The 68,946-nt window shown below is 46.8% G+C and overlaps 6 protein-coding genes, 3 non-coding genes and 2 pseudogenes across 11 annotated transcripts; 7 read left to right on the forward strand and 4 right to left on the reverse strand.

The window, feature by feature from the left end:
- Positions 1-2,326: 2,326 nt before the first annotated feature.
- LOC136478410 (calmodulin-binding receptor-like cytoplasmic kinase 2) lies at positions 2,327-4,927 on the reverse strand (annotated as a pseudogene).
- Positions 4,928-5,196: 269 nt separating this feature from the next.
- LOC136478411 (probable E3 ubiquitin-protein ligase RHB1A) lies at positions 5,197-8,902 on the reverse strand. Its single transcript, XM_066476858.1, has 6 exons — positions 8,745-8,902; positions 7,692-7,832; positions 7,063-7,237; positions 6,846-6,980; positions 6,078-6,187; positions 5,197-5,902 (listed from the first exon to the last, which is right to left on the reverse strand). The coding sequence occupies exons 2-6, from the start codon at positions 7,755-7,757 to the stop codon at positions 5,873-5,875; spliced, it is 516 nt and encodes a 171-aa protein (XP_066332955.1). The 5' UTR covers positions 7,758-7,832; positions 8,745-8,902; the 3' UTR covers positions 5,197-5,872.
- Positions 8,903-14,367: 5,465 nt separating this feature from the next.
- LOC136470752 (CASP-like protein 1U2) lies at positions 14,368-15,072 on the forward strand. Its single transcript, XM_066468490.1, has 2 exons — positions 14,368-14,582; positions 14,685-15,072. Exons 1-2 carry the CDS (start codon positions 14,368-14,370, stop codon positions 15,070-15,072), a joined length of 603 nt encoding a protein of 200 aa, XP_066324587.1.
- An 8,106-nt stretch (positions 15,073-23,178) lies between these two features.
- LOC136470753 (protein DETOXIFICATION 35-like) lies at positions 23,179-24,940 on the reverse strand. The gene is made up of 3 exons (XM_066468491.1): positions 24,024-24,940; positions 23,449-23,941; positions 23,179-23,352 (listed from the first exon to the last, which is right to left on the reverse strand). Exons 1-3 carry the CDS (start codon positions 24,938-24,940, stop codon positions 23,179-23,181), a joined length of 1,584 nt encoding a protein of 527 aa, XP_066324588.1.
- Positions 24,941-28,069: 3,129 nt separating this feature from the next.
- LOC136475239 (protein DETOXIFICATION 35-like) lies at positions 28,070-30,721 on the forward strand. Its single transcript, XM_066472794.1, has 5 exons — positions 28,070-29,348; positions 29,441-29,497; positions 29,588-29,945; positions 30,056-30,142; positions 30,245-30,721. Exons 1-5 carry the CDS (start codon positions 28,132-28,134, stop codon positions 30,341-30,343), a joined length of 1,818 nt encoding a protein of 605 aa, XP_066328891.1. The 5' UTR covers positions 28,070-28,131; the 3' UTR covers positions 30,344-30,721.
- Positions 30,722-33,107: 2,386 nt separating this feature from the next.
- Positions 33,108-33,191, reverse strand: TRNAL-CAA (transfer RNA leucine (anticodon CAA)). Its single transcript has one exon. It is a non-coding gene; the product is annotated as a tRNA-Leu (tRNA).
- Positions 33,192-33,363: 172 nt separating this feature from the next.
- On the forward strand, positions 33,364-36,537 carry LOC136475240 (rRNA 2'-O-methyltransferase fibrillarin 1-like). Of its 2 annotated transcripts, XM_066472796.1 has the most exons (8): positions 33,409-33,442; positions 33,526-33,550; positions 33,641-33,872; positions 34,451-34,546; positions 34,649-34,726; positions 34,809-34,985; positions 35,886-35,954; positions 36,074-36,536. In XM_066472796.1, exons 1-8 carry the CDS (start codon positions 33,424-33,426, stop codon positions 36,248-36,250), a joined length of 873 nt encoding a protein of 290 aa, XP_066328893.1. In that variant the 5' UTR covers positions 33,409-33,423; the 3' UTR covers positions 36,251-36,536. The 2 variants fall into 2 exon arrangements, with proteins under 2 accessions (XP_066328892.1, XP_066328893.1); XM_066472795.1 differs by having other exon boundaries at positions 33,364-33,442; positions 33,526-33,872; positions 36,074-36,537.
- On the forward strand, positions 34,215-34,289 carry LOC136478874 (small nucleolar RNA snoR60). The gene has a single exon (XR_010764541.1). It is a non-coding gene; the product is annotated as a small nucleolar RNA snoR60 (small nucleolar RNA).
- On the forward strand, positions 35,108-35,181 carry LOC136478879 (small nucleolar RNA snoR60). The gene has a single exon (XR_010764544.1). It is a non-coding gene; the product is annotated as a small nucleolar RNA snoR60 (small nucleolar RNA).
- Positions 36,538-43,104: 6,567 nt separating the features above from the next.
- Positions 43,105-46,171, forward strand: LOC136475241 (ATG8-interacting protein 1-like). 2 transcript variants are annotated; one of them, XM_066472797.1, is made up of 3 exons: positions 43,105-43,237; positions 44,267-45,087; positions 45,864-46,171. In XM_066472797.1, the coding sequence occupies exons 2-3, from the start codon at positions 44,272-44,274 to the stop codon at positions 45,963-45,965; spliced, it is 918 nt and encodes a 305-aa protein (XP_066328894.1). In that variant the 5' UTR covers positions 43,105-43,237; positions 44,267-44,271; the 3' UTR covers positions 45,966-46,171. The 2 variants fall into 2 exon arrangements, with proteins under 2 accessions (XP_066328894.1, XP_066328896.1); XM_066472799.1 differs by lacking the exon at positions 43,105-43,237 and having other exon boundaries at positions 44,248-45,087.
- A 3,489-nt stretch (positions 46,172-49,660) lies between these two features.
- Positions 49,661-59,363, forward strand: LOC136478412 (uncharacterized; annotated as a pseudogene).
- The last annotated feature ends 9,583 nt before the right edge of the window (positions 59,364-68,946 follow it).

The following is a 68,946-nucleotide window of genomic DNA, read 5'->3' on the forward strand; positions in this document are numbered from 1 at the left end:
CCTGCTCCTATAGTCAAGGGCGACAGATACGGGGATTTTCAATGACCTAGGAACCAGTATGAAATCGATCAAATAAAAATGGTTTTATATGCTTCAGCTATCGGAAGCTTGCAATATGCTCAAATATGTACGCGCCCTGACTTGGCATTTGTAACTGGGTAACTTGGCAGATTCCAGAGCAATCCTAGAACAGAACACTGGAAATTAGTAAAGAAAGTCTTGCGTTATTTGCAAGAAACGAAAAGCCTCATGATGACGTATAAAAGATCTGATTCACTCCATATAGTGGGATATTCATATTCTGATTATACGAGAGATGATAGAAAATCCATGTCTGGATATGTATTTACTCTCGCAGAGGGAGCTATTTTATGGAAAAGCTCAAAGCAAACCGTCACTACATCGTCCACAATGTATGCCGAGTTTGTAGTGTGTTATGAGACAACGGGGCAGGTGAACTGGCTAAAGAAGTTCATACCTGATTTGAAGGTGGTTGACGATATCTATAGACCACTTAAGTTATACTGCGATAATAATCCGGCAGTACAGTATGCTCACAACAATAAGTTAAGTGGTGCTGCCAAACACATTGACATAAAGTATTATGTTGTGAAAGATAAAGTCTGGGATCATGTCATAAGTCTTGAGCATATAAGTACCGAAAAGATGCTCGCGGATCCGCTTACAAAATGCTTACCACCCAATGTGTACAGAGAACATGTAGCTAGCATGGGTTTAAGGGAAAGGCTAAAATTCCTGGATAAAAGAAGGCCCAAAGTTAAGTATCTATTTCAGAACAGAGTGGTGTGTTGTAGCTGTTAAATCTATCAGCAATTGACCACGACGATGAAACATGCTCTATGCGCTAATCTATAATGGAATGAACAAAAGTAAATGATATGAAATTGAAAGATGATAGTGAGATCAAGGAGAAGAATGTTAGTTGATCTCCACCAATGGGCCCAACGGTCTATTGAGCCCTTAGATCTACGCCCTGATCGAGGGCGCCCAACCCTAATATGGTTGGTGGGCCCCTGTCGCACAGCACTATAAAAGATATGTGGGGATCATGGCTCTAACTACGAGGTTGACCGGAGCCGTCGTGACCCATGAACAGAAAACCTAACCCGATCTAAAGAGGGTGCTGCCAGCGACAGAAAGCCCCACCGACTCCGCCGTACCTCTGCATCGCCACTGGACCTCGTCTTCACCACGCTGGACTCCACCGCGCCGAGCTCCCTCGACACCGACATCCACGAGGCTGCGGCGCAACTGCGTCAGGGCGAACTAGAGAAACCCTAAATAAGATGTTTATCCTCGATCTACGGTTTAGAGACGCTGTTTATAACAAGGAATACATTGTTTTAGACTGGTCCAGCCGAGGAGAGCAACCGGCTCTCCAAGATACCACATTTATTTCTGCTGTTTCCACCTGCGTCCTGAAGAATTTTACTTTTTCCATTCACGAATGTTGCAATTATGGGACAAATAGAAATTCTAGTAGTTCTCTGAGGCGGCTTTGTTTGAAGAGATACAGATACCGAGGCAGAACAGTTTCAGTTTCCTGGTATGCTACTGGGGATGCTAAAGCCGAGCTATTCTTTTCTCAGAGGCGCAAGTTGGGAAAAAATTCATTGTAACTGCAAGGTGCTTGGATTTGGAGTTCATCATCTGCTCTACTATTAGAGCACAAAAGGGAATGGCTGGATAAATATCTAGGTGACTGCAGCTTGTAATTTTTCAAAAAAAAAAACAAGGCACGGGGAATGGCTGAATAAGTATCTAGGTAACAGCAGCTTGTAATTTTTCAAAAAAAAACAAGGCACGAGAAATGGCTGAATAAATATCTAGGTGCAGTGCAGGTGTTTGAATTCAGGTCTGGTGTTGAATGCAAACTGTGAGGTACAGCCGTACAGGTGTTGGATGCAAATTGCTGTCCAATGTTGCAAATTGATGTTCGTTTCGGCTGGATTGGCTTATAAGCCATGGTTGAAAGTACCGTTGACTGATTTGATGTGAGAGAAAAATATTATTCAAGCCATAGATTATAAGCTAGATACGAGCAATCTAGCCGAAACGAACAGTACGGTGAGAATTGGGGATGGAGATGCGATCAGTTGGTCCTAGGTTCACGTCGAGTTCATCAATCCAGATAAGAGACAGTGAATGATCCTGTTGTAATGTCTGTACAAACGAAATGCATCACCCTCAAACTAAATTAAAAAGTCATTTCCTACTCCCTGCATGATTTCATAACCAAGCTTGGAGATAGAACCCTACAAGAATAACTAGAAAACCTTGGTGAACCCTTTCATATCAGACAATGATAGAACTGTTCTAAAATAAGAACAATCATCGTCCTGTTCGTTTAGGCTTGTTTGGTTGATAAGCTATAGCTAAAAGTATTGTTGGCTGATCTGGTATAAGAAAAAAATATTGTCCGTTGACTGAAAAAATACGGCTTATAAGCCAACCAACCCCAATGGATGGCACGTATGGAGTCCAACGCTTAGCATCAGATGAACGCAATCGAGGAGAAATGTAGCAAAAGAAAAAAATGTTCCGGTGTATATTTACATCAAACTTAAGTGTCAGTCAAACCAAATGAGTTAGCAGCTAGCTAGTAGCAGGATTCATGACCTTGGAACGATCAGATCCTCCAGAGGTCGCCGCTGCTGGCGGCGCTGCTGGCGGTGGTGGCTCGGTCGGAGAACTGCGGCGTGGCATCGGCGGCGAGCATGTCCCGGTACGTCTTCCTGATGGCCCAGAGCGCCCTGCAGCAGTCGCTCATGGCGGGCCTGTCCTGTCGGACGGGTCCCATGCACCGGAACGCGAGCTCCAGCACCATCTCCAGTGCGCGTTCCGCGGCGGGCGTGCGCGCGAGGTGCGGGTCCAGCACGTCGGCTGAGGCGCCGCCGATGAACCTGCCCATGGCCCAGCGCGCGGTGAGGCGCTCCTTCATCTCGCGCTTGGTCTCGATGGGGCGGCGCGCCGAGGCGAGCTCCACGAGGAGCACGCCGAAGGAGTAGACGTCGCTGCGGTCCGTGAGCTGGCACGTCTTGAGGTACTCCGGGTCCAGGTACCCCGCCGTGCCCTTCACCTGGGTGGTGACGTGCGTGGCCTCCCCGGCGGCGCCGGCGCCCAGGCCGGCGCCGAGGCGGGCGAAGCCGAAGTCGGCCACCTTGGCGCGCAGCGAGTCGGTGAGGAGGATGTTGGAGGACTTGATGTCGCGGTGGATGATGGGGTGGTCGGAGTACATGTGCAGGTACGTGACGGCGTGCGCGACGTCGATGGCAATGTCCAGCCGCGTCCCAAAGTCCAGGAACCGCCCGTTCAACCCTGCTTGGTTTCATGGTTTCGTTGGTTGGTTGCGAGGTGAGCAGAGCAGAGCAGGAATGGCTGGTGGTAGCTTACTGTCGAGGTGCTCCCGGAGGGTGCCGTTGGGGACGTACTCGACGACGACGATGCGCTCCTCGCCGCACTCCATGTAACCCGTAGAAGCGAACAAGGCTCTGGTGCTCGATGCGCGCCATTATCTTGATCTCGCTCCGGAACTCCACGTCCACGTGAGGGTTCTGCATCCGCTGCAATCATTCATCCCGGAATTTAAATTTATTGTTTTCATCCGTCGATTGAGAGTTGAAGAAATCAGCAGGCAGCTTGGTGGATTGACTGACCAGCTTGGCGCGCTTGACGGCGACGACGGTGCCGTCAGGGGAGGACGCCCTTGTAGACGGCGCCGAAGCCGCCCTGCCCGATCTTGAGCGCCGGCGAGAAGTTGTTGGTGGCGGTGAGGATCTCCTCGATGGAGAAGACGGAGCTCTGGAACGACGGCCGGTGCTCCTTGCCGCTGCCGTGGCCGCCGCCGCTGTACAGCCCGCGCGCAGAGGTCTTCGTCCCGGCGTACCCCGGCACTGCCGCCATGGACCACGACCATCAACATCATCACGTAATTGATTGCAGAACGAGAATGGACGGCAACGATTAAGGGCACAAGTTGCTCGTCCATGGCGGAGGGCCCGGACTGGGGGGTGAGTTGAAGTTTTCTTACAAGGCGGCTTCTTGGCCCCGGCGTCACCCACCGGCGCGGCGTCCCTGCTCCTCCGCTTCATGGACGCGGACGCGGACGACGACGTGGAGAGCGAGCTGAACCACACCCCGATGGAGCGGAACAGGGACCCCAAGGACGAGGAGGAGGACGCGCTGCTTCTGCGGCCACGGCCTCCGCCGCTGTCGGACAGCGGGCGCGACCACGCCGGGCTCCGCGGCCACAGCTCGTGCTCCGGCTTCCGCCTCCCCGACCCTGACCCCGACCCCGACGACGACGACGGGGCCAGGGTCCCGCGGCGGTCGCGCCCGGCCATGCTCCGCGGGCCGCAGTGGTTGGTCGGCAGACGCGGTCGCGTGTCGCGCCGAGCTCTGCCACCCGCGCAGCTATGTAATTAAAATCCACGGCGAAGCTTTGGTCGTGGCTCGCGACCGTGTCCAAGGTCAAGGCCGGAGCTGTGGCGGGGCTAAACGGGGCCCGCGTGGCAGGGGAGGCGACGAGCGGCCTGACCTGGCAAACGACCTGTCCCGGTAGGCGAGACCGCGAGGGAGCTCTGCGCGACGACGAGGCGGTGGCGACCCGGCCCCTTCTTCCTCTCGGACTCTGCAGCAGCCAGCAGGGGCCGCGGCGCCTCAACACTACGGGGCGGCAGTGCCAATGCTCAGGACGGCATTTATTCCGAAAAGAACCGCAAGCGACCTGCCACTGCAATTTGCGTGGCGTCATGGCGTGCCCATGGCTGGGGCTGGCCGCTGGCCTTGGCTTTGGCCTGATCAACCCCACCCTACCAACCATGGCGAAGTCGTTTTCTTGGAACAATTCCGTCTCTCTTCTCGCTTTGGAAGCAAAGCATACAGACACACACATACTACGCCGGATTCACAACCGCGTGTGCCGTCTGCGTCATGTTAGCATCCATGTAATGCGAACAGTAGGCAGAGGGTAGCACGACCTGTTCCGTCTGCCACGGTGGTCAGCGAAAGCGACACCGGTTGAAAACTTACCGCTAGCGGATCAAACTATGCCTAGCCATATATATTATGTATATATACTTGCATGCTTCTCCTTATAGAAGTGCTCCTACAGATCCGTCCGGGAAAAAAATGCCTTTCAATTCAAGCAATAGCAGCCCGGACAGAACGGCCATGCGTCGCTTTAGAAGCAAGGACAAGCGAAGAAATTCCCCGGACTAATCAAAATGGATGGAGGAGGATGCATAATGCATGTGCCGTACCATACAAGAAGCTCGAGCAGTTTGGATTGCTCAAAGGAGTCATACATACATATGCTACAAGCCTAGAACCTGCTTTGTACCTGTCACCATTTCGGACTGACTGTACAGATGAACCTGATGCTAGAATCAGCATTTCCCTGTCACTTGCCCAGCGCATGATGGATAATCCACACAGACACTGACTCACTCTGAGAAACCGGATCGAAAAAGGAAGAACACACGCACACCACAAATTCAGAACAAACCAAGAGGAAGAACAGGGAGCAAATCTCAGGGTTTTCACCTTTAACAAGCACTTTCTGTAACCCTTCTGCTGTCATTCTCATTCATAAACAGCAAGGCTCCACCCAAGGTAAAGACAACTCTAGCACATTTCATGTCATTTTTTTCTTTTATAAATTATTTTTACCAAAACTCAACCTACTAGCATCTCCACCAGACGTCCAGACCAGACCAGAATTGAACAAAATCAAAGAGCAGAGTAGTTGCTGCTTTTACTTCCCCCACCAAAAGAATCCTAACGTCAAGCCAACTCAACGGGCACCGCCGCTGCAGGGCCACCAAGAATGGATCCACCATGGTCAACAATGCTATGCGTACATCTCATCTATCAGAGTTACCTGCAAGAGACAGTTACATATCAAGCTTTTAGAAGGAAAGAAAAATAAAAGCAAATAACCCCCTCTGCTGTGGCAGCGTGTTTCAACTGAAACCGTATCTACAGGAAATTACGATATAAAAGCATCCATGAACTGCCGTAGCAGTCTTTCGACTGAATTAAACTGCTGTGCTAACCTGGTCACAAACTGGGCATGTCTCGCTTCTCTCCATCCATTCAAGTATGCAACAGAGATGGAAATGATGCTCGCATTTGGTCACTGAACGGGGATTTTCTTCATCATATTCTGGTGGAAGGGCAGACAAAGCTTATAAGTGGTCTTCTGGTTTGGAAAATTCAGAATGGCATCATCAGCTGATGCATCAGTCCAAATCACCATTCATAACAGGCAACAAAGAATTTCAACAGGTACCAAGCCATTTGCATTGGTTCCATTATATATGCATCTACCAACTACTGAACTGCTAGAGCATATCATACATGCCAAGAATGCAAATACATTAAGAAATGATGGAAATACATATTACATCTATCAAAGACAATTCACAGCAGCAGCAGTTGTTTAACTACCTAGTTCAGAAATGCAATTCACTTCATGTCTCATCCTACTGAATGCATATTCACAGATGAGAGTTAAGAATAGTAATTTACTTATATTTCAACTAAAAGGACCACTAGCATTCCAAAATTCTTAAGCCTAGTAACAAGAAGAATACAGGACTATAGTAAAAGTAGTGACTACATGTGAATCAAGTTCCACAAGTTAAAAAGTTACCGGGTAAAGATACTATTCAACAATATGGCATTTCAGTAGTACATGTGAATCAAGTTCCACAAGTTAAAAAGTGACAGGGTAAAGATACTATTCAACAATACGGTATTTCAGCTCTAATCCTGCATGTCAATGTAAAAAGTTGATGTTCCGATTATCATAAGAAACAAACCTTCAAGACAGATTGGACAAACATCCTCCTCATCAGCCTTATCCTCAGGGGGAACTTTTTCGCATGACTCAAATTCATCCACTTTTGGGGACTGCTGCCCGTCAGTTTTGATTTTAATGTCTGACTTCTCCAAATCTGCACATGAATTTGAAATCAGTAATCATTAGAGGTTAATTATCATCAATCATGCTCACAGCTAGTCAAATATTTTCTTTACCAGGATTTTGTGCAACTGCAAAGCAAACATCATAAGGCAAAGGTGCAGGTGGTGCTCGGTAAGTGTCAAGAGAGGATGTATCAAGATTTGTGTCAACTGCAACTATAGCAGGAGTTGGAGATGGTCCACCAACAGCTGAAGACAAGGGTTCATGCTCCTCAGAATTTTGTTGATGCTGAATAATGCAAAAGGAAAGTTAATTTTGCAGCACAAAAGATTAGATGCAAACACAAGGCTAGTGCTGAGTCAGCTTCAGTCATGTTCTTTTCTTTCTCCCTTTTTTGCATATGGATATGTAAGTGACCATCACATAAGGTATATTAAAGCAACTGTGATATTATTGACATGGTTTGTATTTCTGATTACCAAGGACTGATAAGAACAACAGGGAGATTCTCATTACAAGTAAAATAATTCCTTCTGTTGCATCAAAACTTCTATACAGATACAGCTATAATTCCTTTGTTGCAACAAAACTTCTATACAGATACAGCTGCTCAACTTCTAGCATTGTGACTTGTGAGACATGGTAGAAACCAGGTTATCGTTGGTAAGGGTGCCAAAAATACTTGCTGAGAATTGAGGGAATCTTTTAACATGAAAAGTAAGAAAAAGCAGGTTATACATACATAGATATGCACTGGTGCTCCATCTAACTCAGACGCCCTTGATGAACAGCAGCAGCAGGCACCCATTGTATCCTGAATGAAATGCTTACTCCAAACTATCCTCTAGCTTCGTTAAAAACCAAAGTTCCGTTGTTCATATCCCTACAAAGAGAAACCCTATGCTGATGCAAGAAGGATTGGAAATCTTGTGATAAATAAAAATGGTGCAGAAAGAGCTTAACATGCAAGCAACAATATCCAAGTAGTACTGAAATGGAGATGATTCTAAAAATCACGGATTAAACTGCAGCCTAGCCGACTTTAGCAACGACTTCTATCCAGTCCAGTGATAGTACCTGTTTACAGGAGTAGGAACCACGATAATCGGTGGGGACGCTATTCGGCCCCGTGATGTGATACAATACAAGGCAGGAACTTTTGACCGAAACCCATGGAAATTGAATTACATCCGGTGAAAATTCATCAAATTTGTAACGAACAAACATCCTAGTGGCTGTAGACAACCCAGATTTGTTGGTTCACACAGAACAGTGCAATGGCTCCTAGCTATGCTGGCACGATTGGCATCATTACTTTCATGAGATTTTAACCCGTTCAGACTTGACAGTTCAATGATTGGGGACATCCGCCATGAATCACAATAACAACAACAATAAAAGAATCAAGCGTCCTAGCAGATTAACACGAGAAGCCTTCTTTTCATTCAAGGTCAGAAGACAAAGGCAGCCAACCCCTAATGACTTTACTCATCAGCACCAGAACCACCCCGTAATTGGAGTCGGAAGAGTCGGAAATATCTGCGCCAAGTAGCCAACGCAAAATATCTATCTATCTACGCAGAACCTAGAAGAGAAACCAGATGCAATCGGGTTGGAGACAATCGCGCCGGTGCAAGGCGAAGGCTTTACGCAGCGCGGCAGGGAGCGAAGCGAAGCAAGAGAGTGCTCGAACTACCAGCCTGAACAGCCCACCACGAGATTAAAGCGCTGGGCAAGCAGCACGGGATCGAACCGGAAGCGGAAGCGGGAGCGGGAGCGGGAGATTAGTCGGTACCGGGGACGAATTACGGCTGGGGGACTCCGACGATCGCCTCGGGAGTCGTGAGACCTCCTGGGCTCCCTCCCCCTGTCGCGTCGCCTCTGCTGCTTGGTGCTTGCTCTGCTCTTCCGCCTCTCTCCCCCCCCTCCCTCTGGAGAAAGAGAGGACTCCTGCTCCATGATTCCAGGGATCCGGAGGGGGTTTTCTGCAAGAGCGGACCCGCCTGAGTGGAGGGAGACGGACGATGGCTAAAGAAGATGCCTTTTTTCGCACCGAGCTGCGGCTAGCTCCTCCAAGCGAGCTGTGGGCCTCGCTGCTCGCGGACTCCACCTGTCAGTCGCTATCTTCCGCTGAAAGGAATGGGATTCCTCTGTGTACTTGAACTTTGCCCCCCCCCCCCCCCCCCCCCCCCCGCCACCCCGCCTTTTTTTTCTTTTTCGGGGGAAAAAAAGGAATGGGTACTAGTAGTATTTTATTTTTTCTCTCTCCCCCGTGAGAACGGAAAGGTGCCACGGGGGCCGGGCCGGACACGTGGAGGCAGTCGGTTCGCTGACAGTGGGGCCGGGGCCGCTTGGACGGAGGAGTCTGATGCGGCTGTCACTTCACAGGTTGGTTGGGATCGTTGGCCCGTATGATGTGATGCCGACGTGGCATTGACTTCACAGGTAACCAAATCATGGTAGGGGTAGATAGAGGAGAGGTAGACGAACCGTGCTGCCTGCCTACCTGGCTCCGGCTGCCAAAAAAAAAAAAGATTGTGGACATAGGGATTAAAGTGGAAATATGAATTAGTGGTATTCATCCATTTATCAGGGTCGTTTTCAAGATTTTATCAAGTTTTCAGAAACGGAAATGACAACGGAACCGTCAAATATGGAAACCGTACCAGATTTTAAAACCCTTCCCAACCGTTTATCCGAGACCATGTTTTGAACGGGAAGTACACATATTGGCGTAATATTGATTTCTTCCTCACTATACATCCACTCTAAAGTTAGTCCATCAAATCGTCCCACCACTCCCACATCTACTAGCTTGAGGCGCACTAGCGGCATTCTCGTGCTAGTGGTCCCGTACTCGTTTAAGACAAATATAGTCATTTTTATTTCGTTTATAAGAAAAAATACAACAAAAACAAATTAATTTAAGCATCTTCTTCCAATTATTTGTGAATCCTCCTCTAATAACCTCAGAAGTATTTCTCCATACACATAACAGGTTGAAGGTTAAGAACTTAAGAAGTGACCCTACTAGGGTCTACACCAGGTGCCACAATATAACTGGCATGCACACCCTTGTAACAAACTCCTGAAATCACAAGAAGGAATTTGATGTTGTGTGCATGTATTATTTCTTCTATCTCCATCTTCCCCTTCTTTCCCTCGGTGTAATCCCACACTGCCGTCATACCTATCTTGTCTATGGCAACCTTATTATTACCGGTGTCTATGGCTTTCACTCTCCACTTGTTGCTCATTGTCGATTAAAAACACTACTCCAAATTTCGGAGCGTTCACTTCTCCGTATGAAAACAGCATATAATCTCTCTTGGAAATTAGTATTTTCGTAATATTGTGTTACGATGAATATAATTTATAGACACGTGACAGTAATAAGAAATGAGCAAACTGTATAAAAAATTAACATACAAGACATTTGAGGATAGATGATGGAGCAGTGGACTGATCGAAACACAACTAGTTGTTGTTGGAGTCCGTCTGTTCTTTTTTCTTTGAGACTTTTCTCTGTGTGCCATTATAAAAGATCGTAATCCCCTGTGTGCCCCTGAAAAAATTCAGCGGTCTTCAGCGCCACTGCTTCAACTTTTTCGTGTCATCTATGCCACTTCCGTCAGTTTGGGCTCTAACGCCGTTAAACCGCAGGTGTGAAAAGACGAAAATGCCCTTAAGTTCAAATATGTTATTAATTTTTTTTGAGCATCTTAACGACTTCAAATGAAAAAACTCAACACTAGAAAGTTGTAGATCTCGTCGAGATCTATAATTTTCATATATTTTTTTTTTCATTTAATTTTGCAAAAAAATAATATGATTTTTCTAAGATATATTAATCATATCAAATCATATTTTTTTGCGAAATTAAATGAAAAAAAAATTTATATGAAAATTATAGATCTCGACGAGATCTACAACTTTCTAGTTTTGAGTTTTTTCATTTGAAGTCGTTAAGATGCTCAAAAAAAATTAATAACATATTTGAACTTAAGGGCATTTTCGTCTTTTCACACCTGCAGTTTAACGGCGTTAGAGCCCAAACTGACGGAAGTGGCATGGATGACACGAAAAAGTTGGAGTAGTGGCGCTGAAGACCGCTGAATTTTTTCAGGGGCACACAGGGGATTACGATCTTTTATAATGGCACACAGGGAAAAGTCTCTTTTTCTTTGGACGGTGGCAACTAGGTTAACCTGGTTTTAATTTGAAGGTGGGGGGATGCGTGCGTGGACCATGCATCTTATTGTCTTGGACTTGTGGATGTAGCTAGTAGAACTGGAGTGGACGCAACTAGCTAGAGGATGCGTAACGGTGACGGAGGTCCATTGATAATTGATAATATAATAGATTATTCTCTATATTATAAAAGGCACACCTTGATCGTATTTAATTACTCTTAACACGAGCGACTATTTTTTACATTCTTCATATTTTGACAAGACTCGGCACCAGTAATTTGTTGATCTTATATAGCAGTAGTCATTTGAGTGTGTTACATAGCGACTTGGCATACACTGGGAGATAGACACAAGAGATGAGTTGTTTTTTTTTTCCCCGACTCAAGGCCCCCAACGGAAAAAAAAACTCAGACTCAGAGAGTCAAACGATAGAGGGTAGGTAAATCCCCGAGCACGAGGGTTACATACAGGGATTAATTAACTAACTAGGACAGTAATTTAAGCACTAGAGTAGAGTACAGTTTTTTTTTTAACGATAGAAGGCAGATTAGCCATTTTGGCCCCTCAACTATTACTCGAGGCTCAGTTTTGTCCCTGAACTTTCAAAACGGTCGGTTTAGTCTTCAAACTCTACTTTTAGGCTCAATTTCATCCTAGAACTATGAAGATGATTGTTATAGTCCTCAAACTTTGTATTTTGGGCTCAATTTCATTTTTAAACTACCAAAGTGTTTTCTGTTCTTTAAACTTTTATTTTAACTCAACTTTGTCTATGTTCTATGTGGAACGCTGCACTGTTGCACCTGGTTAGCTCCAACGCCACCAACGATTAGAGATAGAAAAATAATATTCATCCAAAAACTCTTTCGTGGCCATTAATAATTCCAACCTATTATTTTTAATGTTACATTATAATGGTACCATTTACATATATCCGACTAAATGATATTTGTGGGAGCAATTATAGTTGCATCGAACACTATTTAGGGCCCGTTTGGCACGGCTTTGGCTCGTGAAAAAACAGCTTTAGCTCGTGAAAAAACAGCTTTAGCTCTAGCTCATATGGAAAAGCAGCTTTTTCTGGCTCTAGCTTATTTTGTACAAAAATGTTTGGCAAAACGGCTTCTCCTAGCTCTTTAGAAGGTAAAGAAGACGTGAAATATCCAAAATACCCTTATATTTTTCTCTCTTTTCTTTTTCTTTTCTTTTTTCTCTTTATTTTCCTTTTCTTTTTCTTTCTTTTTTTTATTTCTCTTTCCTTCTCCCATTCTTTTCTTTTCCCCTCCTCTCTCTCCTTATCCGATCGACCTCCCTCTCTCCTTATCCGATCCGATCGGTTCTCTCTCCTCTTCCTCTCTCTCTCCGTCCCTCCCAGCTGGCGCCGCCCCCTCCCCTCCTCCCGCTAGCGGCCGGCCCCTCCCCTCCCCTCCCCTAGCAGCGGGCGTGGCGGCGGTGGCGGTGGTGGCGATGCTGGTGGTGGCGTGGTGGCCGTGGTGGAGGAGACCTTCCCCCGTGCCTCCAAGGCCGCCGCCCTCACCTCTCCTGCACTCACTGGTGCCTCGTCACCCTCTGCCCCGAGCCAGCTCCGCCCCACGCCAGGACGCCATGTTCCGCCCTGCACCGGTGGCGCCGAGGCCCAAGCTGCCCCTCTGCACCCCCGCGTTGCTGCACACCGCTACCCAGTGGCAAAATGTTTGTAATTTTGGTGAAAGGATAAGGGCACATGCGTCTTTTGCGTTTGTGGAGATGGATGAGCCGGGGAAAGCCACTTTTTTTGGCTTCTCCCACGCAGTAGAAAACCTGGTGCAGCTTCTAGCGGCTTTTGCACGCGAGGCGTTTTGCACGGGGGCGTTTGGTACGGCTTCTTGAGAAGCCGGTGCAAAAGCCGCTCATGAAGCCCTGCCAAAGGGGGCTTATTCTTTAAGAATACATGGATATATTGAAACAATAGCAGATCTATAATTTTGATAATTTATGGATGAAATTGTGTCTAAAATATAAAGTTTTCTTTTTGAATGGACAAAATTGAGTTGAAAATAAGAGTTAAATGTACTTTGATAATTTATGGATGAAATTGAGCCCAAAATGCAAAATTTGAGAACTAAAACGATCATCTTCATAGTTGTAGGATGAAATTGAGCCTAAAACTATAGTCTGAGGACCTAAATGGCCGTTTTGAAAGTTTAGGGATGAAGTTAAGCCTCGAGTAATAATTGATGGACTAAAATGGCTATTGTGCCACGATAGAATAGAGTACAGCTTCACATTCAGGAGTCTAGGCACTCTGCCAAACTTGCAAGCCCACACAATTGCTCACAACACGAAGATATCTGTTGATCAAAGGAGATATATACAATGCACCAACAATGGGACAGGTGGCTGCCATATGGATGAATGGATGGAAATGATCCCCAGCATAGATTTTTGACATGAGCATAATAATATATGGTCACGAGGATCTTCGGCGTTATATTAGGGCTTATCACAGCTGCTATGAATGGATGGAAATGATCAGCTGCTATGGTGAAACTGGTTGGGAGGATAAAATGACACTGTATGTACCAAGAACCACATTCTGTGTCCATATCATACTAAGGCCTTGTTTAGTTGGACCCCAAAGTTCAAAAAGTTGCTACAGTACCTGTCACATCGAATGTTTGCGGCCCGTGCATGGAGCATTAAATGTAGACGAAAAGAAAAACTAATTGCATAGTTTGGTGGGAAATTACGAGACGAACGTTTTAAGCCTAATTAGTCAATGTTTGGACACTATTTGCCAAATAAAAATGATGGTGCTACAGTAACCCCGAATTTCGCGAACCAAACGAGGGCTAAGAGAAAATATACAAGCAGAAACAACAGAAGAGAAGAGATGAAGATTAATAATCTACAAAAGCACGCCCATGTTATATCCTGCTGTATCTCAGGGAAGGTTGTACTCGAATTTCTGTTCTAAATATGTAAATGGGTCCATCCATATCCATACGAATTATTGCCTTATTTTACATCGTATAGTATATATAACCATATCATACTTACTATATATATATATATATATGTCCTTGTCACTTTTCCAATTAGCGCTGCAGCATATATATGATCCCCATAAACGTCGCCATATATCATTCTGATTTTATTTTGTCATCAGCAGCAGCGCAAAAACTTGCTCTTGATCGATCTTGATTTGCTCAGCCTCGGCGACTCAGCGTGCAGTGCGTCGTCGTCATGTACGGTTCTGACTGCCATGTGATGGACGACCCCCCGGCGGCGCCAAATGGTTCCAAGGTGGTGACCCTGCTGTTTCGCCTGTCCACGCTGGCGCTGGCGCTCACCTCGGCGGTCGTCATGGCCACCGCCAGCGAGTGCACCATCTACGGCGACCTCCACGACGGCGCCGGCACCGCCACTGCCGTCACCTTCAAGGATTACCAGCCCTTCGTGTAAGATATATACCCATTCCATGCATTATATATTCCTCGAGTAATATAATTTCTGTTAATTTGTGTTCATTCTCTGCACCCACTGCATTGCATTGGATGCAGATACCTTGTAGGGTCCAACATCGCAGCGACGATCCTGGAGGTGGCCGCGATCTACCTACAGGTCGTCGCCGGCAACAAGCAGGGCGGCGACGCCAACGACGAGGAGGATGCGCCGCCGCCGCCCATGATTAATCCCCGGGACGTCCTGGTTGCCGCCGACGTCGCTGTGCAGGTGCTGCTCTACTCCGCCACCGGCGCGGTGTTCGCGGCGGCGATGGCCTACGGCCCGCAGATCAGCGCCTGCGCCGGCGCCAGCGCCGGCGCCGGCCACTTGTGCGAGCAGGTGCGCAGGTCCAAGATCATCTCCTTGGCCGCCAGCCTCTCCGCCGGCCTCGCCTCCATCGCCAAGGACGTCCCGCTGCCCTTCTCCGTCTGGCCCCATATGTAGGAGGTATATATTCAGCGGCTGTCGTCGGCTGTCGCCAGTAATCTTGTTACGACCACTTATTATACGGCATACAATATATCTCGTTGCCGATCGATGTACGTACGTACTACAATCATCCACCATTATTTAGTGTGATCAACCTACCTTTAATTTGCGAAAAAACTTACAATCTGAAAGTTGCAATCGGAAATAGTAAAATCTTTGTCTTTCTTTTTGGTGATCTATTATATATAATTTGCATTCATGAATTTGTTTTTGCTATTGTGAATCACGTGTGTCAGCGTGGTGCTCAGTCGCTACAACTGTTTTGTTTTTTTATGCACAGTCGCTACAACTGCTTCAGATCCATGGACTGACCACTGCTAGCTAGATCCAAACCCGACTGTCAAATCCCAAAACATAGGATATCACTATCATCAGTTCTTTAATTCAACAGTGATAGGCCTGGGATATTACCACCGAGTCAAGGCTAGACCTCGCGGTGATAGCATGAGGGTCACTGCCGGTGCCGAGTCAAGCCTCTAGTGAGAGTATATGACACTCGATATCGGGATACAAGTTTCTATTACTTGATAGAGAGAGTATAATAATACTCATTGTTGGGTCAGTGGGCTTCAACCCGAAATGCGTGCCTAACCAAACGCATTATTGGGCAATAAACATGTACACTCTTTCTAGATCTGATGAATGATCAAGTGTAGGGGTGAACATTGAACAAAGAAATAGAGGAAGAGCTCTTGGTTAGAGCTGGGACATGGAGTCATGGCACGACCTTTTGGCATGGCTTAAAATACGACATGTTATGAACACGACTACATGCCGTGTTTAGAATCTCGACATGATGGCACGAATGATCCCGTATTTTGGTCCATTTTTCGTGTGGCCAGCACAATACGAAAAATGGAACGTCAGTCGTCAGGACATCTACAACGCTGTGATGTAAATTTATAGTATTTATTACTATGCTACCTCTGATCTAATCTTGAATGAATTATAAAAATGATTGAAATTTTCCACACAAAAAAATGGTACCTACAAAATATAATTTATCTAGGCCACGAGCAGACTAAGAGAACAAGCAAAGACACTCTAAGCCGTGCTTAGACTAGCACAGTACAAAGACGTGTGCAGATGTGCCGTAGACCATGCTTTCGTCGAAGCAAAGAGTTGTCATGTTGTAGTGGCATGCATGTTCCTACATTTTCCGCGTGTCTAGAGGTCACGGCCTAAAATGAACACGAAGCATGGGAGAGGACCAGGCCGTGCCAATGTGCCAGCACGGGACGGCCGAGTCCCTTGCTCTGCTCGTGTGGCATGTCACACTCGTGTTAGATTGATCTCCTAACCAATAAGCCCAACGGCTTATTGGGCCTTGGTCACGCGCCCTGATCGGGGGCGCCCAACCTTACATGGTTGGTGGACCCCGTCGCACTGCGCTATATAAAGAGGTGGGGGCCGGCGGCTCAAAGCATGAGGTTCGCTGTGAGCCGCAAACCCACCGACAAAACCCTAGACCGATCTAAGAGGGCGCGCAGCCAGCGACGGGAAGCTCCGCTGACCCTCATCGTCGTCACTGCTACGCCCCGTCTGCACTGCATCGACGTCCGTGCAACCTCTACTCCACCCGTCGCTGCCCGTGTGCTGCCTCCATCACCGAACCAGCGATGGCCAGCACAACCGCGACTTCGTCTGAAGGCTCAGGTTCATCACCAGCACCTCTCTACCCTATCTCCCTCTCGGTATAGTGTTCTAGGTCTAAATGTGCATGTGCTTCACGGATCTAAGTGTTTCATCCGTCTAGATCTACCCTAGTCGTTCCACGGTTTACAACAATGGTATCAGAGCCTTTTCTAGCGGTAGATCTGGATCGGGGAAAAGAAATTAAAAGTTACCTGAGTAGAAAGTTGATTGGATCCGTGCGGATCTAAGCAGAAAAGGGTCGGCCGACGTTCGGTTGAACCCTAAACTCGATCCGTCGGATCTGAGAAAAGATATGGTTCAGATGAACCCTAACCCTAATGAGGTTAAAGAAGAACCCGAAGGCGATTTGGGGAAAAAGAAAAATGGTGTCGTCCCCAAACCTAACCCTAACCTAGGAAAAGAACCGATTTCAAATCGAAAAAGCAAACCCTAACCCTAATCGAAAAATCGGGCCAAAATCCGAATCAAAGAAACCGAACAGGGAAAGAAGGGGAAGAGGGTGGCTCGGCTCACCTCGCCATCGAGCACACCGGCGCGCGCAGGGAAAAGAAAGGCCGGCCGAAGGGGGCACGGCTCGCCGGGATCTGGCCACAGGGGCACCGCGGCCAGGCCGCTCGACGGCGGCGCGCTCACCCGCTGGGGAGCGCGCACGCCGGCGAGGGGGCCGGCGACGGCGCCGGGACCTCGCTGCTTCACCGTGGTCGCTCGGTGACGAACTGAGAAGAGAAGAGGTGAGCAGTGAGGAGAAGAGAGAGAGCGTGCGAGTGAAAATGAAGCTAGGGCTGAGGGAGGCGCGGTCGCCCGGGGTTTTTGATGCCCCGAGCTGCGCGCTCCACTGTCGATCGGAGATCAACGGCCAGGAGGGCTCGGGCTTCTTTTGGCCCAGGCGGGCGCTGCTGCTCGGCCGAAATCCCGGCCTAGGCCCAGGTTGCGGCCTGGGCGCGGGGGAGAGAGCGCCACGCGGCCTGGGCGCGGGGGTGCGCTGGCGCGCGCGGCTGGGCCGCGGGGTGCTGGGCCGGGTGCGCTGACGGGCGCGCGCGTGAACAGGCCATGGGTCATTTTCACTGGGCCGCGCAAACTGATTGATGGATCGGGCCGAAATGGCCAAATAAATAGTAAAGTCACAGTTTTTGTTTTTCTTATTTTCCAGAAAACAGTTTGATCAATTTGAATTGAATTTTTATGATAATTTTCTGTACAAAATTTATCCAACGATATTTTTTGTTCAGTAAATAGTAAATTTGCTTCTAGAAAATAGAAAAAAGATTATTAAATGTTAAAGTTTCCGCTGCGTATTTAAAGATGTAATTTTCATTATTAAATTCGAATCAACGGGAGAATTTAATTTTGAAAATGGATATGTTTTAAATTGATTATAATATTGTTGTTATTCTGACCAACGTTGATTAATGGCAATATTATAATGTTTTTGTCATACATTAATTCTATTTCTGCCCAACGGTGATGTAGAATTAGTGTAGAAAATAATTGTATGTTTTAATTTTGACCAACGTTAAACTAAGGCATGCAATTATTGTTGTTATTTCTGTTCTCATACTATTTGAATTGTGTTTTCAGGAGGATACAACTTAATGAGTTGTATCAAAGAGATTCCCACTCTAAAAGGTGATAACTATACTGAGTGGAAGAAAAAGATAGACCTGGCCTTTATCCTCGCTGAGGTGGACTGGGTTGTCACCACACCGTGTCCCAAAGAACCTGAGGCATCGGTGAAGAAGACAGATGAGACTGATGTTGCATGGCAGAACAGAGAGCGGGATTTTGCTCCCGTAAAGATGTCCTATGACCTTGAGCATAGGAAATTGGTCGCTGCCAATAAGAAGTGTTTGGCAGTGATAAAAAACACGATTGAGCCTGCTATTGTGGGCTCAATTCTAAACTGTGACACAGTCACAGAGTACCTAGATAGAATAAAGAGTCAGTTCATTGGCTCTTCAAAGACATATGCAACCCAGCTGATCAAGCAGCTGGTTATAGAAAGGTACTCTGGTGGCGGCAGTGGCATTAGAGAGCACATACTGAGAATGAGCAATCTGGCATCTAAGCTCAAACCAATGGATTTGGCACTCAAGGATGAGTTTCTTATTCATTTGATTTTTGCTTCCTTGCCCAAAAAATTTGACACATTTGTTGTTAATTACAACATACAGCCTGAAAAATGGGATTTGGAAAAGCTCATAGCCATGTGTGTGCAGGAGGAGGAAATAATAAAAGTTTCACAAGGTGGTTCTGTCAACTACCTAAAAGATAAGAAAAAGAACTATAATAACAGCTCTTCCTCCAAGTCATCTAGAAAAGGTCCCATGCAACAGTCTCAGAACCAGCAATTTCCAGTGGCTAAAGACCAGTGTCTCCACTGCAAGAAGACGGGATATTATAAAAAGAATTGTCCTGATTTCTTAAAGATGATTATGAAGAATAAAGGTGAGAACATTATTACGTTCGTAAATGAATCCTTGTATGTAAAGTTTTCAAAATCTACTTGGTGGATTGATTCAGGTGTAACTATTCATGTTGCTAATTCATTACAGGGATTCCGTTCGATGAGAACTTTGCAAAGAAGTGAAAGTTTCATTAAAGTCACAAATGGAGTACAAGCAGATGTTGAGGCCGTTGGAGATCTTCCTCTAGAGCTTCCAGATGGCTTCATACTTTTTCTTAGAGATGTTCTTTATGTACCTTCTTTGCAAAGAAACATTATTAGTGTATCAAAGTTGGACCATGATGGTTATGATTGCCATTTTGAAAATGGCAAATGTCGGATATTGTTTAATAATAAATGTGTTGGTCTTGCCTTCCGACAAGACGGGCTTTATTTGTTATCACTTTGTGAAAATGTGAATTCCGTATGTGATGTGAATGAAAATGTATCCTCATCGAACAATGAAAACAGAAAATGAAAGAGAGCTCATGATGCGTTGTCGAAATTATGGCACTGTCGTTTATGCCATATTTCGAGGGAGAGAATAGAAAGACTAGTTAAGAATGATATTCTTCCTCCATTAGAGCTCTCAGAGTTAGAACAATGTAGAGATTGCATAAAAGGAAAGTATGTAAAGAAAATTAAGAAAGATGCCAAACAAAGCGCAGGAATTCTACAGATTATTCACACAGACATATGTGGTCCTTTTCCTATGAAAGTGTGGATGGTTATGATTCATTCATAACATTCATAGACGATTACTCACGGTTTGGCTACATTTATCCAATTAAAGAAAGAACAGAAGCGTTGGATAAATTTAAAATATTTAAAGTAGAAGTTGAAAATCAGCATAATTTAAAGATTAAGATAGTCAGGTCTGACCGTGAAGGAGAGTACTATGGTCGGCATACCCCATATGGACAAGTTCCTGGACCTTTTGCAAGGTTCTTACAGGAGAATGGTATAGTCGCCCAGTATTCAACACCGAGCGAACCTCAACAGAATGGAGTAGCTAAAAGGCGTAACCGTACCCTGATGGATATGGTGCGTAGTATGATAAGTTACTCCACTTTACCCATAAGTCTGTGGATGGAGGCGTTAAAAACCGCCATTCATATTCTCAATAGAGTACCAAGTAAGTCGATGCCCAAAACACCGTATGAGTTGTGGACAGGAAGAGTACCCTCACTTAACCACTTACGTGTGTGGGGGAGCCCTACTGAGGCTAAAGTTTTTAACCCAAACATTGGGAAGCTAGATCCCAAAACAGTGAGTTGCCATTTCATTGGCTACCCAGAAAAGTCAAAAGGTTTTCGTTTCTACTGTCCTAACAGACATACAAAGTTTGTAGAAACGAGACACGCTGTCTTCCTAGAGGATGAAATGATTAGGGAGAGCATGGTAGTTCGAGAAATTGACTTTGAAGAGAAGCGGGTGTATGCACCCACTCCGATCATTCATGAGCCATTTTTCTCACTAACTGCTGTTGCTGCACCAACAGTACAAGACATTGTGGTGCCAGTACCTGTTGTTATCCTGCCTGTGGCAACAATGAATGATGATGAGGAACCTGTGCCTCAGGATCCTATAGAACCTATTGCCACACATGAGGGGGAGCAGCAACAGCCTCAGACAGAAAATGTGCCAATTGAGGAGGCCCCTAGAAAGTCTCAAAGAGTTAGAAAATCAACTATTCCTACTGATTATGAAGTGTACAACACTGAAGAATTTCAAATGGAGGATGATCCCACCTCATTTGAAGAAGCCATAAAAAGTGATCATTCGTCAAAGTGGCTTGAGGCCATGGAAGATGAGATGAGATCAATGAATGCAAATAAAGTTTGGGATTTGGAGATAATTCCTAAAGGAGCAAAAATAGTAGGCTGTAAATGGGTCTACAAAACAAAACTTGACTCTCAAGGGAATATAGAGAGATATAAAGTCCGACTTGTGGCAAAAGGCTTTACACAAAGAGAAGGGATTAATTACAATGAGACCTTTTCTCCAGTCTCATGTAAGGATTCCTTCAGAATCATAATAGTATTAGTGGCACATTACGATTTGGAATTACATCAGATGGATGTAAAGACGGCATTTCTCAATGGAGACTTAGAGGAAAATATTTATATGGCACAACCGAAAGGTTTTGTCATGGAAGGAAAAGAATGTTTGGGATGCCATCTAAAGAAATCTATTTATGGATTAAAACAAGCTTCAAGACAATGGTACTTGAAGTTTGATCAGACAATAAAGAATTTTGGGTTTAAAGATAATGTTGAGGACAATTGTGTCTACGCAAAGTTTAAGAATGGAAAGTTTATCTTCCTTGTCCTATATGTGGATGATATCTTACTTGCTAGTAGTGATGTTAGTCTACTACTAGAGACAAAGAAGTTTTTGTCCTCAAAGTTTGATATGAAAGATCTTGGTGAAGCTTCGTTCGTTCTAGGGATCGAGATTCATCGAGATAGAAGTAAAGGGGTATTAAGACTGTCACAAAAGGCATACATAGAAAAAGTCTTAAAGAAATTCAGTATGCACAAATGTAGTCCCTCACCTACTCCTATAGTCAAGGGCGACAGATATGGGGATTTTCAATGCCCCAGGAACCAATATGAGATCGATCAAATGAAAGTGGTTCCATATGCTTCAGCTGTCGGAAGCTTGCAATATGCTCAAGTGTGTACGTGCCCTGACTTGGCATTTGTTACCGAGTTACTTGGCAGATTCCAGAGCAATCCTAGAATAGAACACTAGAAATTGGTAAAGAAAGTCTTGCGTTATTTGCAAGGAACGAAAGGCCTCATGATGACGTATAGAAGATCTGATTCACTCCATATAGTGGGATATTCAGATTCTGATTATGCGGGAGATAATAGAAAATCCACGTCTGGATATGTGTTTACTCTCGTAGGGGGAGCTATTTCATGGAAAAGCTCAAAGCAAACCGTCACTACACCGTCCACAATGTATGCCGAGTTTGTAGCATGTTATGAAGCAACGGGGCAGGTGAACTGGCTAAAGAAGACATACCCGGTTTAAAGGTGGTTGACGACATCAATAGACCACTGAAGTTATACTGCGATAATAATCCAACAGTACAGTATGCTCACAACAATAGGTCAAGTGGTGCTGCCAAACACATTGACATAAAGTATTATGTTGTGAAGGATAAAGTCCGGGATCAAATGATAAGTCTTGAGCATATAAGTACCGAAAAGATGCTCGCGGATCCGCTTACAAAAGGCTTACCACCCAACGTGTTCAGAGAACATGTAGCCGGCATGGGTTTAAGGGAAAGCCTATGATTCCTGGACTATAAAGGGCCCAAAAGTTAAAGTAACTATTTCAGATCAGAGACGTGCATTGTAGCTGTTAAATCTATCGGCGATTAACCATGACGATGAGACATGCTCTATGCATCATCTGTGAAGAAATGAGTAAGGATAAAAGGATTGAAGTTTTAAAGTTTAAAGATAAAAGTAATAGTGAGATCAAGGGGGAGAATGTTAGATTGATCTCCTAACCAACGGTTTATTGGGCCTTGGTCACGCGCCCTGATCGGGGGCGCCCAACCCTACATGGTTGGTGGGCTCCCGTCGCACTGCGCTATATAAAGAGGTGGGGGCCGACGGCTCAAAGCACGAGGTTCGCCGTGAGCCGCAAACCCACCGACAAAACCCTAGACCGATCTAAGAGGGCGCGCAGCCAGCGACGGGAAGCTCCGCTGACCCTCACCGTCGTCACTGCTACGCCCCGTCTGCACTGCATCGACGTCCGTGCAACCTCTACTCCACCCGTCGCTGCCCGTGTGCTGCCTCCATCACCGAACCAGCGATGGCCAGCACAACCGCGACTTCGTCTGAAGGCTCAGGTTCATCACCAGCACCTCTCTACCCTATCTCCCTCTCGGTGTAGTATTCTAGGTCTAAATGTGCATGTGCTTCACGGATCTAAGTGTTTCATCCGTCTAGATCTACCCTAGTCGTTCCACGGTTTACAACAACTCGCATAGCCAAGGCCTCCTTGTCCTTGAGGTCTCTGTCGCTGCCGGTTTCCCCCTGCTGCTGCTGCTGCTTGACGACATGGCGGCATTCCCCGCTCCACGCGCTGATCCGTTCCTTCGCCAGCGCAGCCTGCGGCACAGCAGCGTGACTCAGTTCAGTTCAGATCACTTGAGCTCAGCTGATCATCAGCCATGGACAGCACTTGGGGGAGGCTCTGTCAGTCACCTCGGCTTCCCAGTCCGTCCTCCAGATGACGAGCAGCAGGCTTGCCGTCTGCAGCGCAGTGCCGCACAACATGCCGGCCCAGATCCCCTGAGCGCCAAGCCGGAGGAGGTAGCCGAGGCAGAACCCGAGGGGCAGGCCGAAGGCGTAGTAGCAGCCGAGGTTGATGTAGGCCACGAGCGCCTGCCAGCCGCCGCCGATGGCCACCCCGGAGATCACCGGCTGCACGCTGTTGAGCACCATGGTGGCCGCCAGCAGGTGCGCCACCTTCCCCACGGCTGCCTGCATATCGCGGTCGCCCGTGAAGAGCACCGCGAAGCTGTTGCGGTACGCCAGCACCAGCGCCATGGCCAGCAGCCCCATGGCCAGCGACTGCGCCGCCACCGCGTGCTTGGCGGCGCGCGGCCGGCCGGAGCCCAGCTCGTTGGACACGCGCACGCTGATGGCCACGTTCAGCCCGATGAATAGCATCGCCTCCCAACCGTTCAGGTTCATGCTGAGATCGATCATGCATGGCGATGGTGATGATCATATCATATACAGAACGAACGAACTGAAAGAGATGTCGAGCGCCGTACCATATGGACACGGATCCGACGGCGATCTCTGCGTCGTCGAGGCGTCCAGTGAGGATGACGAGCACCGTCATGTACCAGACCTCGAGGCAGAGCATGACGGCGGAGGCGAGGGAGAGCCTGGCGAATGGCCAGAACCCCCGGAGCGCGTCCCACGAGAGGCCGTCCCACCCTCTTCCCCTGCAGCGTCGCGTCACGTACGCCACCTGCGCGAGCGCGACGAGCCAGGACGTGACGTCGTAGGCGGCTGCGGCCCCGGAGAGTCCCCACCCGAGGACGGGGACGAAGAGCGCGAGCATGGCGACGTGCGCCGCCAGCGCGGCTGCGCCAATCCACGCGAGCGCCCCGACCTCGCCCTGCGCCTGCAGGAGCTTCTGCGTCGGGAACGCCAGCGGCAGCGAGAAGAGCTGCGGGAGCGTGCGCAGCGTGAAGTCCCCCGCCGCCGCCGCCACCGCCTGGTCCTGCCCCAGCGCGCGCAGCACGGGCCCCGCCAGGAGGTAGAGCGGCGACAGCAGGAGCGCGGACGCGGCGAGGATGACGCACGACCGCTGCGCGTAGACGCCCAGCAGGTCCAGCTGCCCCGCGCCGTACGCCTGCCCGCACAGCGTCTCCAGCGCGCTGCCCATCCCGAGGAGGAAGCCGAAGGAGAAGGTGGAGACGACGGAGAGGCCCACGGCGGCCGCCGACAGCTCCAGGTTGCCCAGGCGGCCCGCGAAGAGCTGCGTGGCGGAGTTGATGCCGTAGAGGCAGAGGATGTTGAAGGTGATGGGCGCCGCCATCACCCACAGCCGCTCCGCCTCCCGGAGGAACGCCTCCCAGGCCTCCGCGTACGTCCTGGGCGCCCCCTCGTCGCCGCTCTGCACCGCCGCGCTGCCGCTCCGCCTCTTGACGAGCAGCGGCGCCGCCTGCTCCATTGTCATCTCACCGCGTACTTGTGCGATAGCTAGGTAATTAATCAGTATATACTCCTACCAGATGATCGATCGAGCAGCTCGCCGGCGGCCGGCCGGCTGCTACATAGATGGCTCCTGCTGTTTGAGGCGCCCGGGGTATATATAATTATATATACTGTAGGTGGGCTGGTGGGGTGCGGTGCTCAACCTCCGTCCTCCGACGACGTCGTGTCGGCGGCTCTAGCATACCTCTACGGCTCTGCATGGATGACCGAAGGACAAGCTGCGTCGCATTGCATGCCGACCGGCGGTTACTTCCATTGTTTAACAGCGGGCATAGCAAGCAGTAGATCGAGCGGCCAGTGGAGTAGAGTAGTCCAAGGAGTGGAGCGGGCAGGAGGGCGCGAGTTCCGATGCTCGTCGCGTCCACGCAGATGCATGCATGCAACGCACATGGCCGGCGCCCGGCGGGGGTGGGGAATGACGCTGACTGGTGGGTCCAAGGTACATGACACGGGCGCCACACGGGACAGGAAGTCAGGAACAGGGCATGCCGCCGGCGGTTGTGGTGGCGGTGGCGGCACCGGCAGCCATGACGCAGCAGCACGTACCATGGCGAGCCCATGCATGTACAAAGACAAGTCGGTGGCCTGCCTGATGGTGGAATGATACACGCATAGCATGCACATGCATAGGCATTCCACTGGATCTTTTTTCTCTTTCATTCATTCTCCTTGTTTACCGCGTCTAAGGGATTCGTTTGATCCCATGATCTAAGTTTCGCCATTAAATTTTACACTACTTTTAAAGCTCTACACATATGGTCTAAAGTTTAGATTGGTTAGACCACATGGTGAGTTAAAATGGTCTAAAGTTTAACTTTTAACTTTAGACGACTAAACTTTCGGACTTGCTAGCACCCGGACGTCCAATCCGAGGCGCTAGGGTCGGACGGTACCCGCTTAGCGATCGAGCGAGCACCCCTAGCGCGTCGGGCTTGTGAGCGAGCGCCCCAGCAGCGTGCCCGCGCCGTCCCGTACGTCGCCCGCAGCTGTAGATGGGAGCAGGCCTGTTAGGCCGGTAGCGCGTAGGCCTAGGAAGCGCGGCATCCGGACGGACAACCGCAACACAACATTTCCACTAAATGTTAGACCATGAGACTCAAACAAAGACATAAATCGCATGCAAAATAGGAGGGGAGATAAAAGTTACGTGCTCTTCCCACTTTACAAATTTGTACTCTCTTTGTCTTAAAAAATATAATTCTTATTTTTCAATAAGGTAAACAAACTTAAATCTAATCAAATTTATATAAAAATAATTTTATATCGTCGTTAGTCGTTACCCACACTAGTTTATTCCCATGACAAGGGGTACTCCCTCGGTTGGGAACCTCCTGTGCGCAACCTCTTCCCCTCATGTTTGCCGTAAACCAATTTGTCCCGTTTTCGCAAAGCTGATGAAACAGCTTCTCTCTAAAAATTGTTTTTTCCAGCTCCTCACATAGCATAACAACCGAGGTGAAGCTGAAAATACTAGTTTCTCCTAACTTTCTCTCTATTGTCTTTCCTAAAAGCTATTTTACCAAATATTTTTCGGAAACAACTTTAATTTTACTAGTGAAGCTGCTTTATGAAACAGAAGCTTAAAAACTGATTCCGTAGTAAAGCTGAGCTGTACCAAACTTATAATAAACATATTTGAAGATGGATGTTGATGTTATTTTCTCTTGGCTTGTGGCAAATCTTAAATTCTTTTTACACGGAGCCACGGAGGGATAGATCCTAACGGTGGAACTAGTCCACGTAGGTCCAAGACCTCAATTTAATATGGGTCCCACAAAGGAGCATGCCATGCAGCAGCATGCGTCATTACTCCCCGCGACCCACGCCACATGGAAAGGCCCTCTCTCCCTATCTGAACACTGCTCCCCCAACAATATAGGAGGTAGCTTGGGCCTCTTCTTCCATGCTACATAAGAGACTGCCGATACCTCTGCTTACTCTCTCTCTCCCTCTCGTTTTTAGACTTCTTCTTTCTCCCCCGTTTATAACACCTACTGCCAGGAACATGATTGAGCATCATCAAATTGGACGCAGGGAATGTTGTCTGAAGCAGTATAATCCTGAGTATTTGAGCCACGTGAACATTGTGAAGTCGTACGCATGACTATAAATTTACCAGTCGATATGCGGGTACCCCTATTGTGAAACATGGCATGGCTTCTAGTCGGTACTCAGAGGACAACGGTCTGGTGGGCCCCGCACCAGCGGTGACTGTGAAGTTAGCAAGGAGACTGGAGTGGAAGGAGGTGGCCAGCAGAAGCGCGTTTCTGAAGTGACATTTGCGTTGTGGTGGCGGGGTGGCCCTGCTTAGTGGTGGCTATTCTGGTGTAAGGAGGCTTTCTGATGGCTATTGGAGGATCCAAATGATACTTATCGCTAACTCGATGAGGCGGCTAGGTTGCCAAGAGCTATCATGTACTTAGCCGGATCTTGATGGACATTATTGTTGTGTCCAATCTGAGCTGATTCTTGTGTTTCATATCTCCTGCCTGATTTGTTTTGAAAAAATGGTGTGCCATTTGATAAAAGAAGGTGTTGGTGACATGTGGCACGGGAATGTTATCCACGATCAACTTGTTCACCCTAAGGCCTTATGTTGGATTCATGTGTATTCACTTCAATCTATATGTGTTGGAGTGGATTGGAATGTAATTTAGTTTAATTCCACTCCAATCCGTTTCAATACATGTGCATCCAAACAAGGCCTAAAAGATAGGGTCTTAGAATGCAAATTCAGTTCAAAATGTAACACGTCTTGCGTTTCTAACTCTGTATAGTACCAATGCAGCATAACAGCAAAGGCAAAAAATAATCCAGGCAACGAAACATGCATCTCTTGGATCTGTAACAGTAATGCAAAAATCCCTTTTTTCATGGGATCACGCGGTTGCAAAGACGACGACGTCGGCCGCCGTAATGTAACGAACTGAGAGATCGATCGATCGATCGGATTAGATTGGATTCTTCTCTCGATCGCCGTATATCCATTCAGATTCACGCACGCATGCATTCAGGTTTTATAGAGGCTAAGAAAAGCAAAGACGCCAAGAAAGGCAAACGGGAGCGAGCGGGCGTGGCAGCACCACCGCCCACCCGCGCGGCGCGGCGCCCCTCCGGCCTCCACCCCCAGCTCACCATCCCGCACCCTCCGCCATGAGCTACACGGAGCGCCTGCTCTACAACAGCAGCCCGTGCCATCCTGTCATTTCCCCCGGCACCCCCACTCCCAAAGACCCGCCGCCGACTCCCGCCGCCGACATGGTGGTAGCGGTGTGCGAGGACGAGGCCGGCGCGCTCGTCGCCACCAACGCACGGGACGCGCCGGCGGTGGTGGCGCGCACGGGAGTCGCCCACACCAGCAGCCCCCACGCCAGGCGCAGCCCCCGCCATCCTGGCGGCATTGCCCCCGCCACCACCGGCCCCGCCCCCAAGGACCCGCCGCCCGCCGCCGACATGGTGGTAGCGGTGTGCGACGATGACGACGAGGCCGGCGCGCTCGTCTCCGCCACCACCGGCTCGACACGGGACGCGCCGTCGGTGCGGTCCCCGCGCGCCGCGGGGGCGCTGTTCGTGGAGGAGTCGCGGCGGCTGTGGGCGATCGGCGCGCCCATCGCCTTCAACATCATCTGCCTGTACGGCACCAACTCGACGACGCAGATCTTCGCGGGCCACATCGGCAACCGCGAGCTGTCCGCGGTGGCCATCGGCCTCTCCGTCGTGTCCAACTTCTCCTTCGGCTTCCTCCTCGGGATGGGCAGCGCGCTGGAGACGCTGTGCGGGCAGGCGTTCGGGGCGGGCCAGGTGGCCATGCTGGGCGTCTACATGCAGCGGTCGTGGATCGTGCTCGCCGCCTCCGCCGCGCTGCTCACGCCACTGTACGTGTACGCGGCGCCCGTGCTGCGGCTGCTGGGGCAGGACGAAGGCATCGCCGCCGCCGCGGGGACGTTCACGCGCGGCATCATCCCGCAGATGTTCGCGCTCGCCGTCAACTTCCCCGCGCAGAAGTTCCTGCAGGCGCAGAGCAAGGTGGGCGTGCTGGCGTGGATCGGGCTCGCCGCGCTGCTCGCGCACGTCGCGCTCCTCGCGCTGTTCGTGTCCGTGCTCGGATGGGGCGTCGCCGGGGCCGCGCTCGCCTACGACGTGTCGTCATGGCTCACCTCGCTCGCACAGGTGGCCTACGTCGTGGGATGGTGCCAGGACGGGTGGACGGGGCTGTCCAGGGCCGCCTTCACCGACCTCTGGGCCTTCGTCAAGCTCTCGCTCGCATCCGCCGTCATGCTCTGCCTCGAGATGTGGTACATGATGTTGCTCGTCGTGCTCACCGGACACCTCGACGACGCCGAGATCGCCGTTGACTCCATAGCCATCTGGTTCGTCGCACCGTTACTCATCCATCTTTAATTTCCATCTCAATCAATTGATAATAAATTTGGATTGCACCACGGATGGATCCACCGAGCAGCATGAACATCAACGGGTGGGAGGGGATGCTGTTCATCGGCCTCAGCGCGGCCATCAGGTAATTAACATGAAAAAAAAGCTACGAGTATCCCTCCTATTTCATTCATTCAGTCATTTCAAGAAAGAAATTGAGCGGTGGACCATGCAGCGTGCGCGTGTCCAACGAGCTCGGGTCCGGGCGGCCCCGTGCGAGCATGTACGCGGTGATGGTGGTGCTGTCCCAGTCGCTGGCGTTCGGGCTGCTGGCCATGGTGCTCGTGCTGGCGACGCGGGAGCAGTTCCCGGCCATCTTCACCGGCGACAGGCACCTGCAGAAGGCCGTGTCCAGCATCGCCTACCTGCTGGCCGTCACCATGGTGCTCAACAGCGTCCAGCCCGTCATCTCAGGCGTCGCCGTGGGCGGCGGCTGGCAGGCCGTCGTCGCCTACATCAACCTCGGCTGCTACTACGCCTTCGGCCTCCCGCTCGGCTTCATCTTCGGCTACCTCTTCAGATTCGGGGTCAAGGTACTGACTACTGAGCCATGCATCTGCAATTCTGCTTCTGCATGCATCAATGGCTGTCGATCCTCTTCGCCTGCTGGCTGAATTCGTCTGCACTGTATCGTTGGTTGCAGGGCATCTGGGCGGGCATGCTTTGCGGGACAGCGTTGCAGACAGCCATCCTCAGCTACATAGTCTGGACGACCGACTGGAAAGCAGAGGTAGGTGACAACCAATCTGTTTTTTTTTTTTGTGAATGCAAGCAGAGGAGAAGAAGAAAGAATATATAATCGGCCGGGTGGCTTTGTGTGTGCTGGTTTCAGGCGTCGCTGGCGTTGGAGAGAGTTAGAATATGGGGCGGCCACGGCCACCATGAAAAGCTTCCTAGCTCTGATTCTGATCAGGACGACGCGGTTATCTGACGAAGATCCAGCAAAAGACATTGCTGCTGCTTGCATTGTAAATTCCTCCCCCGTCCATCGTCTCGGTTCGGATTGCTAGACTGAAGTAGTTTGCAGGGCTGCTGCTCTCGAGTAACAAGGGAAACAATTCAGAATGAAACGGAAGAAAGGGCCAAAGACGTACGCCAGTACTGGAGATGGGAATTGTGCCGACTATGAAGCTGGCACGAACGACATAGCTCTAGGGATTGCTTCTCATGCTTGTTAGCAAGGGAATTTCAGGCAATAGGATTAGCGTAGCGTAGCTATACTCGTCACCAGCGAACTTATTAGCGTGAAAGTGAATTGTGAAATACACACTTTTTATCCATCTATCTATCTATCTTATACAACACCTAATTGATTATTATCAGCTACAGCATTACTTTAAAGACAACCTAGACCTTGATAGGAAAGCTGGAAATTTTGACATTCATCCGTTTTTGTTTTCTTGCAAAATTGAACCGATTTGTGTGAAATTTATTCATTCAAGTTCTCGTGGGAAATGCACTGCCTTCTTTGTGGGAAATGCACGTCCACTTCGTTGCTCTGTCTAGGTGATTAGCCTGACCTGACAATGACGACGTATAAAAAACAATAGCTAATAGAGACATGGGCAGGTAGATGCCGGGAATGTGTTCCCTTATCTAAAAAAAATGGAACATAGGCTGCGGTGCATGGGGAAGGAGAAAGAAAACCCACAAATCAAATCGAGAAGAATGGGTAGCAGCAACATGTAAGAGGACGTTGGCATTGGTCTAATGCTATCTTTTGCATGACGAACAGAAAGAAATGATCTATGCAGCGGTGCTTTCCTGACATTGATACAGAAACCGGTGACACATGGCATAAAAAAAAAAGGGTTTGCCAATGAGAAATAAAAGCGGAATAGCGACCAGCAAGCTACACAAAACAAAGTTATGGACGGCGGGACTAACTAAAATCGTCATGAGTGAGTCCGTGTGATTGTTCTTGATTTTATTTGTTAGATTTTTTTTCCACGACGATTTGTCAGATAAATGGCAATATAAGACCTTTTTCACTATAACAAGAATATAAGACTTCGACAAGCTCCGTAGTGAGAACACAAGCGTCGTCATCATGCATGAACAAGGAATTGGCAAAGGTCAACATTGGAATACACGCCAGAGGCGCTTAAAGGGAGAGAGAGAGAAATTATGTCTGCATGGGTCTCTCTGCAAGCGCATTCAAACAAGGCCTAAGAGAGATAGGAAAGGGGCGAAAAAAGATAATTATGTGAGGTAAAAGGGGAGAAAAAATTAAAATAAGGGAAGTATAAACATCTAATGGAGAAAAAAAATCATGTAAGAGAGGTAGGAATGAAGCACTACTACTTAAACATCTAGACAAATTCTTTAATAGAAAAGATCTGCCATGGGTGAACCTGATCTGAGATAAACACTACAGGAATGACAGGCTGCCAAACTCTACAGCCCCAAGAGGATCTTTCTGGTGGCGTGATATCTTGAAGCTACTGGATAAGTACAAAGGTATGGCAAGTGTGCTGGTCTTTAATGGCAAAACATGTCTTTTCTGGGATGATGTCTGGAATGATCAAGTAAGAAGGATACAATACCCAGAGCTCCATTCCTTTGCAAAAAACAAAAGGATAAGCCTAAGCACAGCCCATGATACAGATTATTTCCATGATCTGTTCCACTTACCATTATCAATAGAAGCTTACAATCAGATGCAAGAACTTCAGGTTGAACTATCAGATTTAACACTGGACAATGTGAATGACAGTTGGACATACATTTGTGGCTCCTCTCACTTCTCCTCCTCCAAGGCTTATAAAATTTTAACAGTCCACTCTCAGATTGACCCTATCTTCAAATGGCTTTGGAAGACTTCATGTCAAAGCAAACATAAAGTATTTTTCTGGTTGGTACTCAAAGACAGACTAAGCACAAGAAGCATACTGAGAAGAAGAAGAATGCACTTAGATGATTATTACTGTGTGCTTTGTCAGCAACCTTCTGAAGAAACAATAATGCACCTCCTCTTCTACTGCCCTTTTTCCAAGGATTGTTGGGGACTGTTTAATTTTCAATATGCAGATTAACACACAATTCCTGAAATATTTCGAGAATGGCAAATCCTTCACAATGCTAGCTTCTCACTTGACATCTTCATACTGGTCTGTTGGGCTATATGGGTGATGAGAAATGATATTATCTTCAGAAACAAAAACCCCACAGTTGCTAATTGCAAAAGGACTATCACGGTGGAATCACTCTTGCTGTTGCACAGAACAAAGGCTACAATCACCCCCAACTTAGAAGCATGGATCAACTCCAATTTGTAATTCTCTTAATTTTCTTTCTCTCCTTCTGTGTTCCCTGAAATCTCTCTCCGGTGTGAGTGAGAATGGGAGTGTTTTGCTTGCTGTTCCCCTGTTTTTCCCTGTAATCTTTGACACTTTGCTTTCTCTTTTATTTTCAATAAATTTGTAGTAGGAGCCTCTGGCTCCTTCTGATTCCTCAAAAAGAGAGGTAGGAAAGGGGAGGAAAACAAGTATATTAAGTAAGAGAAGTAGAAAAAGGGGGAAAAAAAGAGAAGTAGAAATATTTAATGGGGGAAAATCATGTAAGAGAGGTAGGAAAGGGGAGAAAAAAGAAGAGAAGTAGAAAAAGGGGGAAAAAAAAGAGAAGTAGAAATATTTAATGGGGGAAAATCATGTAAGAGAGGTAGGAAAGGGGAGAAAAAAGAAGAAAGAAAGAAATGTCAGAAGTGGGATTTGAACCCACGCCCTCGTTCGAGGATCAGAACTTGAGTCTGACGCCTTAGACCACTCGGCCATCCTGACTTGTGTATTTTATTTCTTATCACAATATTTATTAACAAATTTTTATTCCCACGCTGCGCCATCTGACCGTCCATTCAGAATCTACCGTTCCAACGGTCCTGATCAGACACAAACCCTACTTCTCCTCTATAAAATCCTCCCTGCTCATTTCCCCAGCCTACCCTAATCCCCACCAAAACCCTAAACCCTCGCTCCCCGGCGGCGGCTACAAGCTCTTCGTCGGCTCAGCACCATGAGGCCACCGGCTAGAGGTAACTAACCATAACCCCCATCCTTGTTTTTCCATGCATTGCTGCAGCCGAACTAAGACTTATTCCTTCGTTAAATCCTATAGGCGGGCGCGGCGGGAGGGGAGGCAGGTTCGATGGCGGCGGCCGTGGGGGCGGCGGTGGCCGGGGGTTTGGCGGTGGTAGAGGCGGTGGTGGTGGCAGGGGCGGGAGGGGAGGCAGGTTCGATGGCGGCGGCCGTGGGGGCGGCGGTGGCCGGGGGTTTGGCGGTGGTAGAGGCGGTGGCGGTGGCAGGGGCGGCCGCGGTGGTGGCATGAAAGGTGGGAGTAAGGCCGTCGTGGTGCCACACAAGCACGCCGGTGTCTTCATCTCCAAGTCCAAGGAGGATGCGCTCTGCACCAAGAACATGGTCCCGGGAGAGTCTGTCTACGCAGAGAAGCGTGTCTCTGTTCAGGTTCGCTTTCCCCTTCTTATTTTTTCCTTTTATTATTGGATAGATATTGCTTGTGTGTTCTACGAATGAGCTAGATATTGCTTGTGTACTATGAATGAGCTGACCTGTTTTACATAGTCGACTGCTGCGTTTTCAATAATTCTGTATGTTGTCAAGGTCAACTCTTCTGTTTTCGTGTTATTTGTTCATCCAAGTACGTTATGTGGACTTATGTAGAAGCCGAAATTTAAAATTTATTGTGTTGAGATTCTGTACCACAATAATTTGGATATAACTAAGTACTGGACACTCCATGTATGCTCTTGTTATCTTGCGACAACATTCTGGGTCTGGAGCTCTGTACTGTAAATGATGATCTTACTCGGATTCCCCTTCAGGACATCTAAATGGATGATGCAAATTCGAGTTTCTGATGCCCTCATGCCCAAATGATATGTAGATTGTTTAGTTTCCTTTTCCATTTCTAGGATAAAGAACTGGTCTGAATAATTGTAATGCCGTAGTTTCTTAAACTCATCCATTGGGATTCGGTTGTAGGACTGATTTATTTCTACTGTTTGATTGTTTGGGCATTGTAGAATGACGATGGAACAAAGATTGAATACAGGCTTTGGAACCCCTTCCGTTCCAAGTTGGCTGCTGCTGTGCTTGGTGGCATTGACAACATCTGGATTGTAAGTTGATTTGCTTATCTTGAATGTGCAAAAGTTCTATTTGCTTTCTTGTAAGCAGAATCTGTGGCGATGTTATAGCTGACAATTTGTTAATACGTTTAGGCTCCTGGTACTCGGGTGCTGTATCTTGGTGCTGCTTCTGGCACAACTGTTTCTCATGTGTCTGATATTGTAGGACCGGTGAGCACTCAATCACAGAAGTCTCATACTGATTCTTGGCATTGTTTAGTCTGTTGTCTTAAGAATTTGGATGCTGTTGCAGGATGGACTGGTCTATGCTGTTGAGTTCTCTCACAGGAGTGGAAGAGACCTTGTCAACATGGCAAAGAAGAGGACCAATGTGATCCCCATTATTGAGGATGCCAGGCACCCGGCAAGGTACCGGATGCTGGTTGGCATGGTTGATGTTATCTTCTCCGATGTTGCACAGCCAGACCAGGTATTCCTATCATTTCCTTGCGGCCAGGTGTCTGAATCACTGGACTGTCACATTGTTGAATTGAGTGTTGTTTACTTCCCTTCCTTTATGTTCTCTTGATTCTGATTTGGCAATATTGGGCTTAGCAAATGATGAGCATGCTCGGATTCCCCTTCAGGACATCAATTGGATGATGCAGATTCGAGTTTCTGATGCCTGTTGTGCTCAATGCCAAACTTTTATCTTTATTACTTTTTTTTTTTGCTATTTCCATTTTCTTTTTGCATTTCTTGATTATGTCACATTTGACGATCCAGCCTTTTTTTATGGTTCAGAATTCATGCTATAGCACATATTACTTTTTATTGATTATTGATACATGTTTCTTGATAATCTTATTTGCTATGTTTGTCAACTTGGATTCATTATTTGGAGCCGGTAATGCCCTTCTATGTTAGAATCTTTGAATTGTTTTTGTTTTTCACACATTTGTTATTGATCATAAGTTTCTTTTTCTGTTTGTTGTCATCTGGTGCCAACTTTGTTGATTTTCTCAATTTATACGATTCCAACTGCGTATCTGATATGTAGGAATCACCTGCCTTTGCCCCGTTTGGACCATTGTAGTTTAGAACAGTTTGTTGCTTGATGGGTTTATAATACTACTTACAGTAACATTGGCAGCACTACGTTGATTTGGTCATGCAACTGTGCATTGTCTGGTGCTGTTCAATATGCAGTTTGAACGAATCTGAGGATCCATGGTTATATACTTGTATACATACGATTTCTCTTAGCTTCGTATTCATACACATACACTAGAAATTTTGCAATGTGAGGCAACCCTTTCCGTTGGGGAAAGGGAAATTGTAACACGTGGTTTACAGCTTTTAAACATTGCGTGATTGTGTTATCCTGCAGGCTAGGATCTTAGCCCTTAATGCTTCATACTTTTTGAAGAATGGTGGCCACTTTGTCATTTCAATTAAGGTACTTTGCAGCTACACAACCAGGAGTTGGTTTTTTCTCATGTTAATTCTGTATCATCTGTTTTAGATAGATAATCATGGTCTGCATTGATCTAAACAAGAACAAAATATTTTGCTCAGGCGAATTGTATTGACTCCACCCTGCCCGCTGAGGCCGTGTTTGCTGCTGAAGTGGAGAAGCTCAAGGCGGATCAGTTCAAGCCTGCCGAGCAGGTGACCTTGGAGCCCTACGAGCGTGACCATGCCTGTGTTGTGGGTGGCTACAGGATGCCCAAGAAGCAGAAGGCTACCTCTTAGAGCGGAATCGGTGCTTGTCTTGCCTACCAAAGATGCTATGTTGTATCGCGGTGAAAGAAACTTTGAAGTATTAGGGTTTTATATAGCATCTACTGTGTGGATGGACCTGCTGCAGTGATGGCTGCAACTGTAGCAGCTGTGAGGACCTGATGCTGTGTTGCTGGTTTAACAGCAGTTTTTTTTTGTTGATGATAAACGTTCGAGCGATCAGCTTGGATTTGTTGCCCTTGGTTTCTTGATGTCACGGTCTGGGCATAAATTATTCGCCATTCTCAGCCTGATTAAGAGTTGCTAAGAGTGTCCGCAGTGTGTGGTTTACATTTAATGCAAGCATCGGACCTGCTCACACTCTGAGGTTGACTCGACGAAGGAGCTGCTCGAACCTGGCCCCGAGAAATAAAAAATCATGCACTCTCTCACCGTCTCTTGTCGTTGCTGCTCCCGCCGCCTAGAGGAAGTTGGAGGAGCTTTTGGGGCTCGAGGAGTTCTCCCTCCCCTTCTGCACGCACCGGCGGCACCTGTAGGAGAAGGGGCGGCGGTGAGCTGCAGGCTCGACGAGAGGAGGAAGCGGAGGGGGGCACCCAGTCGCTGGAGGAAGGAGGAGGCGAGCTGTGAGAAGGCACTGAAGAGACATGCGAGCGGAGACGTCCATGCGGTGCAGAGGTTGGAGACGGGGAAGGGGTGGCTGAGAGAATTATGTATTTTTTAATGGTGTGGGCCCCACTTATAGAACCAGGTATGTTCCTATACTTTGTAGCAAATTTTGATCAGCTCATCCCGCCAGGTCACATCATAGGCTCCGTTCGGCTGGTAGAAATCACGACTGGTTTCGGCTGAGGCTGAATGGGCCTTCCGGCCCAGCGTCTCCAGCCGTTCGGCTGAACTACAAGTATCAGCTCGCGCCTTGTCGGTCTCCCCCTCTCGCATTCCCTCGCGCGGCTCTAGGGTTCGCCACTCCCACTTGTTGCTCCCGCCGTTGACGCACTGCGTTGCTCGCCCGCATTGTGCTTTCTCGATTCGTCGTCCCGTCCTCCTCTCGTCGGATCCGTTGACGTGCTGCGTTGCTCGGCCGCATTGTGCTTTCCCGCTTCGCCGTCCCGTCCCCATCCCGCTCTCGCCGGATCCGCCGACGCGCTGCGTTGCTCGCCCGCATTGTGCTTTCCCGCTTCGCCGTCCCGTCCCCGTCCCCCTCTCGCCGGATCCGCATTCGCCGCCCGCTCGCGGTCTTTGTCCCGTCCCCGTCCCCATCTGGCTGGATCCGCCGACGCGCTGCGTTGTTCGCCCGCATGCCCTTTCCCGCTTTGGCGCCCGCCGTCCTTGTCCCGTCCCCGTCCCCCTCTTGGTGCGGTCTTGCCCCACCAGATCCACCGCGTCGTACTCGCCGTGGTGCCGAACAGATCCTGCCCGTTCGTCGGCTGCGGACTCACCTCCAACCACTCCGGTACGAGGCTAACTCCCCCTCCTTTTTTGTTTGTTCGTGACGTTCCGTTGTAGCCACCGGATCCGTCACCTTTACCTGTTTCCTCTTCCCCGGCAGCGCTAGATCCGGTACATAGGCGACTGTCTCATTAGGGCTGAAGTTCTAGATCCGCTTCGTTAGGGCTGATGTTCCTACTCCCAAGTTTGGATGCCTAAGTAGAGCCGGATTGGTATGGTCACATAGTCCTTGCACATCCATTTCATTGCGTGTTAGCATAAATGCCATTTTGTTGTTATTGTTTCCATTTAAACTTTCCTCTAGTTCATCATGGAGTCCAATGTTCGATGAGTTGTATGTGTGTAAATCTGCTAGTTCAGCTTACGGCTCAAGAATAATGCATCAATGAATGAATGACATGGTCTTCCTCACGTTTCCTCTCACACTAGAAGTCAACATTGCATACATGTCAATGATATCACGTCAGTTAATTTGAGCATACTTGTTACTGCTAATGATGTTTTGGAAAAGCTATGCTGTGATGATTATTTGCTTGCTTTTCAACTAAGGCATGGAAATTATATTGTGATTCTTATTTACTTTCTTATTTGCTGAGGCTTTGGGAATTATGCTATGATGAATTACATTTTCCCTATGAATGAGGCTTTGTGCATATGCTGCTCTTTCTTCTAAGTTGAGTTGATGTTGATACTGGACAATGTCGTTGGGGGTGCAATGCTGTGCTTTTGTTTTTGTTTTTCTCTTGCTGCTGCAAATATGGCATGGCAAATGATTTTGTAGTTATTTTGAGGCTATGCCCATTCCCAATGGTTTTGTTAAGTTTTTCACAACATATGCCATTGCTGATGATGCTTTTTATGTAAAAATAGTATATGTATATGTTTCAGTTCAGTTTTTTTAAAAAATAGCTAATTCTTGCTGCAGATTTAAGTTCTAAAACAAGCTATCTGTTTTTGTGCATACCAAAATGATACTTAACGTGTCCTACTCAGTTGACAAATACCTAGATACCTTTAAAATGAATGAAATTTAATCCTAAGTGTTACCAAGCTGTTCTCTCATTTCTCAATTTAGCATCATAATGATTAGTATACAATACCGGAATAACTATTGGAGTTGGCCGTGCACTGGTTAGCTGCTGCAAACTCGAAGTTCACATTGAATTTGATGATTATCAGTGTCTCTGCTCTGCAGCAAACTTGATTCTTTGCAAAGAGCCCATATCTCACCTTTTTTAGGATGAATTTCAAATAATTTCCTATTTTTTGCCCGTTACCCATGAAACTTTATGAGAAAAGTACATTGATGGGCCATGTAGTACACATGTCTCTCCTAAGCATAAGTTTCCACATGCAACAATCAATTCTTTACGATTCCATCGAGTCTCCTGTAAATTCATTGTGTTGTGTTCCAGCCAAGTCAACTGAACAATATTGTTGGAAGCATCGACCTCATTTATCTACGCATAATTTCTTGGCATGGAATCATGATCATCATAAATTGCCTAGATTTCATTAACTGTTATCCTGTTAACTTCTCTTAATAGCCATTCCATCCTTCTTGTACTTTTGCTGACTGCCTTCTTGAGTTACATTTCCCTCATCTTGGCTGTCTAATGTGCTGTGAACAGGTTCATCAGCTTGATTCTTACCACCAGCAACATTATCACTACACACATTATTGTCAGTTGAATTAGTGTCAGCAAGTGAATTGCCCTTCCTTTGCTTGTCATTGTTACGAGAGTCCCTGCTGCGGATGCTACTAGTGCACTAATAAGCAATCCTAGGATTGCCATGCGTCTGATTAGCTTCCTCCTTGTACTTTTTGCTGACAATCTTCATGTGTTGCATTTCCTTCACCTTGGTTGTCCATGGTGTCAGGAACATGTTTGTCAGCTTGTGTGTTAGTGACAGCAACACTCAACATTATACATTTTATCAGCAGTGTCTTTACCTTGCCTCTTATTGATACAAAATCTGTTGTCAGTCCAGTTGGCACACATTTTGCATACTTAATTTAGACAATGATGCGGGATTACTTTGGTTCACATACAGCTCTAACATATTCACATGTTTATCATGTAGTTGTGCTCTTTTAAAGTTTATATACTGGCACCGTCGTCAACAGGTTCCTGCTCCCGCCGGAATCCCCTCAGTACAACTTGTGTTCCAAGCGAGTCAAGCATGAATCCAAGGCAAGTATACAATTATGTCCATTGCATCGTGTTTTAGGTCACCCATGCATTACTTTAGGTTTTTTGCAGTATAGTTACTATGTCTAGCCACAAACGACAATAGCCCTTACACGTTCCAACAAATGGCTCCAAAGCGTGCAAGTTGGCCCGAGGAAGACACCAAGCTGTTGCTAGAGCTTTGCCTTCAAGAGAAGGAAAAGTTTAACTTCAATCAGTAGGGTCTCACCATAGCTGGCTGTCACAACATTTACAAGAACTTCCCCCAATTTGATAAGAGACAATGCACCAACAAACTTCAATACCTAAAAAAAGCTTATTTGACATGGAAAGATGGTCTGACAGCCACCGGACTTGGGAGGAACCCATGTACGGGCGCCATTGATGCTGACCCGGAGTACTAGGAAACTCAAGAAGGTTCCCAGCCCGTGCCATCGGTACGTTAGCTTGTTAATAGCTCCGAATACATAGTTTACATTGTTTAACATTATGTCCTCTTGTTTTTTTGTAGAACGATAGTCAGGCTGAGGTATGACGTGGTAGTCAACCTCGTTTCCTAAACGAACTAGAGGCACTGTTTGGGGACCTCAACCGGAACATGGGCTGCTTCGTGTCCGCTGGTGGTATCAGGGAATCAACACCTCCTGCTGCTGTGCGCCAGCTAGACTTAGGTGGCCCATCTAGCTACCATTCGGGTTCAAAGAGGGACACCACGGACCATGTTGTCAAAGCCGGCTATATTGGTGGAGTACACGTCGTTTTTTGTTGGCTGCATAGGCGCCATGGATGGCACTCACATAGATGTCATAGTTGATCAAGGAGTCCGTGATGACCACATTAATAGGAAAGGGAGGACAACCCAAAATGTGGTTGTGGTCTGTGACTTCGACATGAGGTTCACATATATCGGGGCGGGGATAGAGGGTTCCGCCCATGATATGCGGGTGAAAAGAAAGGCTGAAGCCGATGCATCTTTCCCGCATCCACCGTCAGGTTAGTTGAACTTAGTCGGTTTGGTTGTTTCATGCTGGAGCTTATTCAACATCGACTGATATCTAGCTTTGAATTTGTCAAGGCCACTATTACTTGGTGGACTCCGGTTACGCACTTCGCCCTGGGTATCTGACGCCGTATCCAAATAAGAGGTACTGGGTGAAGGAGTTCTAGACTAGGGGGCCTTCTGATGCCCAGGAGTTGTTCAACCGGCATCATTCCAAGTTGCGTAATGTCATAGAAAGAACATTTAGAGCAGCGAAAGCTAAGTGGCAGATGTTGAAAGGCATACCTCACTATCAGGGGACCAAGCCAACCCAGATAATTATTGCTCTCTGTGTATTGCACAACTACGTGCATGAGCTGGAGGGTCAGCACCAACCACGGCGGGTTATGCAGGCGCCGGACCTTGGCCCGTTGAGTCAAGTGGAAGCTATGGCCTTGGGAGATCCTAATGACATGGAACAGGTCCGTGAGTGGATAACATATGGGCTTGGACTCCTTGGGAAGACAATGTAAGTGAATCATTTATGGTTTGTGGATGTTATCAGTGAAGTCATGCACATTTACTTTGTCTGCGTAGTGTGCGCCTAATGAGGATACGTACACATGCAGGTGAAGGAAGTGAAGTCATGGTGCGCTGGGATCAGATGAAGCTGCTTGCCTCCCACCTAGTGCTTTCTTGTACTGCTGCTGGGATCAGATTTCATAACCTTTTTGTTCTTGTTAACTATTAGTCTGAACACTGTTTGATTATGAAGTCTTATTCTGCTATGTATTGTGTAGGACATTCTCAGTGTTCTATTATGAGATTCTGAACTTCCCAGACAAAGAATTGTTCATGTTGTATTGGATTGTGGTGATACTTGCAACATCTGGCACCTACATTATGAAGACGATGATGATGCCGTTTGGTTTACTGTTTGAGTATCTAACTTAATTAGTTTGTGCCAACTTGGAGGCATTTGAGTTGGTTACTTGATCATGTAACTTATATTTTGCATGCCTTAGTCCTTGTGGCATTGAAACTTTGATAATTGATATTGTTTGCCTAGTCTTTGCAGACGTTTGATGAAGCTATCTCTGAGTTGGACACCCTTGGGGAGGAGTCATACAAAGATAGCACTCTGATCATGCAGCTCCTCAGGTACAACTTGACCCTTTGGACCTCTGACCTCACTGTATTTTCTTCTCCTAAAATAAACCTAACCTTTTAATCTGTTGCCTGTCTACTCTTCTTATCCGGTGATAAAAATTTGTATCTGGTATGTGCAGGAGGAGGGTGCTGATGAGGACAATTAAGCCTCCAAAGGCGATGCTGGCAGAGGCAGTAATCTTCTGAGAGGGCATGTTGTTCCAACCCAATGGTTGTAGATGCTCTATGCTGTCAAAGCTGTGCTGTGCCATTGTACTGTTATTTATGGTGGTGTATTGAATGGCATTTGATTTGTGGAGTTGAATGATGTATTAATGGAGCTTCCTGGTTGTAAAGAACATTTGATTTGTAGTGCAATGGCGTGACTGCTGGTGTTTCAAATTGAAAAGCATTAAATGGTGTTTGAATTTGAACTGCATTAAATGCTGTCCGGCTAAACCTTGCTTGTGGCTGATTCGGGGCACTGTGCGCGTTGGCTGGAATTCAGCTGGAATTGTGACCAGCCGAACGGGGCCATCCTGCAGGAGCGGGCCGGTTCTATACATTGCTCATGCTGTAATCGCTCTTTTTAATCAAGAAGGCACTACCTGTATTAAACTCCAATCTGCGAATCGCCAGATGTAAGATGCATTTCATACGACTGTACTTACATTCGAAAACTATTAGTGAAGCAATTTTTTCTATTCAGTTCATAAAGCAGCTTTACTAACGAAGAAAACTATTTTTTTTCCAAAAAAAAGTTTGGTAGCAGAGAGAGCTAAGAGAAGCTAATATTTTCAGCTTCACCCACCCAGCTTCAATTAGGAAATTGTGCCTGTGATGGAAAGCTAAAAAACGGCTTTTATATAGAAAAAAAAAATTATCAAGACCTATCTGGAAAAACGGTTTTTGCAAAGGTAGAGCAAAAGCAAGAACTGCCCGCCAGCGGCTGTTGGTATTGTTCGGCCTCAATCCGGAAAACCAATGGGCCCAACCCCCAGCCCAGCCCAGCCCAAGGTAAGGTTCCGTCCGGGTGTGGGGTAGGGGAACTGGGAAAGGAAAGAAAACGTCTCCGCACGCAACGCCAACAACGCCCGCTTGGATTTGGTTTGCTTTCCCCACCCCACCTCCGTGGCTCCGTCTCCGTCTCCCTCTCCCCCGACCTCCGCGACCGCGACTCCACCTGAGAGCAAGCAACCGCCCCCGTCCCCGTCCCCTCCCTCCTCGCTGGTACGCGCGCCTCCTCTCCGATCCCCCGCCTCCCGTCCCGTCCCGTTCCTTCCCTTCTCTTCCCTAATCAACTGTGAGATCGGGTGGGGATCCCCTCCCCTCGTCGTCGGGGTTCGGGGTTTGCCATGATAATGAGATGACCCGGCCTTATTAGATCGATTGAAGCAATTGGATGTCGCGCCCGACTTGTTGTGATTTATCTATTTATTTATATCCTCTTTGTTTCCTCCCGCTTTTTTTGTTTACATACATACAGTTCCAGGGACGTGGTGGTGCGATTTTACTTGCTTCATTCATTCACACCAGTCCCGCAGGAGTGCCAGTTTGATTTCCATCATCTCTTAATTTTTACTACTAGTAGTAGTATCGGGCTTATTCGCCGGCTGCAAGTGAGTGTGAGTCTGTACCACTGAATTCATCTCTCCGCTTTATCTGTCCAAAAAAAAAAGTACTTATCCTAACCCTACTAGGCTACTACAGCCACATCTGTGCTTGATGGACAAACAGACAATCTTAAGTGGTGTGCCATATCATTCGCCCTTTGCTCGTACCACGATTCAGCACTTGGTAGTACAGTACTGCCGGTTCTAGTGACTAGTCTAGAGCGTTTCTTTTCCCTTGCCTTGATTGGTACATGAAACATGAGGATGCCTGATCCAACTGCACAGGCACCGCCATTATTTTATATGTCGGACAAGTGACTGGATTCCATCTGTCCTGTGGTTTCCTTTCTATTGTTATCACCCTTTAATTAATTAATAATTAACTCTGCAGTTTCCTGGGGTTGTTTAACCACTTGTGAGTCGTGACAAATCAACTGCCTAAATTGGAGTTCTAATTCTCAAGTAAAACCCTGCGTACCATATCACAGCCAAGATATTGAGCAGCCCCCCATTACACAATGATTTCACTGATGTCTGTACTGCACTGTACTGCTGAGGCTGTGCATGTTCCATTCTCTGACCTAAATTAATTTTATGCATTCATTCTAACCTTCTGTAGTTTGCTTCACCGCTTTAATAATCGCAGGGAAGATGGAGCCTGGCCAGAGCGGTACTGAGCAGACCTCTCCACGCGGGAATGATTGGGAAGTCGTGCAACTGACTGCATCAGCATACGCGGCCGCGCCTGCTCCAAAGAGACCTGAACCTTCCGAGGAAGCCGAAGCTAAGAAATATGGCGCAAAAGGGGATGATTTAGCCGCTGGGCTACTCATGTCTGGCCACTTCTCGGTGTCTCAGAGTGAAGCCGAGAGCCTCCTTGTAGGCGCTGAAAGCAAAGAACCTCCCAAGGAGCTTTGCAACCCAGATTCAGTTTCCAACGAGGGCGATGGTGAGAAATACCAAGAAACCTGCAAGCATAAGCTGGAGGATGACGTCCCCAGCATTCCATCCTTCGACAAAGGGAAGGATGTTTCCTTGGGTGATATGGCATTTGATGATGGCAAAGCATTGAAAGGCATGGGTTTGGTTGGGGAAGAACCGGTTGGGTTCTCGTCGTCTATTTACAGCTCAATTGAGGCTGAAAATGAGTTAAGTTGGTCAGCTACAGAGAGTAGGAATGAGAAGAAAACTGAGGAGCCTACTCTGCATAACTTGAACCCCATAACCGGTTCATCAAAGGTTGTTTCATCTGATGAGCAGAGTGAACCTGCTGGTTCAGGCCCACGTGAAGCATGGTGGAAGAAGCAGATTTTGTCTCTGTACAAGACCGCGAAGGAAAGTCATAATTTCTGGCCTATCGTCGCGACCGCTGCTGCTTTGGTGGGCCTGGCATATTTTGGGCGGCGCTGGCAAAAGGGAAAGCTGCAGTTTCAGCCAGTCAAAATACCATCTTCTAGCAACAAGGAGGTAATTTAAAAACCCACCTTTTCTTTATAGCAGCAGGAAGCATGTGTCAATCATGCCATAGGAGCACCCTAGTGACTATAATTTGCTGCCATGAAAATGTTCGGAAAATACATTACAAAGGAAAATGGCCACAATAGCATTATGTTGATACTTGTCTGATTATTTCTATCATAGTTACTGATCTTATAACCAAGTACTCGCAACATACTTGATATGAGCATATAATTAATTAATTATCAACTTAAATTCCGATATCTGTTTGCAAAATAGGCTCAGTTCATATGAGTGTAGATGCTGAATTTCTGGCGAGGAGTAAGTAGCTGTGGAGTATGTCCAGTTGAATTAGATGTCCATGGGTTATATAACTATTCTAATAGTTTGCTGTGGTGTGAGGGTTGAGCTTCTGTTGGTATTGTTGTTCTGCCATCGTACAGCTACGTCAAACCAGCTTGTTGGTTTTCTTCTGTATTTTCTGATATAGTTTCTTGTTGTCGCATCATATATTCATATCCTGACGAGCATGCTTTTTAAGTTGCACTTGCCAGCAATGAGAATTTCGCTATGAACGGGCATCCTGCATGCTACAGCTCCAGAATTTCGAAATATGTGGATTGTCTGAAGTCCTGCCTTATCTGTTTACTAGCAAGCTAGTGTATCTGTTTACTAGCATGCTAGTGTTTTGTGCCGTGGTAGCAATTTGTTTTACTTTTTTCTTTTTTCAATTATATATGGCGCCTGCAAATGCTAATGAATGCAGACTCTTGTTTGTGTTTCAGAAAATCAATGATGCTGTTGGTCCATTAAACCGTTTCAAGGACATTCTTGTTGCTGGCAACCACCCAAGTCACGGTATCCATGGGCATGCCCGTGCAAGCTGAATGTAATCAGTCTGTGATCCCATCAGCGTCCTGAATCCATACTATTATGTATCGCTTGAGAATCAGCTCAAAATGAAGACAATCCATAGGGTACAACTGGAGCAATGGTATGCAAACGCAAGTATGTTTGGTGGCTATGTAAATTCCAAAACTCCTTTTGGGTATGTAAATATATGAGTTTAGTGTGATTGCTTTTCTTTTGGTCATCTCATGGAACCTCCGCTGGTTTCCTTGTCTAGTGCGATCAACTACTATACCCACCGTATAACTGTCTTACTTGGGGTTCGCTCATGTATGCATATGATATGATGGGGGCATGGTGTGAGTGAATTTTATTTCACCTTTATGTTGGCTGTCATGTTCAACAACCGAAATGCGTATGTTGCGATGGATTTGTGGTCACATAAGAATGGACCGAGTTAGGAACGATGATATACGTGACTGTCTAGGGGTAGCACCAATCAAAGAAAAGTTTGTCCAACATCGGTTGAGGTGGTTTGATCATGTCCAAATGAGACTTTCAGAGGCACCAGTGTATTGTGGAGTCCTAAGACAAGCTAATAATGTGAAGAGAGGTAGAGGTAGACCAAAACTGACATGGGAGAGGCAATAAAAAGAGATCGGAAAGTTAGAGATATATCTAGAGATCTATGTTTGAATATGAACGTTTGGAAAGTTTTTTTTTTTTTTTTTTTTTTTTTTTTTTTTTTTTGTTACGTTGGCTGCTACTGTGAAGGTAGCCGATTTGTAGTCCGTTGTATATGTTCTCCTGCAGAGTTGACCTGACAATCTTTTATTGTGGCTTGTGAGGCGGTGATAGCGGGGTAGCATAACATGTAACTGTTCTCACTAATTTAATTTTATATTATATGTATCGGAAGGGTAGCAGGGGTATTTTTGTGGGCGTTGTTGGCTTGTGGTGGCCCTTGGCTCGCACAAAAGGTCATCTCGGCCTGCGTATCTAGATAGCTTGTGAATGAGTTGAGCAGAGATGTTGATCAGATGTACGGAGTACACATCATATCATGATACAGCCATACCCTACAGGACTGTATTTTTGAATGGGTCAGAAGGGGACGCCTCCTACTTATTTTTTTTAATTAATATATGATATGTACAAATTTAGAACATCTTCAAGATTCTTTCTAAAACTCACCCTCTAAATCATTATTTGGATTTTGGAGAGCTATTTGCATAAAGATCGCTTTTCTATATATTTTCACTCTCCAACAATTTTTCTATATCTTGTGTGCATTCTAAAAAGTCATTCTCGTATTTTCTATCTTTGGCTAACGAGACATCCGGAACAGAAGATAACTATATTTGGATAACCAAATAAAAAAGCTGTTGAAGAATATTTTTTATCAAAATTTATATTCCTAGTAATTAGAAAGGATATAGAGAGTTTCTTGAGGTTGCTCCTACATTGTAGCAAAAAATACAAGGCTCTTAAGCCAAAAAAAGAAATGGATCTCCATCCCCTACAGGGTTGTATTAACAGACATGACTAAACATCTCCATCCAAATACAATCAACAGTACGCGTGTTGTTTTTCTTTGTGCTTATTAATCTGCTAGTGGCACGGTGGTTATGATCCTCCAATTAGCAGAGGCCAGCTACTCATCGTGACAAATAAGACAGATTAGAGAAAGAAAAAAGGCAGGCAGGGCCCTGCTGCTTCATTGGATTAGCTAGTATGAGCAGAGCTCAGATCCCCCTGTATCAGAGTAGTTCGATTAGCTGCCAAGGTTATGCATGTGGGCATGTGGGTGGTTGTGGAGGTGTTGGTGCGGGGTCATCTCGTTCACAGGCTGACAGGCAGGTTCAGCTCATTCTCCGCCTGTTCGGTCGTATCAACGATGCTTATCAATCATAATATAGTGTTTTTATCTTACAACAAAACAATATCAACCGACTTATCAGCCATGCGGCTATAAACAACCAAACCAACTACTGCTACGTACGGACCCAAACGGAATGCTGCTAAGCTCAAGGGTCAAGCCAAGCCAGGCCTGCACGAATTCAACTGATTTTTCTTTCCAGGGGGAGACAAGGTGTCAAACTGGTAGTATTTGCCCTACACAAACGAGTACTAATGGAGGAAGAGCAAAACTAGGAGAAAATTCCTTATTTGTCATCAGAAGTTAAAAGTCGTGTTCTATTTGTCACTGAAAAATGCTTTCCCTTCCTTATAAGGGAGAGAGAGGAGCTTCGGATTTGGGAGAACTAGCAGCGAGGAATTATATTGAATAGGTAAGGGCACTTTGAGTATTATGATTTTTTTTGACATGTTATGCTTGACGGTCTCAAACTGAACAAACATTGATGGCAGTTAGGGGATGAAAGAAAGTCAGTAGCAAATAAGGAAGAAAAGAAATTCAATAGCAAATACGATATCGGTTTAACTTCTAATGGCAAATAAGAAAGTTTCTCCAAATGTAGAAATGTACCTCTTATTTAAGGGCTAGCCTATATTAACAAAAAATGGGACAATTATCACTACATTGTTGAACACGTAAAAGACAAAACATGGAAACAAACCATTTGAGTAACATAGCCTATCGATGACATATACCCTTACAACCAGAATAGAACTATTTGGATAGCATAGCCTATCGATGATATATACCCTTATAGCTAGAATAGAACTATCTATGACCATAGAAAATGGTCTAAACTAGCACATGTATCTAGGCATCTAACATGCTCGTGTGCCACATTGCAGGTGTGTTGGATTAACTGTATATATGGACACTTAGCCTAGGTCATGGAATATGATATGTTGTTTTGGTGCTGGGTTGATTGTATATAAGGTCATTTAGCCTAGCCCGTGGAATATGAAATGTTGTTTTGTTTGCTTGTAGGTGGTACATGGCGTGGCTTATGTAATGTGGGGGAAGGGGTCTGCAGAATGTGCTTCTCAACCAAGTCGAGTGGATACATTTTGGTTGCTCGTATAAGAACCATTATAGTAATTGCGATCTTATAACCACATAGATAGAAAACCTACTCTCTTTTTTGTCACAGGAGCGATTAAGAAAAAAACAGGAGACCCACCCCAAACCCTCCCGCATGAGGGGCAGCCTTGTCTTTGTTACTGCCCACTGCGTCTCATCAAATAAGGGCGAAGCCAAAACAAAATGCCACCTAGGTCAAGCTTTAATAACGAACCAAAACAAGAACCAAACAGGCCTTAAGATACATACAATGCTTAATAATAATAACTAGTTCTTCGGGCGCGCCCATGCGCGCGGGCCACGGGCCCCACATATTTTTGGGAAAAAAAGACATAAACAAAGGTGGCTTGTATGTTGATTTGAGAAAAATCCGAGGAGGTTTTCGGAAAAATTGTTGAGAGAGACTGCGGGCTGTTTTCAAAATAATCCGAGGTGTTTTTTGCAAAATATCCTGAGAGGAACTATGGAGCGCGGGTTGATTTCCGAAAAGTAGAAGGGTTCTTTCGAAAAATGACCACGGCTCGTCCGATCTGGGCGGTCCGCGCGGCCGATCGGACGGCCACGAAAAGGCCGCGCCGTGGCCACACCAAATCATATCTTTAGATAATGATAATAATAATAATTTACCATTATTATTATTGAGCTCTAAAATGAAGTGTGCTCCACACTCAGGGCCCAAATGGTCTACCCGGACCGGATCTGTCTATAGTCCTGTAGGCTGCCTCTTTTTTTCCTCCTCCTTCCATTCCATCACCCCCAGCGTGCGCGCTGCACTCTCTCGCTCCCCACGTTTTCTCTCGTGGCGACGGCGACGACTGGGCGTCCGTCGCTGCCGCCCTACGCGCCAGGCGCTTAGGTCTTCTTCGGCCCCTTCGCCGGCGACGAGCACCACCAGGTACGCCCACCCCTTGGCCTTCCCTTCCTGCTGCGCGAAACCGACCACCCAAACCCTAACCTACTATTTATATTCGAATCTGATCCAACTACGAGTGTATATGCATGAATTTTGCCTACTAGCTTCGATCGCTTTGCAAAAATTATCGGGTGGTGTTCTTCACCGGGTTCTCCCCTGTGGCGCGGGGACCCTACCGATCGGAATTCTGCTAACTCCGTTCCTCCATGGCTCGATTAGGTTCCTCGTCTCCGGCACGCAGTGCAAAGCGGATCGATCTCAGCTCAGCAGGGACCTCACGACTTGACACCCAAGGTATGGAATTTCGGGGGGTTGCGTCTGTAATCCATTTTTCCGGTGCCTTCCCTTTGACTAAAGCACGAGCTCCCAACCTTGCAGGCTCATTCGATCTCTTTGGTTTCGTGGACCGTGATCGGACTCCAGGGCTGGATCATGTTTCTTCAAGTGTAAGAGCTTGGATCTCGCAGGTCTGGTTCAGTCCCTGGACTGGGAAGAACCGTGCTTGCTCCTTGCCGCCGCAATCATGCAGAACGGGGGCGAGATGAGGCCTGTGCACAACAGCGTCGATACAGTGAACGCTGCTGCTGTTGCCATCGTCACCGCCGAGAGCCGCACGCAGCCTCCTGCAGAACCGGTTCGTGCTTAAATACCTTATCACTGCATTTTTTTTTTATCGACGTTAGAAGCTAGTGATGTCCTGCATGGCTTTTAGTTGGATGGCTTGTGTGTAGCTTCCTTTAATGATTGCGTAGCTGAAGCAGCTTTGTACATGCGGAGTTTGCAGTGTAACGGTTATTATGCTTAATCATCTGTGGCTGCTTGTTTGTGTGGCTTTATGTGCATGGCAAGAAAATTACATCTCATAGGACACGTGTCATGGAGCGTTTCTTGCATGTACTTCGGTGGGCATTTGATTGTATTATTGCAGTTAGTAACGGAAGAATGTTATCGTGTAGTCAGACTTTCTAGGTTTTGATTATCAATAAGCTTGTCGGGTATTTAGAGTGTAGATATATAAAACTTAGATGCATGGATTCTCCATTCAATGATATTAAGTTTATTCTAGTTTTATACATAGAGTACAGCAGTAATTAGTCGAAAGTTGTAATTTTGGGACCGTGTCAGTGTTCGAACTACATGCTTATGTCACTGGATTGACTGGTCAGTATTTTTTCCATAAATATATTTTCCATAGGTTTTTGGTGTTACAAAGGGAAATGAATGTTTACAGAACTTGGCAAGTGAAAAGAATAGAATAAAGCATCTGATTTGTTCTTGCATTCTCCACTTTGCTTTGGGGGGTTGGGGATATGGCTCAGTTCGTAGATCCCTGCACTTGCAACTGGGTTGCTGTGATTATGCTTGGCTGTATAATTTTTCAAGGCTTCGGACCTGAGGATTCTTGCTAGAGCTAGAAAGTTTTTCTTATCTTTGGTGGTATAGGTGCAGCTGTAGAATGTTGATGTTGGTCTATTCATTTGTACGTCCGCTTTTAGTATCTATGAAGGAAAAATTGTGGGCTATGCTCTTCACCTAGTTAGATTTGTTAATTTTCTTGTGTTATACTATTTTGGAAGTGCATGAGGAAGGTACATCATGAATGAGACAAAAGTTTGGTCCCTGCATTACATTTTTCTTGGAACTTCGGTACATGCTCTGTTTTTTCATCTAGAAACTTTATAGGATGAGTAGTACATTTGACATGTGCTTCTGCTGGGTTTCAACTCTAGCCTACCCCAACTTGTTTGGGACTTAAAGGCTTTGTTGTTGTTGTTGTTGTAGTACATTTGACATGTACAGATTGCCTTATTTGTACCTCTTCTGTTTCAAAGGGGGCATCCAAGCGTACTCAGCTCACCTTGATGGTCTAGTACGCCTTGTTGCCTTTGAAACCATGGTTTGTACAGTTTCAGGCACTGAGAGTATGCATGAAAAAGGCATTGTAAATAGTAAGAGAATGCCTCGGAAAAGAAAGGGGGATAGTTGAAATGGTCAAATTGAATTATTCATTGGACTACATGAGACAAAAAGATGCTTTCGCTGCTGGCGATATGCCCACCAGCTGTTTCTATATATTTTTAAATTCCAACTTTAGGTCCTATTGTTTATTTTCTAATACAGGTTGGTGTCTAGGTTTTCATCTTTATATTTGTTATTAGTTCACCCTCCCTCTTCCAGCTTGTTTGTTTCTGAGGGCCTATGATTTAAACTTATGATTGTTGTTCTCCAGAGATTTCAAAATGGTACCTTGCAGAACTGGCAATCATTTCGTGGATTATACATTATACACCTGTTAAAGTTTATCTTTTAACTTCAGTTTTAAATGAAAGCAAATCTCCCTCAATGGTGATACCATTGTTTCAGAACATGTTTAAAAAGCCTGTGTCTTTCTCCATCCACTGCAAATATCTCTGGGGTGTTCTTTTTAGCCGTGGTGATGTCATTTTCCTTTTCTTTTAATGTTGGATGCAGCAAAATAGCACACAGGCATTTGATTGATTCGCTGAGATATTGTGTCTGATTGGACACGTTGTGCTGCAATCTGACTGATGATTACATTACACATAGGTTTTTTATTCTCTCATTCATATGCAGTGCGGAGTCATCTCATTCTGATTCTTGGTTTCATATCATCACCAAGTTATGCTTCTTTCTGTGTTAACTGCTCCTTTTTGTTTGCAGAGAAGGAAATGGGCTGATCGGTTGAGCATGTACTTCTGCTTTGGATCCCAGAAGAATGGCCGGCGCATGCGCGTCAACCATGCTGCACTTGTCCCAGAACCTGCACCTCAAAGGACAGATGCACCTGTAGCAGAAATTCCAAACCACCCACCGCCTCCTGTGTTCCCCTTTGTGGCACCTCCATCCTCTCCTGCTTCTTTCCTTCAATCAGAACCCACATCAATCGTACAATCACCAAGGGTTGGAGCTCCACCTTTTTCGCCCCTCTCACCGAATTCTCAATCCCCCGCGGGGACACCATCCATCTTTGCTATTGGGCCATATGCACATGAGACACAACTAGTCTCACCTCCAGTGTTCTCGGCCTTCACAACTGAACCATCAACTGCCCCTTTCACTCCTCCTCCGGAGTCTGTTCATCTGACGACCCCTTCCTGTTGGAGGTACAGAGTGTTTTTACTCAGCCAGGGATTACACACCCAGGCGACTGCTCTTTCATATATAGGAGATAAGTAGCACATTGATTACATTGATGGCTCATTAGAGCATTAACTAAACAGCTAACTGCCTGGGTACTTGCACAGTCACTTGTGCTGCCCAAGGCCTTAATAGCAGAAACATAATTAAGCACAGATAACTAAGTGATAACTGGGAGCAGGACTTAACTTCTACAGTTCTCCCCCTAAGACCTGCTTCCCCCATCCTTGATCTTCATGATCCCAATCTTGCTTCTCATGTCTTCAAACTTGGCCTTGCCTAAGGCCTTAGTCAGAATGTCTGCCAGTTGATCATTTGTGGCGACGAACTCAGTCTTGATGCTGCCTTCTTCAACACAATCTCTGATGAAGTGTTGTTTGATTCTTATATGCTTGCTTCTGTCATGAAAGACAGGGTTCTTTGCAAGTGCTATTGCTGATTTGTTATCCACTCGCAGCTCTACTACTTCCACTTTCTTTCCCAACAATTCAGCAAGTAACCTGGACAGCCACAGAGCTTGTGTTGCAGCAGTAGTCATGGCAACATACTCTGCTTCACAGCTAGATAAGGCAACCACTCTTTGTTTAATGGACTGCCAACTGACCAGATTGTTGCCTAGGAAAAATAGACAACCTGTAGTGCTCTTGCTTGAGTCAATATCTCCAGCCAAGTCTGAGTCACAGTAGCCAATAAATCTGGCTTCACTGGATGCCTTGGTGAAGTGCAGGCCATACTCCAGACTGCCTGCCACATACCGAAGGATACGCTTCACTGCCTGCTGATGCTCTATGGTGGGCCTCTCCAGAAATCTACTCACAAACCCGACTGCAAATGCCAAGTCAGGTCGAGTATGAACCAAATATCGCAGGCTTCCAACCAGCTGCCTGTACTGTGTTGGATCAACTTCCTTGGCTGTACTCTTCTTGCTCAATCTTAGCCTTTCCTCCATAGGAGTGGCTGCTGGGTTGCAGTCCACCATACCACCCAATTCCAGTATCCTTTTGGCATAGTGAGTCTGTCTAAGGGTGATGCCATCGGTGTTCTGCTGTACTTCAATGCCCAGATAGAAGCTTAAGAGCCCGAGGTCACTCATCTCAAATGTTGCTTTCATTTCAGCCTTGAAGCTTTCAACATCCTGCTCTTTGGCCCCTGTGATGATCAAATCATCCACATACACACCGACAAGCAACAGAGAGTTTCCAGAACCTCGCCTATAGATTGCAGCTTCATGGTTGCTTTGTCTGAAACCTTTCTTTTTCAATGTTGAATCAAGCTTTGCATTCCATGCTCTTGGTGCTTGCCGTAGGCCATACAGAGCTTTGCGCAAGCGATACACCTTGTCTTCTTGTCCAGCAACAACAAAGCCAGGCGGCTGATGCACATATACCTCCTCGTTGAGGTCTCCATTCAGAAATGCGGACTTGACGTCCATCTGATGAACAGACCAACCCTCCTGTGCCGCCAGAGCCAACAAGACTCGAACGGATTCCATGCGTGCGACAGGGGCGAAAGCATCATCATAATCCACGCCTTCTTGCTGGACAAAGCCACGAGCGACAAGTCTGGCTTTGTGTTTGATAACATTACCGTGTTCGTCCTTCTTCAATTTGAACACCCACTTCAGGGTGATTGGACGGTGACCAGCAGGAGGCTTCACAAGCTCCCAGGTCTTGTTTCTCTCTACTGATCGCAGCTCTTCTTTCATTGCTGCGCACCACGCTGGATCTCTCTTGGCTTCAGTATGCGAAGTTGGTTCGCCAGAGTGCGTTAGATGCAGCTCTGCGAACAGGCGAGTTGCAGGTGGCGGTGTGGGCTGCTGGCCAATGATATTGCTGACAGTTCTGTAGCGAAGTGGTTCATCCTCGTGATAAGCATCCAGTCGATCATCATCATCCTCCAGAGGCGTGGCATGCTCAATCTGAGAACTTGGTGGCGGTGGTGACACTTCCAGTGCCGCTGGAGCAGAATTAGCTTGAGGATGAGTTGATGCGGAGCCCTCTACTCCTTCAACTCCAATTGGGCTGTTTGATGCGGGTGTTCTTGGTGAATCCGGGAGCAGAGGCGACGACGGCGGTGCTGGTTCGCTCACCTCCTCTGACCAGACATACTCAACTGTGAATTCACTGCTGTTCACAGCTGATGGCCCAGATTCCGGCGAGGACCAATCCCAGCCATGTTCTTCATCAAATACAACATCACGGCTGATCCTGACACGCCCGCTCACAGGCTCAAACACCCTATATGCCTTAGCTCCTTCTGCATAACCAATAAACACGCCGGCCTCGCCGCGGTCATCAAGTTTGCGCAGCTGACTGAGCTTCCTTGTGTATGCCACACACCCAAACACTTTCATGTGTCCCAGAGTTGGTGAACGTCCATGCCAGGCCTCATATGGGGTGATCCCCTTCAACGCACGTGTCGGTGATCGGTTCAGTATGTGGACTGCTGTCATCACAGCCTCCCCCCAAAACCGAGCTGGCAGGCCCCTCTGCTTAAGCAGTGCCCTTGCCATGGCCACTACTGACTGATTGCGCCGTTCAACTACCCCATTCTGCTGAGGTGAGTGAGGAGCACTGAAGTGCCTCTTAATGCCTTGTTCTGCGCAGTAGGTAGCGAAATCAGCAACTGTGAATTCTCCTCCATTATCGGTGCGAAGCACCCTGATTTTCTGACCACTTTCCGCCTCTGCGCTCAGTTTGATGCGCTTGATGGCTTCTGCTGCTGCATCCTTGCTTGGTATGAGCGCTGCCCACATGAAACGGCTAGCGTCATCGACGAGCAGCAGGAAATATCGATTCCCTCCAGGTGTTGCAGGTGTCACTGGTCCGCAAAGATCGCCGTGCACCAGCTCAAGGGGCTGTTTGGCACGGTACTGTGTTGCAGCTGGGAACGGGCGCCTTCTCATTTTGGTGGTGACACAGGTGTCACACACCTGCTCCACATGGTCAATAACCGGGACACCGCGCGCCATCTCCTCCTTCCCAAGTCTGCGGAGTGCATCAAAATTCAAATGCCCCATCCTCTCATGCCACTGCCACGCTACATCTCCTCTGCATGCTGCAAGACAAAGTGGCTGGACTGCATGAAGTTGGAGTGTGTACAATCTGTTAGCCCCTCTCTTCACCTTGGCAATCAAACGGCCAGTGTGTTCCCAGATACGTAACACGTCGTGATATATCTCCACCTTGGAACCAGTCTCGTCAAGCTGACCCAGACTGATAATGGAATTCTTCAGGGCTGGTATATAGTACACACCCTGCAGCACCCTATGCTCACCAGTTCTTCCTTCGAAAGCAATCGAACCGATGCCTTTGATGTCAACCTTGGACGCATCTCCAAATCGGACCGTGCCTCGCACGTCCGTGTTCAAGTCAGAAAAGAGCTCACGCCGTCCAGTCATATGGTGTGTAGCTCCTGAATCAAGGTACCACACATCTGCCTTTTCTTCATCGCCATTGGCACCAAGGAAGGCGCGGGCTTTTGGTTCTTCCAGATTCACCTCTTGAGCAGCATAGGTGTATGCCGGCGCGCACTTATCAAGATCAACGAGCCCATGCGCCAGAAACAGAGCCCCATCATCCTCGCATTCTGCATACTGCACACGGCCATTGTGGCCGCCGTCACCGCCGCCTGCGCCCCCTCGGCCACCAGCGTGCTGGCCTTGATTGCCACCGCGGCCGCCGCCACGACGGCCTCTGCCCCGTCCGCTGCCACGGTCACCGCCACCATCACGGTCACCATCTCTGTCTCGGCGTGGATGAGGGCAGTCTCTTGCCCAGTGGCCCTCCTGGCCACAATTGTGGCAGGTATCGCCACAGCGTCCACCATCGCGGCCGCCGCCACGGCCCTTTCCTCGCCAGCCGCCGCGACCGCGGCCACCACCGCCGCCTTGGCCGCCGCCGCGCTGATTCTTTGAACTAGAGCCAGCAGAATCATCCCCGCTGCCCTTCTTCTCCTTCTTCCAGCGTGCGCGCCATTGCTCCTCAGTATACATGAGCTTGCCGCCGACGGTGATTGGCTCGGTAGGCGCTTGCTCTTCACGGTCATCAACAGCCTTGAGCCTCCCAGTGGCTTCCTCAAGCGTGAGCATGTCAAAGTCCAGAAACTGCTCAATAGCAACCACAATCTGCGCATACTTCGACGGTACTGTACGCAGATACTTCTCCACCACACGCCTCTCATCGATGTCCTGATCACCATGAAGGACAAGCTGTCGATGCAGAGTTGAGAGGCGGAAGGCAAAATCTTCGACGCTCTCTCCTGGCTTGACACTGATGTTCTCCCAGTCGCGGCGGATGCGTTGCAGCGTCGCGCGGCGGACCCTGTCCACGCCGATGCGCGCAGCAGCTATGGCGTCCCACGCCTCCTTCGCCGTCCGCTTGTCGATGAGCGGAATCCCCATCTCCTTGGGAACCGCTGCGACAATCGCCTCCATAGCCCGCCGGTCGTCGCGGAACGAGACCCGCTCTCCTTCAACTGCGTCCCACAGATCGCGGGCCTGCATTCGCAGTTTCATCTCTTGGCTCCATTCGTGGTAGTTCGTCTTGGACAGCATCGGCCAGTTCGTGCTGCTGCCCGAGTCCCTGTATACGACCCTATCGTACACAGGCGACTCCCGACGCCCGCCACCGCGGCCACGCCTGCGGACTGGCGGAGATGGAGACCTCCGGCGCGGGCTCTTGACCTCCTCCTCTTCTTCTTCATACTCCAGCTCCTCTTCTTCCTTCTCTGCTGCAATCTCCTCCCTCAGCACCCGCGCGGTCCTTGCCGCCTCCTCTGCAGCCGCCGCCGCCTGCCGCGCCGCCTGGACCGCCTGCGCAGCTGCCTCCTCTGCAGCTTTCAAGCGCGCGGCCCGGCCAGAGGAGTCCTCCGCATCGCTGACGCCCTTGGCAGCCTTCCTTCGGCGCTCAGAAGATGTCGAGGCCATGGATAAGAAAGCAGGGAAGAGGGCTCGAGTAGAAGATGAGAGAGAGGTGTCTAACCTAGGCTCTGGTACCAATTGTTGGAGGTACAGAGTGTTTTTACTCAGCCAGGGATTACACACCCAGGCGACTGCTCTTTCATATATAGGAGATAAGTAGCACATTGATTACATTGATGGCTCATTAGAGCATTAACTAAACAGCTAACTGCCTGGGTACTTGCACAGTCACTTGTGCTGCCCAAGGCCTTAATAGCAGAAACATAATTAAGCACAGATAACTAAGTGATAACTGGGAGCAGGACTTAACTTCTACACTTCCTCTCCGGAGGTTCCATATGCAAAGCTTCTGACTTCGATCAACAACAGCAAGAATGGTGAAACTGGTGATCTTCAGTCGTATCCAAACTACCCAGACAGCCCAATTGGGCGCCTGATATCTCCAAGCTCGGGTTGTTCTGGCACTTCCTCCCCATTCCCTGACCCTGAGATGCTGGCTTCCTCACGCAGCGCTATACACTCATTCCCAGTTCGTGAGCCACCTAAGATATTGGATGGTGAGGGCATTGCAACACAGAAGTTGATACCCCGCCATATGCGCAACGGTGGGTCCCTCTTGGATGGCCACATCACAGCAGCTGTACCAGTTGTTGACTTCTCTGCCCGACTTCAACCCAATGAGCATGCTATGGATCATCGGGTGTCATTTGAGCTGACCGTCGAAGATGTTGCGCGCTGCCTAGAGAAGAAGACTGCAATTTCTGGGGATTCTGGCACGGCATCTTTCCACCTTGGGCCCACCAGCAACGGTGGTCACCACAGAGAATCAAACGAGGCAAGGGCAGGGCTATACGTCGACGAAACATACCATGACTTACCTGAGAAAGCAAGGCGGTCCCTGTCCCTGCGCCTGGCCAAAGAATTCAACTTCAACAACGTCGATGCTGCTAATGTGGAGCCAAGCGTGGGATCTGACTGGTGGGCGAATGAGAAAGTTGCTGGGATGACATCTGAGCCAAAAAAAAGCTGGTCCTTCCACCCGGTGGCTCAGCCTGGGGTCAGCTAACCTTTGCACTGACCATAATAATCTTTTTACAGGATGAAGGAGTTAGCTTCTTTTACTTCTGCTTCAGTGCTCGATTCATCAGGTATGACTGTGGGGGGTGGCCAACTTGTGCTAAACATGCAGTTAGTGGTAATTCTAAATTTAGATAGTAAGTAATCGGATGTCCGTCTAATATCGTCATGGGATACTAAAGGTTTATTCTGGGGGGTGTTTGGATGTGACAAACCGCAAACTCTTTTGGTTTAGGGTCGGTCGGAACTGTCTGTGTGTCTCTTGTATTCTGTGTATGTACTGACTTCTTGTCCTGATACTGGTGCTGTGTTGTGTATGTACATAATAAAGTGGTTTTAAATTAAAAGGGTACAACTCTTTCCTTTGATCAGTTGCCAGATGCTGTCTGTGATCGTTACCCTCCGCCCCCTTAATCTGCGTGCTGCGCCGTTGGTAGCAAATCAAATTTGTTGGTACTCTCTTCTCTTCGTTCTAAATTATAAGACGTTTTATCATTTTAAGATACCTAGACTTTACTATATATCTAGATATACAATTATCTCTAGATATGTAGTAAAATCAATGTATTTAGAAAAATAAAGGCGTTTTTTAATTTGGAACGGAGGGAGTACTATTCAGTGGTCTGGTTTCGATATTATTGTTATTATTCATCTGTTGGCTCTGGGCCCTGCCCTTGTGATAAGATGATGTTGGAAATCGTACAGTGTCTGTTCATTCTAATACGGTTTGCGAATCAGAAAAATGGTGGGGATTTTGCATCCGTACCAGAGATGACAGGTCCTGTGGAGGCATGTTCGCTTGAACTTATCAGCCGGTTTATCAACTAGAATCTATAGTATTTTTTTCTCACAACAAAACAGCTTCAGCCGGCTTTAATATCAGCCAAACAGACTCGAAGGTTGTTCTTAGCTCAATGCCCTGTTCGGCTAGCTAGAAAACGGCTGATGCTGATGCTGATTTGTTGTAAGAGAAAAACAATGTTATTTCGCTGAAAACGGTGATAGTTCAAGCGAACATGACCCAAGATGACAGGGAGATGGTCTGGCCGGCCCCACCAGAGATGACGGGGGAGTTTGAGTACGTATTTGGCCAAGCCTGACGGGCAATAATGCTTTTGCTGCAAAATATCATGGCCGGGTTGGCCATCAGTTTTGATTACCGTCGACGAGATGACTGGCACCAATCTTGTCTTTTTCAAATCTATTCCGAAACCCTAATGATGAGCTACCAGCTTACAGGAATATATAATTCCTCAAGTTCCAGCTAAACTGGCGATCGCGAGGTGAGATATTTTTTTTTCTCACAGCAACTAGAGTTGAGGCGCCTGATGTACGTAATGTGATAAGCGAAGAATACTGAAGAAATCACGAAATGGTCAAATCAAAATAAAAATAAGCTGGGCGTAATTAGGGGGGCCAAGAGATAGGATTTGGAGTGGTAGACAACTTCAGCATATTCGTTTGTTGATTTTAATCAAGGCTTATCAGTCAATCAACAGTATTTTTCTCTGACAGAAAAAAAAAAAAAAAAATTGCCGGCTTATTAGCCAGCCAACCAGCGGACAGCCTCGTTGGAGCGTACACGGATAATGCTGGTCCGTCACCAACCCCGGCCCGTCCCCTCCCATCTCCCCAGCAATAGCTACCGGTCTCTTCTTCCGATCAGCCGCCGTCGCCTCACCGCCGGTGAGCCTTAGGGCGCCATGCGTGCATCACACCTCCGTCTCCGGGCCCGGCGACCGGCCGGCGGCCTGGTTAGTTGTTTCTTCCTTGTCGTGGATCAATCATTGCGTGCCGTGCTGATGGATATCAATTAGCAGCTGGATTGGTCATTGAACTGAGCATGGTGCGTGCAAACAAACTGACGAGTGGCTCACCGGGCAGCAGCGATCAACTTCCTATCCCATGTCACACATCGACCGGGAGTATAATAATAATAATAGTGTAATTTACAATTCTAAGTTTATAACACAACTGTCCAATCCCTGCTGAAGCATCTGAATATATATATATAGAGAGGTTGAGGCTAAAATGCACCCGTGAGCGCGAGACATACCGGCCCGGACCAGACTTCACGCGTACCGCACAGCAGCTGGTTCTCGCATTAACAAACTCCACGTTCGTGCATACAAAAAATAGATGGAAACAACCAACCATGTGATCCCACATCACAGGTTAACCCACCAACCGGGAAGCATGTATACCGGGTATCTTTTCTTAATTCAAAACGAAAAAATACGATATCTCATAAACGACAGATCCGATTTTAAATCCGTTTGAAATAGGTTGTTGGAAAAAATATGCTTAACAAAACGAGATCTATGAAGGCTATATTTGACGAAGTTTTTTTTTAAAAGTATGTAGTTGCATCTTTGTTATAGCGTGAGTTACAAGCACAACTACAATATAATTGCATCTTGGTTGTAGTCTAAGTAGCACCGCTTGCAACTAGTTATAACCTGGTGTAACACGGTTACTTCTAGTTGCAATTAGTCACTATTCTGTTGCAACAAAATTACTACACTGATTGCAACCAGATATGCTTGCAACTCCTACTGAATAGTGAGCAGATGCAACCAGATATAATTGCAACTTGACGTGATTATAGTGAGCGGATGCAAATATAACACTGAGTTATAACTAGTTGCAACTCGATAGTAGACAAAGTTGCAATCGCTAGTACACATATATGCAACTCGTTTAAAAGATAAAAAAATATACACATATTAGATCTAGTTTTGCTAAGCATATTTTTCTGAGTACAACACAACAAACGGTATGTCAATCAGGTTACGGTTTTGGAGAAAAATTGTTCCAAAAATTCGAACCAACCAAAGATTCCATACATGCATGCTGACTGTTTTTTGTTGCACGTGGCTAACCTAGTTGTTTTCTTGTTGGTACTAGATTCATTGGTCTGGATCATCACCATTGCCATGGCAATTAGAGCGCCCTGGCGTACAAAGTCAACGACGTCTGATGTAAGTGGCTCCAGCAAGGAGATGGCTTCACTCAATCCTATTCAAGCACAGGAGATTCCAACAGCTAGAGCTGCACCATAACGGACATGACGATTGTATGATTCTGAAGGCAGGGACACGATTCTGGGTGTCTGCTCAGGCTCATTGCATTCATGTTGGGTAGTCAGTTGTGACTGCTCTAGACAGCTGGTTGCATCATCGTTTATATACCAGTTGCAACTCATCCCTTGAACCGATTGCAACTTTCATCGTACACAAATTGCAACCTTGGTGATAGGCCAGTTGCATTCTGGTTGGGTAGGCCGGTTGCAACTGCCCTGGACGGCTGGTTGCAGCTCCGTTTCTATACCAATTCCGCTCAGCCCATCAGTCGATTGCAACTTCAGTCATACACAAACTTGCAACTCTAGTGGTAGACCAGTTGCGACTCGTATGGTAGGCCAGTTGCATTCCATGCAACGAGTACATAGACCCTCTCTAACCCTGTGGTCCACGCGCCAGCGCACGCCCGCAGGACCCTTCCCACATTTTCCTGCCAAACCTGTGCTCGTGCATGCAAAATTAAATGGTACACAACCAACCACGTGATGCCACCTCATAGGTCAACCCGCCCACCAGGAAGCATACATGGATGGAATCTTTTCTTGATTCGATTCCAAAAAATGTGATATCTCCTAAACCACTGATCCGTTTTTGAATCAGTTTGAAGTAGGTTCTTCGAAAATACGTGCTTAACAGAATGAGATCCATGAAGGCTATATTTGTTATTTTTTTAAAGTATGTAATTGCAACTAAGTTGTACAATGAGTTGTAAGCACGTCTGTAACACAATTGCAACTTAGTTGTAGCCTATTTAGCAAAAACAAATTCAATGAACTCATGTAAGGTAAACAAGCAAGCAAGCAGGTAGAAGAAACATTTTCAATGAATTGTCTCAGGTTGGCTCAGCAGCTTCACATTCCTTCATTCCTTGTGCACCGGACGACGCTGGCACAAAATTGCTTGTAAAGCTGCTTGCTCATAGACAGATGTTTGGGTTGGCTGTGGGTGTGCTCAGAAGAAAATTTGCCGCAGGGAGCAAGGGAAGTGTGTCAATGGTAGTTCTATTTCCACTCGACAAAGCATTGAGCCATCCTCAGGGACTTCACATACAAATGATGTATAGGGTGAGAGAAAGAGAAAGAAAGAACTTCACTGAAAGGAAAAAAAGAAAAAAACTAAAATAGTCAGGCACGCACACACGGGAGTTGCTTGCAGCAAATAACACTACTGGGAATGCATGCGGTGAGTCTCGGCATGTAGGCCAGGCATCACACGCATCTGCATTGATCAAACATGCGAGCAGGGAATCTATCTGATAACTAGTTGCAACTCGGTAGTATACAGAGTTGCAATCGATAATACACAGATATGCAACTCATGCAAAAAAATATCCATATTGGATGTAGTTCTGTTAAGCACATTTTTTGAATAAGATGTAGCAAACGATTTGTTAATCAGGGTTTACTGGTTTAGGAGAAAATTTATTTCAAAGAATCAAACTACAAAAGATTCCATCCATGCATGCATGCAGACTGCTAGTTGTCTTTGTTGCATGTGACTAACCATGAGTGGTGAGAAGTAGCAAATTAGCTATTGGTTGTCTCGGGTGCATGCATGATGGTTGGTTAGGACTCGTGCGATAGGCCAGTTGCAACTGCATTGGTCGGCTGGTTGTAGCACCGTTTATATACCAGTTGCAACTCATCCCTTCAAACGATTGCAACTTCCGTCGTAACATAAATTGCAACTTGGTGGTAGGCCAGTTGCATTCCGATTGGCTAGGCCAGTTGCAACTGCCCTGAATGGCTGGTTGCAGCTCTGTTTGTATACCAGTTCCAACTCAGCCTGTCAGTCGATTGCAACTTCAGTCGTACACAAATTGTAACTCTAGTGGTAGACCAGTTGCGACTCGTGTGGTAGGCCAATTGCATTTTGTGCAATGAGTGCACAGACCCCCTCTAACCCTGCGGCCCACGTGCCAGCGCATGCCCGCAGGAGACTTCCCACATTTTCCTGCCAAACCTATGCTCGTGCATGCAAAATTAAATGGACACAACCAATCGGCGCACTTAACTGATTGCAACTAGAGCCAATTGCAATTGGGATCATTTACTGATTACAACCAAAGCACTAGGCCAGTTGCAACTAGAGCTAATTGCAACAAGGGCACTTATCTGATTGCAACTGGTGCTAGTTGCAATCGGGGCCCTTAACTGCTTGCCTCTATTCTAGATAAAAAAACTCCTTTGTTCCAGCAGTGCAAGGGGCAACCATGAAACTATAGAGTCCTTCCATTCCACCAAGCAAGAGCCTAACCTGCACGGAGCCAAAACTACTACTACCACCATCATCAGTCTATGACTACTACGAGGGATAACAGTAATAGCACACTGGCAACGACATTCTCAGATGGAGGTGGAATCTTGCACGAACTGTGTCTGGTCTGTCACGCGCTTCCGTTCAGACACCTGATTAGTGGGTTAGTTGGGCCGGTTGCCTAAACAAGACGCGCTGGTTGGCCTGGGTGCAATCTGTACACAGATTGCACCCATGTGCAATATAACAAAACATTATATATAGTCTTCTCTCCTGGTAGTGCCTTCTTCTTCTTCTTTTTCGGGGTGTGTGTGTTTTACAATCTAGCCCTTATTTTGAAGAAAATTTACATTTGCCCCCCTGGGAGACTTAAACTTATCTTTGGACCCTGGGGGTCGGCGTTAGGACTCATGGCGCCGAGATAACACGTTTTGACGCCACAGATCTTAGTGCCGAGGTGCCTGCCCGAGCACAGCAGTCCATCCTAGGTGGCATTCACGTGGCCGGTACCTCGGTGCCATAGATCTTGGCACCGAGCTCGGCGCCATGTATTCTAGCGCCGAGCATTGATTCAAAATCCAAAACCAAGTTTCTCTTGCCGACGCTGCTCTCATTTCTTCATCCCCCTCTCGGTTTCTTCCTCTCCCTACCCCACATAATCTCTTGAATCGATGAATTTGACCTTGGATACTTGGATTTGATCCATACATCTTCGCGAGCAAGGTATCCTCTCTCCCCTTATCAATTTTTTCACATTGATTTGGTATATATTACGTCTATTTTGCAACCCTAGATACGTTAGTACCTAATGTTTGAAGTGATTTTTTTATTTTTTGTATTATGTGACGGTAGGATGCAAAGGCGTGGTAAAGCTAGTAAGCCAAGGTAATCTCTTATCATCGTGTTATATTATGTTTTTATTTTTTGTATTATGTTTTATTTTTGTATTTATGTTCAATTGTACTTATGGCCGGATGACCGAAAATGCCTTCGACCCGTTGCCTATGCCTAGTGGTGTTCTAGTGCCCATGTGCTTTTGTGGCGATCCTTGCAAGGTAGCTAGGTCCGATGAAGAGGACACGTATAGGCAGAGGTATTTGATGTGTGTCAATTTTGCGTTTGAGCCTACACTTCGTTAGCGCTGCATTAACAAGATGGTGAGAAATTAATGTTGTTTAATATTTATTGTGTCAAATGAAGTCTTGCATGATTTATTTGTTTTGTAACAATTGCATTTGTTGTAGACCCCTCCACCGCTCTGTGATTTTGAGCAGTGGATCGACACTAAGATCAAGCCGGAATACAAGAAGTGGATGTAGAAACTATTACGGTGGGAGGCAGAGGACAAGGAGATGATGGAGAAGAGATGCAGAGAGGAGGCTCTAGAAAAGGAGCACAAGGAAGAGGAGGAAAGGAGGCGTGTTGCTTCGCACAGGGAGGAGAGGGAGAGAAAGCTTGAGCTGTGCGCAGCGAGCGAAGACAAGCGATGGAGGAGAATCCCGATGCCCTGAAGAAGGAAAGTGGTCTTGTTGCACTCAGTAGTCTTCATAACTTGCTAGTTCTATGGTATATTCATGAAAAATGTTTTCTAATCTTGGACTTTGCATTATGTTGTCATGTAATGCACTTTTAGTTTGGCGTCATGTACTTCAAATGTTGTTATGTTGATTAATGTGCTCTATTATTGTACCTTTCATAGTGTCGTTGGTTTCATTATTTGTTGTCATAATATTGAGTTTAATATTGCATAGGTAGTGAAACAAGGTCACGTAGTGCAAATAAAACATAACGAAAGTAGTGGATTACCTAATTCAACACACACAACACATGAAATGGCATGTGATAACATGTACCAAACTAGGGTACAGAGGTCCTGGACTAAACCTAACATGCCTTAGGTAATTGAAACAAACAACAAGCACATGAAATGGCATGTGAGAACATGTGCCAAACAAGGGTACATATTTCCTTTGACTAACCCTAACATGCCTTAGATGATTAAAGCAAAAAAACAAACACATGGATATCGCCCATTAAAAAGATTGGTTTATCCTAGTAGTGTGGCCACATAACAAATTGCGTTGCACCTTCTCCAAAGTATCCTCCTATTGTTGGTGGTGGTGGCGGCGGAGGTCACGGTGGAGGACCCTTGATCCTGTGATTAGGGCAGGTGCAATATGGATCATTGCAGAGTGCCTCTTGTGAACCAGCACCATTGTTGTCGTCTTCCTGTTCGTCGTCCTTGTAACCACTACTAACTTCTCTTTCTAGATCGAAGATACGGTCCCACAGGTAGTAGATGTACTCCGCATGTGGATAAATAGGTCGAGAATCGACCCACCTAATGAACCCACAGTTTTCTTTGGACAAGGAAGACTATAATAAGTATGTCATGTAAGTTGTATAGAAGAGGAACATATTGAAGAAAAAAATAGTAATAGCAATTACCCATGCTCACGGGCATTTGAAGAAACGTCGGCCTCCATCTATTCCTTCGGTGAACATCTGCACTAGACTAGTCCTCACCATGCATGTATTTTGGCCACTCTTCTTTTCGTTCATCGTATCCTCTCAGTGGTGCCTCTTTGGTGAAATCACTTTTGCTCTTGACTGGGAACCTCTCATAAAGAGCTTCCTCAAAGAAATCGGAACCAAGAGGACCCTCTCACCTAATGATAGTTCCCTTCCCCTTTCCTCTCCCTCTGGACGACCCTCTAGACATTGGTACTATAACGAAAGAAAATGCGGAGAAGTGCTCTTCTTCCTTGTGTGTTTGAATGAGAGGGAGTGAGGGGTTATTTATAGGTTGAGATGAGGAATGGAGGCTTCTCAATGTGCCATGTCAGCGATCTGTGTGCCTCTTCGCCTCAGCCCTTGGATCAAATAGTAATAAGATGGATGGTAGAGATGGAGTGAAGTGGTGCTTCTTTGCATGCCTTCCTACCTATGGGTGTACTATTGTCTAAAAAGCCTAGATTCGTTCATTGTTACTGAAAAGCCTAGATTCATCTGCAAAGCGTCTGTACGATACGATTGAACTATACATGTTCTAATGAATTTATATTTAATCTGTGTACTACATTTGTGCCTTTGTAGTAGTGTAGTATAATTAATGATTCATAAAAAAAATTTGTAAAAGTTTCTCTTATTTCAGGAGCATCCACGGTTACAAGCAGAGACATCATTATATAATCCAAACATATAATCGTCCAAAGACCACAATACAACCACATCGAACATCACAATCAACATAACATGTCCTACATAGTCCAAATAGTACACAATGTCCATACAGTCCTAAATATTTATAGGAAAGTAACTACATACTTTCCAAATCTCCACACATGTAAAATAAACAAAGTCCATGCAGCCCAAATAGTTTGTGCCATCGGATCTAAGTTGTTACCATAGTCTTAACCTATAAGTCATCATCACTGTCTCCTAGTCTTACCCTTGACCTTGTGGCTAAGAGTGTTGGTGCCTGAAGTGTACGTGCAAGGCGGACGACGTCTTCTCGTTCCTGCAACCTGCGTAGCCTGAGTCGAAGGAGCGTCCTAGAGCTAAGACTCGGCAAGCTCATCATAACCACGCTCCTTGGCCTCCTCGTCGCCTTCGTCGTCGTCCTCGTCTTCGTGGTCTTTGAAAGTGTCCACAGTCGCAGCATTAGTACCTCCGTGAGAAGAACCGAGGCCTACTGGTGTGGCCCATTGTCGTGCGTGTGGCCCGTGTACGTCCATCGCAGCGCTAGTACCACAACCACAACGAGCTGCAGCACGCCGCAGCCTACGTGCTAGCCTCTGTCATGCAAAGATGCAAAGATATTAAGTAGAAAACCATAGCTCAAACAACTTACTTAAGCATAAAATAACAAGAGGGCTAGTGTCAACTTACTCCAAGAAAGTTGTTTAGTGTGTGCTCGTCCATGCCTGTCCTTGGAAACCGTTCGATCTCAATCACAGATTGCTTCAGCGCGTTGCTCTGAAAAAAAAAACAAATAATAATGCGCTTAAAATCTGAAATTAGAATCTTACTGAAATTTTGATATTGACGGAAACGAAATAACACATGCAAAAGCGAATTGCTAAGATAAACGAAATAGTCATCACCAAAGTAATACAAATAGCAAGACTCATGGAAGATGTGCAGCCATACTCAGCCTATTGCCTGATTTTACATTTATTTTAATTGCTTTGTTCCTGTGTTTATCTTGCATATGATTTAGTATCCTTCATTCACCTGCTGACCTTGCTTTGTTCCTGTGTTTATCTTGCTTTCTAAATTTCAGCTGTACTACGAGCTTGCAATGGTCCTAGGTTCAGTTACTGGTTTGCTATATACTGCTTGTGTTTTAGTCCACTAAATTTCAGCTGTACTACATTCTACCATCTTTACATGGATGAAAATATTTGCCTGTCATCTTAAACAAGGACTCGTGCTTATGCCGACTAAGCTGAAAACAGGATGATGAAACAGGACCATCCCGGCTCTATTTGGGAATGAAACACGACAGTGCTTGTGGCAGGGTACAAGTACAATTACTATTCAACCTCTGTTCGCTAACACGCTTCCATAACAAACTGAAACATCACAAAAAATAATTAACAGTGTCTTGGAA

Source organism: Miscanthus floridulus, chromosome 8 (genome assembly GCF_019320115.1).
Source record: "Miscanthus floridulus cultivar M001 chromosome 8, ASM1932011v1, whole genome shotgun sequence".
In the NCBI taxonomy this organism is placed as follows: domain Eukaryota; kingdom Viridiplantae; phylum Streptophyta; class Magnoliopsida; order Poales; family Poaceae; genus Miscanthus; species Miscanthus floridulus.

What these genes read in the sequence shown, in the direction of transcription:
- LOC136478411 (XM_066476858.1), bottom strand. Translation starts at nt 7,757, where the DNA reads ATGGGTGCCTGCTGCTGCTGTTCATCAAGGGCGTCTGAGTTAGATGGA. An exon ending in TGCAGTTGCACAAAATCCTG is followed by an intron (nt 6,981 to 7,062) that starts GTAAAGAAAATA and finishes ATTCATGTGCAG; the next exon opens with ATTTGGAGAAGTCAGACATT. An exon ending in TTGTCCAATCTGTCTTGAAG is followed by an intron (nt 6,188 to 6,845) that starts GTTTGTTTCTTA and finishes CCCTTCCACCAG; the next exon opens with AATATGATGAAGAAAATCCC.
- LOC136470752 (XM_066468490.1), top strand. Translation starts at nt 14,368, where the DNA reads ATGTACGGTTCTGACTGCCATGTGATGGACGACCCCCCGGCGGCGCCA. An exon ending in AAGGATTACCAGCCCTTCGT is followed by an intron (nt 14,583 to 14,684) that starts GTAAGATATATA and finishes CATTGGATGCAG; the next exon opens with ATACCTTGTAGGGTCCAACA.
- LOC136470753 (XM_066468491.1), bottom strand. Translation starts at nt 24,940, where the DNA reads ATGACAATGGAGCAGGCGGCGCCGCTGCTCGTCAAGAGGCGGAGCGGC. An exon ending in GTCGGATCCGTGTCCATATG is followed by an intron (nt 23,942 to 24,023) that starts GTACGGCGCTCG and finishes GATCGATCTCAG; the next exon opens with CATGAACCTGAACGGTTGGG. An exon ending in GGACGGACTGGGAAGCCGAG is followed by an intron (nt 23,353 to 23,448) that starts GTGACTGACAGA and finishes GCTGTGCCGCAG; the next exon opens with GCTGCGCTGGCGAAGGAACG.
- LOC136475239 (XM_066472794.1), top strand. Translation starts at nt 28,132, where the DNA reads ATGAGCTACACGGAGCGCCTGCTCTACAACAGCAGCCCGTGCCATCCT. An exon ending in GTTGACTCCATAGCCATCTG is followed by an intron (nt 29,349 to 29,440) that starts GTTCGTCGCACC and finishes TCCACCGAGCAG; the next exon opens with CATGAACATCAACGGGTGGG. An exon ending in GGCCTCAGCGCGGCCATCAG is followed by an intron (nt 29,498 to 29,587) that starts GTAATTAACATG and finishes TGGACCATGCAG; the next exon opens with CGTGCGCGTGTCCAACGAGC.
- LOC136475240 (XM_066472795.1), top strand. An exon ending in ATGTTGCACAGCCAGACCAG is followed by an intron (nt 34,986 to 35,885) that starts GTATTCCTATCA and finishes GTTATCCTGCAG; the next exon opens with GCTAGGATCTTAGCCCTTAA. An exon ending in ACTTTGTCATTTCAATTAAG is followed by an intron (nt 35,955 to 36,073) that starts GTACTTTGCAGC and finishes TATTTTGCTCAG; the next exon opens with GCGAATTGTATTGACTCCAC.
- LOC136475241 (XM_066472797.1), top strand. Translation starts at nt 44,272, where the DNA reads ATGGAGCCTGGCCAGAGCGGTACTGAGCAGACCTCTCCACGCGGGAAT. An exon ending in CATCTTCTAGCAACAAGGAG is followed by an intron (nt 45,088 to 45,863) that starts GTAATTTAAAAA and finishes TTTGTGTTTCAG; the next exon opens with AAAATCAATGATGCTGTTGG.